General features: G+C 35.3%; 3 protein-coding genes across 6 annotated transcripts in view; 2 read left to right on the top strand and 1 right to left on the bottom strand.

The window, feature by feature from the left end:
• LOC114302532 (U11/U12 small nuclear ribonucleoprotein 59 kDa protein) overlaps positions 1 to 5134 on the top strand; it is a 7909-nt gene extending 2775 nt beyond the window's left edge. The window contains exons 4-9 of the mRNA XM_028247567.2: positions 109 to 174; positions 958 to 1030; positions 1515 to 1903; positions 2236 to 2276; positions 3232 to 3359; positions 4497 to 5134. Of these exons, the coding sequence (XP_028103368.2) occupies positions 109 to 174; positions 958 to 1030; positions 1515 to 1903; positions 2236 to 2276; positions 3232 to 3310 (648 nt within the window). The 3' untranslated portion in view covers positions 3311 to 3359; positions 4497 to 5134. The remainder of the gene's footprint in view (positions 1 to 108; positions 175 to 957; positions 1031 to 1514; positions 1904 to 2235; positions 2277 to 3231; positions 3360 to 4496) is intronic.
• A 7792-nt stretch (positions 5135 to 12926) lies between these two features.
• LOC114265072 (golgin candidate 4) lies at positions 12927 to 40012 on the top strand. Of its 4 annotated transcripts, XM_082869817.1 has the most exons (16): positions 13013 to 13517; positions 15379 to 15477; positions 16496 to 16624; positions 22379 to 22524; positions 22562 to 22577; positions 22973 to 23111; positions 23197 to 23261; positions 24143 to 24307; positions 24469 to 24573; positions 35948 to 36094; positions 36683 to 36979; positions 37086 to 37151; positions 37485 to 37687; positions 38411 to 38465; positions 38707 to 38892; positions 39678 to 40012. In XM_082869817.1, exons 1-16 carry the CDS (start codon positions 13275 to 13277, stop codon positions 39960 to 39962), a joined length of 2346 nt encoding a protein of 781 aa, XP_082725943.1. In that variant the 5' UTR covers positions 13013 to 13274; the 3' UTR covers positions 39963 to 40012. The 4 variants fall into 4 exon arrangements, with proteins under 4 accessions (XP_082725940.1, XP_082725941.1, XP_082725943.1 ...); XM_082869814.1 differs by lacking the exons at positions 22379 to 22524; positions 22562 to 22577 and having other exon boundaries at positions 12927 to 13517; XM_082869815.1 differs by lacking the exons at positions 16496 to 16624; positions 22379 to 22524; positions 22562 to 22577 and having other exon boundaries at positions 12930 to 13517.
• Positions 40013 to 58380: 18368 nt separating this feature from the next.
• On the bottom strand, positions 58381 to 63488 carry LOC114265071 (reticulon-like protein B2). Its single transcript, XM_028205803.2, has 5 exons — positions 62905 to 63488; positions 60136 to 60316; positions 59902 to 60043; positions 59287 to 59356; positions 58381 to 58840 (listed from the first exon to the last, which is right to left on the bottom strand). The coding sequence occupies exons 1-5, from the start codon at positions 63116 to 63118 to the stop codon at positions 58671 to 58673; spliced, it is 777 nt and encodes a 258-aa protein (XP_028061604.2). The 5' UTR covers positions 63119 to 63488; the 3' UTR covers positions 58381 to 58670.
• Positions 63489 to 72089: the final 8601 nt, after the last annotated feature.

The raw sequence follows: 72089 nt of genomic DNA, 5'->3' as shown, positions 1-72089 counted from the left end.
CTCATTATTTAGGTCTAAACATTGGAGCACTGAAATGTATATATAAACCTTTGTCCATCAGGTTGATATAGTAATGGAAGCTAACATTTTAGGCATGTGTGTATGCAGGTAGAAAAGATGAAGGAAATTGCAAAACTGAAAGCAAAAGAAGAGAAAAAGATATTAGAATCTGAGGTGAGAATTACAAGAATGCACTTCAGAATTCATTCATAGTAGTAGCAACTGTTAATATGTTTCTAGCATCCCATGATTAGTATATGAGTTTCTAGTAAATACATATGAGTGTTGCTGAAAGCTTGAGATGGTCTGATATCCATGTAAAACATCTTAAAATACATTTTTGTTTTCAACAAACATGCTTCATTGCAATTGTTGGAATCACCTATACAGATCACTCTCTGTATCTTGTTCTATGTGGGACCGTGTCTTTTTTCTTCAATTTTTGCTATCATGTTGTGCCAGTTATGATTTATACCTCTTTGCCTTTCTCCAATCCTTGTGGTAACTTCAACTTGAACTAGGTACTTTCTTACTTGCAGTCATTGGCCTGTGCCGCAGGTGGTTTGTTATACATCCCATTTCATTGCTTTGGCCACTTCATTAATTGTCAGTCAACTTTGTAAATGCTGTCAATCAATTGGTGGACAATTTGTTTGTATACTAATCTGCCCAAATGAGATTTTTGTTGATTTTTTTTGCTTCTATTTATTACATTCTTTTGTAGTAGTTTAGCACCTATTTTGTACTTTTCCTCATTCTAGAACTTGTGTGTTTGGGGTTATACCATTTTTCTGGCATGTGTTGCCTCTGTAAGTTCTGCAGGACTTCTCTTATCTACTGCTATAGGATTAGTAATTTGTTAGGCAATCTCTTGCTTTATTTTGGTTGATTTATTGCTATTGTTTGTTATTTTTCCATTTTGGTTAATCCAGTTTTAACCAAGATTATGACTCTCAGCTTGAACTTGTGTTGATTGTGGAGAAATTGCAAGAATTGCGGTCTATCAGGATCCAAAAATTGAAAAAACAAGGTGTGCATTTCCATGCATTTTGTCACTATGATTAATTGTATATGTTTTATGTAAATTTTATGCTTCAAATGCCTTCATGTTAACTCACTTTTTATATTGTCAACTCACTTTTTGTCTCTTTTCCCTTCCCTTTTCCTTTCCTCCATATATTCCTACTCAAATTCATGATCCAATCACAACCTTAAACAAGTATGTAATGTTAAAGGTAACAAATGGTAATTAGGGTTAGTTGTGCTTCCCTGTAGAATGGTCTACTGATAGATTTTTGTTTTCGTTATTCTTAGAGACTTGGGGGTTTTCATGTTAATTTATTTTTGGTTTCAAGTGTTGAACAATGTTCTTTGCTTTGTCTTTCACTTCGCTTTACACTGGGGTAGTTAAATATGGTGCCCGTGTACACAAGAAATCAAACTTCAATAATGTGCCAGTTAAATCCATTGGTCCTCTCTTTACTTTAAATCACATATTTTCTGTAATCATGCAGGCCATTTTCTCCCAGAGGAGGATGATAAGTTCCTTGAAAAAGTTCAAGCTGCAGTTGAGGAAGAGGGGCGCCAAGAGATGGCTGCAGCTGACACCGATGCTGCTAAGGAGGCAATTGCAACTGCAGAGGACTTTAGAAAAATTATTCAGGCCCGCGAACCTGACTTAAAAGTTGCAAGTGGTAATAATGGTCAAAATGAGGATAGTCAAGACCAGACAACTCAGAGTGAAAACATAAGAGGCTCAAGTGCAGTCACTGGTGAAGAATCTAGAAAGCTAGGATCAGAAGGACAAAGTCATGTTAGGGCATATGATTCTGTGGCTGGTTTACCAATTGAGTTTTATCACTATTATCATGGCAGCAATACCGACATGGGAACACTTATAGAGGTAATTTTAGCTGGTATTTTTAAGTTCTTAGAGGCTATACTAACATAATTAGGTAATGTTCGGAGGCTAGATGTCTTCTATTAGGGAAATATATTTGTTTAATTGATAACTTGACCAACTTTGTGATTAGATAGCCTGTGTGGTATCTGTTGTACTTGCGGCTGTTTCTTGTTCTCATAGTTCTAGTTGTCCATGCTTGGGTGCATGTATGTGCACAAGCACTGTATTAAATTAGTTAACATGAACTTGCCTTGTTTTTTCAATTTCATTATTGTTTACTCAGTCCTTGAGTCATAACTAGTTGAACTAAAAAGATTTCATTGTGGATGCAGGTTAGAAGAACATGGGATCAATATATAAGACCAGGGGGAAGGTGAGATTGCCAAGTAGTTTCGTTTGTAAAATGCTCATTTTCTCATAGGTTTTCTATTTGTGGTGTCCGTTATATCAAATAATGAGATCAGTATATATTATAGTGAACATGAAGCAGATGTATGTAGTCTTACCCCTGCATGCAGAGAGGTTGTTTCCTTGATTTGAACCCATGACACTCATCACGTCACAATGGAACAACCTTGAAAGTACTATTATCAGAGCAAAAAAGAACTTCCATTCCACCACTTTTGCCATCATGGAAAACATGTCCATGTCCATTGGTTGAAAGACAATATTGTGAATTTAAAATATAAATGAAAAATAAATATTGTGAATTTAAAATATAAATGAAAAATAACATACTTATTGTCCAAGCCCCAGTTGTTATATTCTTTCACCGAGAACAACTCCAAAAAAATCAGTGCATAGACACAGATTACAATGCCCAAGTAAGGTCTGAACCCAACTAATGGTTAATTGATTTAGGGAATGCATTCATGAGTAGATACATCACTTTTATTTCTCTATTGTCCCATTTTTCAATTTAGTCTACAGCAAGGTCAGGAGAATCTTGCCTTTTGCCAACAGCACAAGCCACGAGGTATTGTCACCCAGTAGGTTATTCAAAATATATCACAGGACTCAAGTTTGATAGAGTATACTACCATTTTATATATTTCCTGGACAGTTCTTTGTGAAAAAAATGGCAATTTTGGTATTTCCTGGACAGTCCATGACAAATTGCAATTACTTGAGGAGACACGATTTACTAAAATTTGCCCTTGTCCTTGTGTACAACATAATGGTATTGCTTATAGTCTATAGATATCAAGCATTGTTGATCTCACTCACTATTTTTAATGCTGCATTAATTCATTTATTGTTCTCATTGGGATCAGATTATAACTTTTATGAACTAGCCCAACTTTTTCTAATGCCATGCTTTGGTGCAGACGAATACCAGGGCACTGGGTTCGACCACCACCTCCAGCAGATGACATATGGGCATCCTACCTGGTGCAGCCTGAATGACTCTGTCTGAATTGCTAAGTTTGTGGCCGATGTTGTATTAGGGTATCTGGTATGTATTTTATGATATCATCCCTTGACTTTAAAGGTTTAAAGGTCTTTTGTTGGTTTGGTAAGCATAGTTTGTGTTGGACACACATACTAACATGCTTTCCTTCCTGGAATAGCAGATAACTCAACCTCTAATTATCTATCTCTTAATTTCTTTTTCTCCTTTTCATCCCTTACACAAGGTGGAAATAGCAAACTTTATTGTTGCATTTGGATTAGTAAATTTTTAATGAATGGATCTGGAGGAGTAGCACTAAATGAAAATGAATATATTCATGAAATACTAACATGAGTAGTAGCACTAGTTGAAGGTAGGTTGAGAGAGAACGTGCAAGATGGTTTTGTCATGCACAACAGAGACTTGTAAATGCAACAATAAGGAAGAGTGACACAATCACCGTAAATAGAAATGCTAAGAGAAGGAGAAGACTTAAATTAACATTGGACGTGATAGTAAAAAATTATATGAATTTATTTAATTTGGTTGAGCATATAGTTTTTAACAGAGTGGAATGATGAAAAATGATTCATATAGTGGACTCCATTTGATTGTGGCACAAAGCTTTAGTTTAGTTTGGTAAAATTTGAGTTAGTGATACTCAAACATCATAACATAACAGTTATAGCCATTGTCATTATATAGATTTTCTTTTCATACGAAAATGGTAGATACACAGAATTAAGACGCAAAAAGCCCACAGTAAGTGATTGTGTGGCTGAGATTTATTTACATGTGGCCCACATTACACTTAGGATGAATGGGGCAGCATAATGTGGAATTGAATGCAACACATGTCTACAATAGAAAGTCACATTGTCCATGATCAGCTTGCTCAAATGGAGCAACTTCAAAGACCAATTTGGTTCTAGCCTTCTAGGAGATGACTTTCACAATAACATAGCCAATAGAGGGATGGGGCCATGGGCTCGCATTGAGGTGTGCTAGGAACACAGAAACAATCATAGACATGAGACAAAGGGTGGGACCCACATGTTTCACGCCTGTCTATCATTGTTTCTGTATTCCAAGTTCTGTGTTCTTAAAAGTTTTTTGCTCGCATTTGTCAAACTGTTAATCACCCTTTGCTTGCTAGTTGTGACACTGCTAAATTACTTCCAACTGTCGGATCTTTAACAGTTAGCTGGCATGGCGGAGATTGGGATTTCTGAATCATTTAAAGTTAAGCAGGCCGTATTGCTCTCAGCAACCGAGGCTGCAGAGATGATTCTCAGAGTTCATGAAACAATCACTTGTGCCTCAGAAGAGAGAGAATGGAATGTGAAAACGACACCTAGCAATTGGCTTGCCTAAATGCATTAGGTAATGGCGTAAAATCATGAGGCCTGATCGCCTGCAGATGGAAAGTTCGCCTTCAATGATGTTATCAGAATATTTGAAACCCTCTATGGTTGTCCTAGCAAAATGCTTCAGACCCCCACTGGGGGTCGACCCCCACTGAGGTGTAGCTCCATGATTGGGTAAAAAAAAAAATTGTTTTTTTTTTTTTTCAGCCAGTGGGGGCGCGCCACGTCACTGGGGGTCTGCAGCACTTCTCGGTTGTCCTAGGCCTTTAATGGGTGTCTTGCTTTTGTTGTTCTATTTCAAAGTTCTGGGGTTTCAAATTAAAGATCAAAAGGAATAGAATTGAGCCTTTTTTATTTATAAGATTTTTAAACTCCTTATATTATTGAAAATTATATTTATGTAACATTTGGTATATAACGTCTTTATACATTTTATTAAAATTAATTTGAAGAAAATTGTTGAATTTCTAAGCATGCTTGTAAATTTTTTTGGAATGATTTTATAGTTATAATTAATTTTGAGTAGTATCAATGTATTTTATAGTTTAAAATAGTAGAATTGAACAGGAATTTAACCAGTTTGGTTTAGTTTGGTTGAGTTTTGTAATTTGTTTTCTAAAATATTTTAAAATTTTAGTTTGATAAAAATGAAAAAACCTCATTACTTTCATATAATTTTTTTTAGACTAATTTTTTTAATTTAAAATTTAAAAATTTTATTATTCTTTTTATAAAATAAATTTGGAAGAATTATTAAAAAAAATTCAAGGTTTGACCTTGTAACAAATTTTTTTTTTTTAATTTTTTTTTGTCAATTTAAACCATTTTTTAATTTTTGTTAAGTAAAATTAACCCCAAAAAAAAGTATGTTAGTTATTAAATTCAATAAAAATAATATTTTAAATATTCTTTGTATATTGAGTTTAATGATTAAAATATTATTTTTTTATTAAATTGATAAAATTAAAAAATTATTTTATTAGAAGAGTTGAATTTTACAAAAAAATTAATTACTTTTAAATTTTAAATATCTTTTTAGGGGAAAAAAAAAAAATCAATCAAACGTAATCGACGGCAACATTAGATCCACCTAGGGTAGGGGTGGATATCGATCCACCTGACTCACCCAATTCAGTCTTATTTTTTCAAAATTTGGGAATAATATTTTAGTTTATACGGTTGGGCTGAGCTAATAACATAGGCTCACAAAATTAATAGGCTGAATTTGAAATTTATGTTTCTGGCCCGGCCTAGCCCAATTAATATTTAATTTGATTTTTATTTTAAATTAATATTTTTATTTGTTGATAATATAGGGAAAACAGTGTCATCAAGAACAACCATTAATGGTGATTGTAGCTCTTCATATGATGACAGTGAAGTAGGGGAACTTGAGCTAGTAGTTATATATTATGTATTTGTGTATTCTTATATTTTTATATAATTGTACTCGTGTAACTTAAAATTTTTTGTTTTTATTCTCAATAGGATTTGCTTTGACTTGTGAGATGTTGAATTAGCCATGGCCTTGCTGAAGAAATTCAAGGAATTCAATTTCAAAAAATGTGTTTGAACAATGAATGGTTTATTTATTTATTTATTTATCATTTGTTTATTTTTATTTTTTTTTGTTCTTTTATCTTCTAGTGTTTGTCTAAGACTATCTCCAACTCTTATTCAGATATTTTATCAAATTTAAATTTGATGAAAAATGTCTACTTTTTGGACTCCAATCATGTCATTAAAGGCATATCAAATAAAGGCAAAATCAAAACTTTTATCAAATTAAAGGAGCGTTTAATCTTTTATCAAATTTCGTAAGTGACTATTGGTTGATGACCAGCTGGTCAACTAGATAGACAATCGGTCGAATGACTAGGTGAATGACTGGATTGGGGAAGTTTTCATTAAAATTTACTCTAAACTAGACGACCAGCTAGATTTGATGAAACAATTGGAACGTATCATATCAGATCAATTTTTTACTTAAATTTGATGACAAATTTGATTAACCATCGAAGATGCTCTAATGCATTTGAAAAATTACTGGACTAGAGTATTATGAATTTATGAAGTGTAATGTTTATGAATGTTTTTGGGAGGGATGTGGCTTTGATGGATGTGTGGCTTTGATGGATGTGTTATTTTATGGATGCTTATTTATGAAATGCAAAGTATGATTGATTTAATCGGGGAATGTTTTATTTTTTGTATTAAAAATTATTATATATATGTATGTGTGTGTAATAGATGGGCTTGGAATTTGTAATAGTTTTTTTGAACTGAGTTTGGGTTAGCTCGATATTTGGGTTGGGCTTGGGCAGATATCATGTCACGACCCAAACCCTCCCCTAAGGGTTGTGTATCGTAACCAGCCAGTAATCCGTGATTACCAAAGGCCTGCTTAACAGTAATAACAATAGTACAGAGTAAGGGGCTGGCGGAAGCCAAACAGTAAATAGAAGATGTCCAATGAGCTGTGAAAATCTGAGTGGAAAAAAACTTTTATAGACTAGTCCACATCATAACCATAAACATATATACATATCAGATACGCGTAACATACAGGTTAGAGATCCAATCCCTTCACCATAATTGTACAGTCAAAAGTCTTAAACATTCATTACATAACAGAAACAAAAGGGTGAATCTGGAACACCCCAAAACAGCCTTGGCTTGAACAGACTTGGAACCTCGAAGTGAGGCACAATGGTTGGCTTGACAAAATGAGAGCTTAACTTGACGCTCCTAACTTCGGTCCGGTGCCTGCCCACCTACATACATATATAAACAGTGAGCTAAAGCCTAGTAAATAACAACTGTGTAAAGGGGTTAAGAATGAATGTCCTTTCAGTGATTAAAACGGTCAATTGCATCTGTAGATCAGTTATTCAATCAGTATCTCATATTTCATGTCATATCAGTCAATTAGAAATCATAGCAGTCATACGTGATACATCCAATAGTAGAACAGTACAGTAGGTCTTAACAGACCGAACAGTCAGTTGATGGCCATCAAGATAATAAACAGTAGTAGTTCCCAACATTGGAACTGACAATGATCTCTATAACAGTAGCAGTAACAGTAACAGTACAGTAGTAGTAACAGTAACAGTAAGTTGCTATGGATGCCACGAGTACAGTTTACAAATAGACAAACATTCATTCAGTAAACATTGTCATTTCAGAAAGCAGTACAACCAATCGTTCAAAAATAATTATAATTGAACGTATCTTTACAACATTGTTACTCACAGATTACTAGGCTATAGACAAGCTAGTCAGCGTCCTCGGGTGCCAACCCTACACAGTTGCAGAATGAACACACACTAAGTTACACGCTTGGGATTAATAACTTAGCCCCTAAATGGCTTGGTGTGGTTCTATAATATTATCCTCATTAAGATGCCTTAAACATGGCCTAGGAATACCTAAGATGGAATGAGGATGCAAAAATATACTTTAAAACACTTTTCAAAATTTGCTGAAAACAGGGGTCTCGCTCGAGCGTGGCTTTCTCCGCTCGAGCGAGCTTACCAAAACAGAGGGGTCGCTCGAGCGTAGACTCCCTCGCTCAAGCGGTCTGTAAAAATGCAAAAAGTACTGGTTGCTAAAATTCTCCGCTCGATGCTCGCTCGAGCGTGAGACATAATTCCTCACTTAAGCGTGGATGTCGTCGCTCGAGCGTGCATCTGTACACGCAAAAACCTGAGAGCTTGCAATCTACGCTTGAGCCAGCATTCTGTCGCTCGAGCGGAGCTCTGAACACAAAGGTGGTCACTCGAGCGTGGAAGCCAAAATTTGGGTTTTCCATATTTGCTTCCAAAGCTCAAACCAAGAATCAAACATATCAAAACTCAACCTTTTGGGCCAATTTTCTGGAAAACACGTAGAAACCCATAATACAACATATTTCAAAGATCATTTTATAAAATCAAGCCCAAAGGTATGACAATTAAACACAATTTTGAATGAAACTTGAAGAACAATACAAGAACATAACATGCATGAGTTCTCACGAACTCTAATGCTCAAAAATATGATCAAATGCAAGATTGAACTCTAAAACATGGTGAATTCTTGGACCACAACTAAAATATGAACATGCATGTAAGAATTTCATGAAAAATAACTTCAAACTCTATGATATGGACATGCATGCATGAATTCACTCTCAAATCAACACTTTAAGCTAATTCTTGACACTATTCACCAATTGAACATAATTTCAATGAAACCTTCATGAACAATGCATGTAACAACTTCAATTCATGGTTAAGGGGATGAATTTCCTACCTTAAGTCTTGGATTGCAAGTATGGTAGCCTAATTTTGCAAGTCCTCTTCAATTCTTCTAAATTCAAGCAAAATTTCTAGATGAATTCAATTTTCTCCCACTCTCTCTCTTACTCACGGTTTGGTCTAGAAAATGGATAAAGAATGGTGTGTCAAATGTGTGAATTAAGTTCCAAACAAGGTTTGTAAAGGTGGCCCACTCAATGGCAATTGTGTAATAACTCAAGCTAATGTAAATTAACATTATTTATTCTAATTTAATCATTCCAAATTGAATTTTAATTAAACCTACCATAAAATCCTACAATTCTTAATTAGTATAAAACACCAATCAATTTCTGAATCGGTCGTCGATAAGACTTTTCAATTCGCAATTCGAAATTAAAACATGAACAGATCATTCAATGACAAACATATAGAAATGCATTAAAACAACACACTTGCACAACAATTTAGGATTTCATCCTAATCAATTACTGATCATGCTTAATCACAATTTAACACTAATCAGAGGTGAGAGTTGTCACGTATCAAGTCTATTATTATGTAGTGTCAGCTTAAGCCAAACTCGGCCCGGCCCGACCTGGTCGATGTCCACTTCTATCTAGGGGTGGACAAACGTCGGGCTTGGCTAGATTCGGGTTGGACTAACACTACATAATAAGAGATTTTGTGTCTATCCAAACCTGACCGAATCTTAACATTGGGCTTGTATATCTATCCAAACTCGATCCAAAAAATAATTATAATAATAAGGGGTTTTGTGTCTATCCAAACTCGGTCTAAAAAATAATTATAAATCTCAAACCCACCGATTGGGGCTATATGTTAAAAAAAATTAAAACATTCGATAATTAAATTTAATCACGCATTATATTTCTTAAATAAATATATTGACATCATTATAAATTGAAAGATTTTGTGTATAAATTAAAAAATTTGTTAAAGAAATTTAATTACACATCACCACAAATGTGAGTTTCAATAAAATCAACAAAAATAAAATCTAAATCCCAACAAAAAATATATATTTTAATGCATTATAAATAAATAAATATATAATTAATTAATTTAATAACCAGACGAATCGGATCAGACTGGGTTGAAAGTATAAATTTTAAACGTAACTCACTAATACTCTGGGTTAAAAATATTGACCTAACGCGATTCTATAGGTTAAAACAATTTTCCTAAATCCTAAAAAAATAGGTCTGAATTGGGCAGACTAGGCAAACCAACGGGCCGATTTTCACCCCTAGATCCATCACATCCAACTTATCTTCGATAGTTTGAGAGCACAATCACATAATACTTCATAATAATATGATTAGCCAAAAAAAAAAAAAGGTATTAGGCCATCTCCAACGTTTAACCAAATCCATCATCAAATTTAAATTTGGTGAAAAAGTACACTTTTTTGGTCTCCAATGATTTCATCAAAGTTGTATCAAATTGAGAAAATTCCAAATCTTTCACCAAATCGAGGACTTGGGCCAGCTTTCACCAGTTTACTGTGCGTGTACGTTGGGAGTGGGACCCACTGAACGATCGGCTAGATACCCGACCGATTGTCTCTCGATCATCCAGCTAACTGAACAATTCCCAGTTTACAACCATGGTTTGGACTGCGAACTGGCTTGCAAATCATTCAATTGAAATCATCGTTGTTCTTTGCATTCACTCTCTCTCTCATTTTGGACCCATCACACTTTCGTTTATCCAATTCAAGCATTGATAACCCAAAAATCAAGGGATTTTCATTCCAGTCTTTAATCTTATTATTTCTCATTTGCCATTTTTCTCTTCAACACAAGCCATTCTATTTCTCAGAATAACTTTTGTTGTTTTTGAGGCCAAACCCCTATTTTCTCAACCCATCTTCTCTCTCCTTCCTCGTTTTTCTCTACTCAACTAACCGCATAAAGATTCGTATTTTGTGCTTTTTTTTTGTCTTTCTTTGTGTTTGTATTTGTGGGTGTATTCTCTTTTTTCACTTTTGTTCTTTTGTGTTTTCCTTTTGTGCTTTCTCTTTCTCTTTCTTTCTGATGTGTTGTTGTCTGAAATTTTAAACATTTTCAACAACCCATTAGCGAAAAGCTTCAAAATTTTGATTTGGTTTATCAGATTTGGAGAATTCGCTGAGTTATTCATAGATGTAGGGGTTTTTTTTGTGTGTGAAATTTTGTATTTTTTTACTCATATCAAATCATTGGATACCCGTTTCCAAAAGAATTGAAATTTCAGCTTTTGGTCATTGAATTTCAGGTTCCTAACCTTCAAAATTGACCATTCCATAGTTTCAACACATTAGGGATTCCTACAATGTATGGAACATAGAGTAGATTTTTTTTTTTTTCATTTGCTCTTATCGGTTAACCCTTGGATGACCTATATTTTTTTGATAACTACAAATTCACTGTTAGAGTGAATGATATCAAATAAAGGAATTCATATTTTTTTGGGATATTTACCAAAATCCCATCTTACAAACAATTAGTTCTAAGTTTTTTCTATTAATCTGTTAAGTCCTAATAGTGGAGAGTTTCTTTCCATATAGTCCTATTTTTTATTTTGGTAGTGTTTTGATGGATAACTATACCATTTTATTAATGTGATAAGTATGATGTGATACTTCAATGTGGCAAGTATGAATGTGACACTCCAACGATGTGACAATTCAAAAAAAATTAAAAACTCTTTAATGTATTTTTCTTAAATATGACAACATGACAGATATGATGTGACACTTTAAAATTTTTATTCAAAAAAATAAAATAAAAAACTTATTAGTATACTTTTTCAATATGACAACGTGGTGGGTACGATGTGACATTTCAAAAAAAATAAAAATTCTTTACTATATTTTTCTCAAATATGACAACGTGGTGGGTATGATGTAACACTCTAAAAAACTTAAAAACTACTTAGTGTATTTTTTTCAAATGTGACAACGCGATATATATGATGTGACACTTCAAAAAAAAAATCTCCTTAGTGTACTTTTCTCAAACGTGACAATGTGTGGTGGGTATGATATGACATTTAAAAAAAAAAAAAACTCTTTAGTGTACTTTTCTCAAACGTGACAGGTATGATGTAACACTCTAAAAAAAATAAAAACTTCATAGTATATTTTTTTCAAATGTGACAACGTGATGTATATGATGTGATACTTTAAAAAAAAATCTCTTTAGTGTACTTTTCTCAAACGTGACAACGTGTGGTAGGTATGATATGATACTCTAAAAAAAAAAAAAACTGTTTAGTGTACTTTTCTCAAACGTGATAACGTGACGGATATGATGTAATACTCTAAAAAAAATAAAAACTCCATAGTGTATTTTTTTTCAAATGTGACAACGTGACGGGTATGATGTGGGATTTCAAAAAAAAAAAAAAAAATCTTAGTGTACTTTTTCCAAACGTAACAATGTAGCGAGTATAATATGATATTCTAAAAAAATTAAAAACTCCGTGTATTCTTCCCAAACATGACACATGACACTTCACCGTGATTAGTATGATGTAACAATCTAAAAAAATTAAAAATTCTTTAATATACTTTTTCTAAATATAACACTTTAACGTGGTGAGTATGATGTAATATTAAAAATTCTTTAACGTACTTTTTTCAAATGTGACACTACAATATAACTGACAAATGAGTCATTACATATCTAAAAAAACTAAATGAATCATAAGAAAAAATATGAAATTATATGAATTACAAGGCTAAAATATGAAACTTATTAGTGAATCTCTCTAATTTTTTTCAGTCAAATTTAATGAAATACTTAGGCCAAGTTTGGGAAGTCCCAAATAATTCATATTTTTATTTTTTTATCTTTTTTTCATCACATCACCTCTCTACTTTTTTACACATATTTTCATAAAAAGACAAAAAATACACTTATTTAGGTCATCCAAACAACCCCTTAATAAATCGGTGGAGATGTTCTTAATTATTCACGTTGAGTGATGAACAAAAATATAAAAAATAAGAAAAAATTGACCACCTAAGACTCCCGTCGATTCTATGATTTTGCTTACCTTAAACCTCCTGCACCGTACGAGTTGTGAAAAGGATGGATCGAAGTAGTAACGGCCGGGCCCACACTGGTTTTATTACTGGTAATTAATTACTGTTAGTTAATAAACACGCTCTCGCTGTCTTGACCCCTCAAAATCTCAATTCATTCATTCATTTCCATATAAGTATCAAATCAAATCCAGATTCCTTCCAACATACCATTTATCTCTTCCTCCGTCCATATTTGCCATTAGACCTCTCATCGAGGGCAGTGAGGAATTGAATCATGTGGAGCACACTCGCCAATCTTAAAGAAAACCTCAACAAAATGGCGCTCGATGTTCACCACCACGATTACGATTACGATTACCATGATGATGATGAACAACAAGAAGAAGAGCTCGGGATCTATGATTCACCCAATCGAAATGGTCATCTCGTCTCCGATCACCGATTTTCTCACAATTTCGCCTATTCCCTTCAGCCCTCGCATTCTAATGGATTCGAAGATTCCCCCGACAATTCTGAGGTATTTCGTTTCTGGAATTTGGTATAAGCTTCAAAATCCTTGCATGCATGCGATGTTTCTCGTGTTTCATTTTTGAGGTGTCAAATTTGATACTCTATACTATTCACTTGGAGCTGAGTGTTGGTGTGGATGTGTTCGCATTCATTGCATACGTTGACAAAATTGTGTTTCTTTAGTTAAAAATAATAGCTCCCAAGATCTGATTTTGCAATTTTAGTGTACCCTTTAGTTTTTTTCTTTTTTGGTATGTTGATACTTTGCAGTCTGCCATCTAGATTGGAGAGTGTTTTAGTGTCAAGTGTAGTGGTTTGATTTGAAGCCTGTTATTATTGCCATTTTATGGGGAGTTGAGGAAAAAAAAAAAACAAAGAGACACAGGCTAATCCCAAATTTCAATGTGTATACAAATCGTTTTAAGGAATTGTTTTGGCTCAATGAAATGAATTTTAAGGAATTAAAAGAATTCCAATACAATACCAATCATAAGCTAAAAATGAATAATCCTGGGTATACCACCACAAATCTATGGAAAGACAAAGTACTAAAATGCTTGGATTCTGACACAGATTGCATCACAGTAAGGTACAAACTAAGCTGTAATATGGCAGCCACCAATCAAATTCAACCTGAGCCCAATATTAGGTCATTTCCATTGAACACTAAAATATCATTCTAGACAAAGTTCTTGAGCAGCAGGAATATCTCTTACAGATTCATGCCAATAAAATCTGCCCAATAAACCCTCTCTATTTTATGCGTTAAAGAATCCCCTATCAAGAGATGCATTGTCAAATACCCTTCATGTAACAATATGAATGGCATTATTGCTTCGTTAAAAGATATCTTTCATAAACTTTGTAGCTTTCAAATATGAGTTTTACCTACTTCTTTTGGTATCAAGGAGAAAAAGGAGTAACTATCTAATCTATTGCTACCGTTTATATTTTAAATAAATATATGAATTTCCAAAGCATAATAATGGTGAATTGGAGGATTTACTATGGCTCCAACTTGGTAGGTTGAGTCAGCCTTAAAATTCAGATCAGTCCCTACTTCTGACTTGAACACATCCTCCAATTTGTGGCGCTCAACCCAAGCTCAGTCTGGTTCACTTTCATGAAATTAGCCAGGTTCAGGCAGCCTGAATTCAGTTTCAGAGACACAGTGATTTGCTCTGATCTTTTCCAAGCTTTGATGACAAAAAAATGATCAAAAGGAGTTAAAAACCATAAAAACAAATTGCACTGAACCTTTGTGTTGTATTTATTATTGTGGTGTGAGTCACTGATTTAGGGTTGTGGCTAATACTTTGGTTGTCCTTGGGCAAAATGAAACAAGGACACATGTGGGTGTATATATTATCTCTTTATATATTTTATTAGAGAGAGGGAGGGATTAGGCCCTTCGCTGAAGTTTCTTTGGTTGCTCAGCAGCTTTTGTTAAAACTTTTGAGACTATAGGATAAATGGTGGACTTTTAATGGAACAATAGTCGCATGGTATGGATGCTTGGGTTAATGTAACTAACTTGAAATCAACCATTCATTTGGCTGAAAATGATCCAACTAATAATAATTTTAACATATAAAGCTTGGCTTGCCAAGGCCTCCATGCCAAGTCCAGATTAAGGTTGGGTTGAAATTTATGGACGCAAGTCCAGTCCATGTATCAAATAGAGCTTCAAAAGTTTGGGTCAGGGTTAAGGCCACCGAGTTGTCCTTCTTGAATTCATTGGCCATTATGCCTAGTCCCTTGTGAATGCCTAGTCCCTTGTGAATGCGAGTGTAATTTTTTATGATTTGGAGTTTATTTTTTTCCCATGGTGAATGATGTGAAGTTTTCTATTTCGGTGGCTGTTCCAGGTTGAACAATACAAAGTAGAAATCAAGAGGCTTCATGAATCAGAGGCAGAAATTAAGGCATTATCAGTTAATTATGCTGCTCTATTGAAGGAAAAAGAGGTATTTGTTTGTTTTGTGATTGGTTCATTTAATGCAATGTTTTTCTTTGATAGCTATAGCTTGGGTGTTGGACATTTTTATTGGGACATGTTTTGTTAGTTTTGTCTGAGCTTGAAACTGATGATGACATTTTTAGGCAATAGGTTCAACATCCAAGTGTGTTATTTTTACTTGTAAGATGTTGTGATCTTTTGACAGAAGTCAACTGAGGTATGTTTAAGTCAACTATATTTAGTGGATGCCTTATGATTTGTTGGTTCTTACCCCAAATATTATCAAATTTGTCACAATCACTTTCCTCCCATCAAGCAACCTTAATAGTTGGTACCATGGGAAGTTGGACCCATGGAGGGAAGGGTTGTGCAGCACTTTGGTCATAGTCAAGAGTGTTGGTGGTTCAGGACTGTAGGACACCTTGCCACCTAGCTGGTTTTGTCCTTTAAGTTGACCATTTAAGGCCTAGAAGTGAGTTAACTCAGTTCATCCTGCTCAAATTGTAGTGTTTCTTGTGCTCATTGAGCTGGACTGGTGGACTAGCTGTGGGATGTCCTATGCATTAACTCGGAAAATTACTGTTCTGACCCTCTTTAAACTTGGGAGAAAGGATTGAGTGGTTTTACTGTTGCCTCTAATTACTGAGTACTCATTATTCCTGTTTGTTTAATTTTGAACAGTTTAGTTTGTAAAGACGTCCACAACTTAGCCAAAATTGCTACAGTTGCTGTTGCTGCTAATTTACTGGGAAGTTAAACCCCTGACCTGCAGTCTGAAACCAAATGATGTGCAGTTCAAGGATGATTATGGTACCACTGGTTAAACTAGTGACTCAATGACCTGTTCCAATTATGAAACCCCTTGATGAATTATTATGCCCAATTGATCTACTTGTAATGACAGTTTTATAAAGTTTTTGATATTTTCTTTGAATGATTTTGTTTGCTTTATAATGATATTTATCCTTTTTGTGATTTGAAGAGCCTTTTACTCATGTTTGTTCTTTAAAAATTACATTTGACAGGATCGGATTTCAAGATTGAATGAAGAAAATAGCTTGTTGAAACAAAATCTGAATGCAACAAATGCTGCTCTAAATTCATCTAGAAACGAGAGTTTCAAAACATCCACAAATAGCATGAATGGCCTCAAGGTATATTGTGAAATTTTAAGTTATTTTGCTTTGCATGCGTTGAATGGCCTCAAGGTATATTGTGAAAGCGTTTTCCCAACTATTTGGGGTTGGCTACACAAATCAAATAGAGTTCTCATTTGAACTTTGCTCTAAAGTTTGTGCTATTCAAGCAAGCCTGCCTTATATTATACCCAACTCTAAATGTTTTACTGTGATATGTTTAGCAACAATTTTGAGAGGCAAGGGTATCAACACTGTTGCTTTTGATGATGTAATCATTCTTCGCAACTTCTTGCTTGTGTGAAATAATTTACTTGTAGTAGCTGCAGTACATGGTTTATCTTGACTTTTCATTTTCGGGACTCATGGCTATATTTTTTGTTTGGGCATGTAGGACCTTAGCTTCAGTATTTAGAAAAATTGGAATTGATGCAAGACAAACGTCTTCAAAGCTGAGAATTAGGGCTGTCTTGTAAATTTAATATGGTGGAAAATTAGGTTTAGGGTTTGAGAATCAAATACTGTTTGTAATGGTTGAGTGTTTTCAGACAACAGGGATCTAGGTTGTTTGAGGCTAGAGTTTAGGAACAAGGTCTTAGTGTTTTCGAGTTTTAAAGGAAAGGGTGGTTAAGGAAGCTTATGGATGCAGAGGTTGCTGGATTACAATCAACCAAGACGAAGAAGAAGAAAATAGTTAAAACTTTAGAATCTCAATAAGGTTTCCTAGGAATCTCTCCTCAAAGCATTTAATGGGAATCTCACCATCAAGAGCAAAATTCTGTTGAAATTTCGTTAACCTAAACTTGTATTTTGTCTCTAGAAAGCTAGCTCCTAAGCGTAATACTCTCCTACAAGATATAAGAGTTCCTAAAACTAATTAGGACTGAAACCTATTTCCAAATAAGAAAAGGATTTAATAAATGTTTAAAAAAACACTTATCGACTCTGGAAATACTAATAAAATTTCCAAATTATCCCAGATCTAAAATACATGAAAAAGTCCTTGATCTAGGAAATTAGGGAAATACCCTTGATCAAATAGTTTTTCCTATTTTTGTCTTCTAGCATTTACTTTAGGGGCTGTTTACCATCAAGAATATGTAGAGTGAGTCACCTGAGATGCATGCCCTGTCTCCTTTGGCTTCACATTTGTGATACAAAGAAAAAATAAATAGATGTTTCGAAATTGTCAATATTTGCAACTGTTGGGGCTGCTTATGCCTGAGCAAAGTGACCATCTCAATTGGGTGTACAACCCTCATGTCAGAAGCATGAGCCATTTTTCAGATTGAATGCAGGCTAAGAAGCACAAACACGGACACAGACACATAAATTTTCAAAAAATACAGGACATGAGACACCGGGGGTCACGTGTGAAACGTATAATTTATATATTTATTATATGTCATGTTTTTTAATATTATATATTTATTTTATGTTAAATATTTATTCTCATTAAATTTATCGACCTTGGATATGCTATTCTGGCAAAAAAAAACATTTTCTTAGTGTGTCCCAAAGTATCCCCAATGTGTCCAAGTGTCATCAACGTGTTTGACTCTCTCCAGTGTGTTCGATATGTGTCGGACATTGGTATGTGACCTCCAGAGAGGGGTCTGCGTGTGCTTCATAGAATACAAGGGTTTCTTTCTTTTACTTTCTCTTAATAGTTTGAATTTGTTTCAGGATTTGAATGCACAAGAATATAAATATTTGCATGATATTGTTCATATGCTGCCCTTAATCTTATTATTTGGACATTTTGAATCCATTAGGTATACAGACTCAATTTTTAGGCTTAATATAATTTGAAACAATTTTACTTTGACATTTGTATATTTTCTTAGATTTTTTAAATTTGATGTTATTAATAATTCTTTCTTTACTTGGAAGATATGGAATTTCCCTCTGCTGCTTAATTGGGTGAATAATTTTATTGTATTATTGTTGTTAAGCTGTGAAGCACAGATACTTCGAAAGGGGAGTTTTATCCGTATCATACCCATATTGGATCTAGATACGCCTTAGATACTCACGGATATGTATTAGATACTTCCTAAATGCATCCGATACTTGATTTTAATTTTGAGAAGTATTGGATACTTTTCGAACACTCTAGGTCACATAACCGAACCAAACCAAACCAAAAATCAAATGGGGTCGGCTAACATGAATCCTTCTTCTCCACGCGATCTTATCAAAGGCCATTTCGTTAGTCAAATTAAGTAGATCCATATCTCTATTTACAACGCTAACCAACATTAATCTAGGCCTACCCCGTCCCCTAACACTTCCATCTCCCGTTACAGCATCACATCTCTTCATTATTGCCTCTGTTAGTCTCCGTTGAATATGACCAAACCATCTCAATCAATTCTCTCTCAACTTATCTTCTATCAGTGTTACTCCTATCCATTCCCGAATACACTCATTCCTAATTAGTATTCTCATCTTAGCCACACTCATCTTATCTATATGTTTTTTGGTTGCCCAACACTCCATCCCATATAACATCGCTGGTCTAATAGCCGTTCTATAGAATTTACCTTCAAGTCTAGTGGGTATTCGTTTATCACACAGTATCCCAGACCCACCTCTCCACTTATACCATTCCGCCTTAATCCTATGGGCCACATCCGCATCAATCTCTCACGCTGTTGTGATAATCGACCCTAAATAACGAAAATGTTTACTCTTAGGCAGTTCTTGGTTCTCAATCTTCACTTTTCCTCTGCTTTCATTGTTACTGTTACTAAATTTACACTCCATATACTCTGTCTTAGTTCTGCTTATCCGGAATTCTTGAGATTCAAGAGTTTTTCTCCAAATGTCCAACTTTGTATTAACTCCTTCTCTAGTCTCATGCACTAGCACTATATCGTCTGCAAAAAGAATACACCATGGCACGTCATCCTGGATATTTCTCGTCAACTCGTCCATAACTAAAGCAAAAAGATAAGGACTTAGATAGATCCTTGGTGTAACCTTACAGTGATAGGAAATTCATTTGTCTCTCCAGCAGGTGATCTAATAGTGGTCACCACCTCTTCATGCATTTCCCTAATCACATCAATGCAACCTTTTGTCACCCATTTCTTCGCTAACACCCACCATATTATATCCCGGGACACTCTATCATATGCTTCCTCAAGGTCGATAAACATCATATGAATGTCTCTTTTATTTTCTCTATACTTTTCTATTACTCTTCTCAAAAGATAAATCGCTTCCATTGTTGACCTGTCAGGCATAAACCCAAATTGATTCTCTGATACCTCTGTTATATCTCGCAATCGGTGTTCTATCACCCTCTCCCACACTTTCATTATATGACACATTAGCTTGATTCCTCTATAGTTATTGCAATTCTGGACATCTCCTTTATTCTTATAAATTGGCACTAAAATACTCATCCTCCACTCATTTGGCATGTTCCTAGTCAACAAAATTTTGCTAAACAACCTAATCAACCAAGCAACCCCTTTTTTATCCAAACACTTCCAAGTTTCAATAGGGATATCATCTAGTCATAAAGCCTTATTTGATTTCATCTTCTTAAGTGCAATCTCCACTTCAAAATTTCTAATCCTTCGATAGAACCTATAGTCTTGATTTATCATATTACTGGCTATTTCTTCCCCTATTGCCGTACTTCCATGTTCCTCATTTAACAGTTTCTCAAAATAGTTCTTCCATCTTTCCTTAATCTCTTTATCCCTCACCAATACCTTAGAATCCTCACTCTTGATGACTTGGTTAAAATCTCTTGTTTTCCTCTCCCATATCTTAGCAAGTTTGTGTACCCTCTTCTCTCCCTCCTTACTATCCAGTCTAGTGTATAGGTCATCATAAGCTTTCAACTTAGCCTCTCTGACTACTTTCTTGACCTCCTTATTAGCCAATCTATAGCTCTTAAGGTTTTCCTCAGTTTTATCATTTTGCCACTTTTTAAAGCACTTTTTTTTTGCCTTAACTACCCGCTTAAACCTCTTCCCTCCACCACCAAGTTTTCTTAGAACTGGGTCCCGTCCCTTTCGACTCTTCAAGCACTTCTCTTGAGATTCTCCTCATACAATTAGCTATCGAGTTCTACATAGTGTTAGCATCATCTTCCAAATCCCAAGTATCTTTCTTATCCATTCTATTCTTAAATATTTCTAATTTATTCCCTTTTAGGTCCCACCATCTCGTCCTATGATACCCACCATCCTTCCTAGCTTGGTATTGCCCTCTAAAACATAAATCTAGTACTAAAATCCTATGTTGAGAGGTTAGGCTCTCTCCAAGAATCACCTTACAATCATTGCATTTTAGGCAGTCCACTTTTCTCACTAAAAAGTAATCTATTTGGCTCTTAACTGACCCACTCTTAAAGGTTATCAAATGCTCTCCTCTCTTCTTATACATAGTATTGGCCACCACCAGGTTAGAAGCCAACGTAAAATCTAAGATACTCTCGCCAGTCTCATTTCTGTCACCAAAACTGTATCCACCATGCACTAATTTATCTATGCCTACATGACTATTAAAATCTCCATCTATAACCAGGTTCTCTCCTACAGGTATCTCCTGTAAGATCTCATCGATTTGCTCCCAAAAATCCCTCTTAGTCTGATCTTCTAATCCTACTTGAGGGGCGTTTGCACTAATAACATTCACTATATTCCCTCTAATAACTAATGTAACTAACATAATCCTATCCCCTTTCCTAATGATTGCCACTACATTCTCCACAAGACCCTTAGCAATTCAGATTTCTATCCCATTCCTGCGTCTATCCTTACCACTATAATATAGTTTAAAACTGGTATCCTCAATTTCCCTAACTTTCTCACCCGTTCACTTGTTTCTTGTACGCAAGCTATACTAACTCTCCTCCTAATCATAACATCTACCAACTTCATCGTCTTACCAGTTAAGGTTCCTATATTTCAAGTGGCTACTCTAAATCTATAGTCTCGGACTAGTTTCTTTACCTCTCATCCAGAAAAACACGAGAACCTTTGCCAATTTTTCACCGCACCCAGGCGTCGATGCGGCGCCCCTTGCGCACTTTTCGAAACACCCGGAGGCAGGTGCAACGCATCTTTTGAGGGTAACGACCTAGCATTTAAATGATTCAAAGTAGGATTCATTGTCATAAGGGACCCGAGCGGCTTTTTTTACGTGTTGGCTGTCGGCTACCTAACACACAACCCTCCTCCTTAACCCGGGCTTAGCACTGGCGGAGTTGTTAAACAACCCCGGCGGAGTTACATAACCAAACTATTATAAAATTGAGATTAAAATAATTTTTGCACGGCATTAGAGTATAATTGTTAGAATAACCACATAAATTGTCTTACAATATTTTTATTTCTTATTGAACAAGAAAATAGTGAGATTAAAAACAAAAGTAAATTGACTATTGGCTCTTCAATTAATATTTAATTTCTACAAAATGGTTTTTAACTATTCTTTGAGCTCATGTATAATATAATACTAAAAATTATATTAAAAAAAAAAAAATCAATGTACCCTGGCTGTTTCCATATCTTAATTTCTTAGGTTTTGTTGTAAACTTGTAACACCATATCTGTATCCATGATTCATAGCTGTTAAGATTGTGCTTCCATTAGGTTAGGAATATAATTCTATTTGTTCCATTTTTTTTTTCCCTGTTAATAAACATTTGAACTTTTTAGGATGAGCCTCATCATAAAATTTTCACTAATATAAATATTCATCTTTGAATTGGGCATCATTGGCTGATCTTATCTGGAATTTGTCCAGGGGAGTAGTGATCAGTCGCCCAATTGGCAGCATAAAGCTCTTGTAAAATTTCATTCTATTGGTGATCAAACACACAATGGAATTGTCTATAAACAGGATGGACTAAGCAATGGGATTGAACAATCTATGCAACCTGAAATCATTCACATTTCACACTAAGATAGAATCAAAACAATCTGGTATTCAGGGCAATGAAAAGGTAATGGTACCTTTTGTTCTGTTTTGTTCTGACAAGTATATATCCTAGTTTGAGTGAGATATAGTTAATGAATATGTATCACCTATTTTGTGTCTTAGATTGGATCTTGATATTACAATTTCCAAATTGATTTTTGGCTAGCTTGCTAAAATTTCTAAGTTTTAGGAACCTTCATATGGAGTAAATATTTTTTATTAAAATTTAATTTTGGGATTAGCACATTCCCTGAGAAGTTGTCACTTCGCTGTGTTTATGATGCAACTTCTGTTTTTTTTTTTTTTTTTCTTCCTTTTTTTTCATGTTTCCTCTCTTGAAGTTGATTAGTTAGTGTGTTTCGTTTTTGTTCTTTGTCCATAATGATTGAAGTTGACAACACATATATGAATGCTTTCTAGGAGCTTGCAGATTTGTTAGAAGAGAAAAACATGTCTCTGGCAGCGATTCAGGCAGCTCATGAGTCTGAAATAAACAACTTGGGCTTAGAACTTGAGAAAGAACGTGACAAGTTAGCAAATATTCAGCTAAAATTACAAGGTACTTCCCTACTCTTTGTATGTCCAATTGTAATATCACATTTTGTTGTCTTAAATTTCTCGCCTGATCTCTTTTCCATTCCTAGAGGAACTGAAGTTGAATGAATCCTTTCAAGAGGAGCTGAACTTATCAAAAGTGGACAAGGACAAAGTGAGTTCTGAATTGGGTTCCTTTCTATTGGAATTGATGGCTATTTTGGCTTTTTGACATTATTTATGTAAAGTTGACCATAAATTACTTATACTCATTTATCTTGAAATTCACCAATTATTTCTCAAATAGTTGTTACCTTTCTCCGTTGCAGTGAAAAATAAAGATCATAATCTAACTTAAATATCTCTGATGGTACTATAAATGTTTCATCCCGTCTGGTTTGTAAAGGGATCCAATCTATATGTTCTTTGTTTCTTGTTGGCTGAAAAATCTTGGGGAAGAGGCAAAGATCCTTTTCAAGGATCCAATATATTCTCATTAGTGGAACTTACTACTGACTATAATATCTTGATTGCTATTTTCTTTACAAAGACGAATTGAAACTAATAGCTAAACTGAAATGTGGATTAAAGTGGTGAAGGGTTTAAGCCAAGTTTTATTGCTTAACAAAACATCACTTGAGGTGCTGTGTGCATGCACAGGATTTTGTACTCTGGTAGAATCTGTAGCATAGTGCTGGGAATTTAGTGTGTGGGTCTTCATGAAACATGAATATCTGGTAGTGTTCGTGACATGAATTATACTCTCCATTAACATCATATGTATGTTGTGTGTATATGATACACCCATGTACATCATTAAGTGTAACCTCTGTGTAGAGTTCTATGATTTTAAAACTGTTCTTAAGAATTTGGCTCTGGCATGAACTTTTCAATTTCGTTTTGTGTGTTTTCAAAGTTGTCTTTACTTATGTATATTCTGTATATTATCTCTCTCTCTCTCTCTCTCTCTCTTCTTCTTCTTCTTCTTCTTTTCATTGGTTCTTGGCAATCTAATCTTTTCTTTTCTTCCACCCACACATGGTGATCTCCTTGCAGAAAATGGAGATGAACAAAATTCGTGATGAATTGAATGAGAAAATATCAGAAGTAAGACGATTACAAATAGAATTGACTAGAAGGGAGAATGCAGAAACAGATGACATTGCAGAGGGTTTAAAAAGAGTGATTGCAACCCTGGAGAAGGAGAACAATAATCTTAAGGTTGATACTTATCATTATTATATATTTGCTAGTATGTTGCACATGTGTTCTAAAATTTATAGGCTTCTATTTTTTTTACCGGATTTATAAAGCTCAATCACAATATTAGCAATCTTGCTCCTTGAGCCTGCTTTAATGTTATCTTATCTAATTTGTGATAGATGGAGAAGGTTGAACTCGAAGCTGCCTTGAAAGCTGCTGATAATTCTTCACCCCACAAAATTCCTCCTCATAATCATCAAGAGATTTCAAATAGTTTGAATGAGGTGGTCTTTCTACAACTTTGGAAATTGTTGGGAAAAATGTCTCTTTCTTATGCCCTTTTGAACATTTTGTCATATATTTTTTTCTTCTTTTGGCATATCTATATCATTATAGAAAGCAAAGTGGTGGTCCTAATTTTTTGGCAGATTTTAGACAAATCTTTTGACATTCTACTGAATATCCTCTATATATTTTCTAAACACAAAGGATCTAAAAGGTTAAATAGTAATTTTAAATAATTTAAATTATGCTACTGTCCCACTCCTCACAAACTCCCCCATGTTCACATAGGCACTCCCTCTTCATTTAGCTTATTATCCCTGGATTTTTTTATCATGTGCATGTTTGTGCACCACATGCATTGCTTTTGTTCTTAATTTAATTGGGAAATTTAGTCAAAACCTCTCCATTGGACCATTGTTTGGTAAAAATGACAGCCTAATTTATTTTTCTTCATAAACCCCCTAAGGAGAAAACACATAATTGAGTAAGGATAAAGTAAAATATATATTTTTTCTTTTCTTAGACAATACTGCCAGAGTAACATGTTACTGTGAATCAGAGTAACATGTTATTATCTGTTAAAATTGAAGTATTATTGATTGATATATTGTTGTTATTACAATTCCTATATAACTCCTATATATAGAAGAGAAGATGGTAGTAGGTGTAGCTGGTAGTGGAGGTGGTAGGTGAAGTGGGTGGTAGTGGAGGTGGTAGGTGTGGGGTGTGTGATAGTGGAGGTGGTAGGTGGAGAGAAATTCTAACAGCCCCCCGCAAACTCAAGGAGGATAGAAACTAACCAACTTGAGTTTGAAGAGAGGAATAAAACAAGAAAATACATAAAAAATAAAATAAAGATAGGAGACACTGTATGGTCGTGTCAGACCGTTGTAGTAGACAGTTTATGGGGTCATGTCGGACCGTTGTAGCAGACAGTTTACAGGGTCATGTCGGACCGTTGTAGCAGACACTGTGTGGTTGTGTCAGACCGATGTAGAAGACAGTTTATGGGGTCATGTCGGACCGTTGTAGAAGACAGTTTATGGGGTCATGTCGGACCGTTGTAGAAGACAGTTTATGGGGTCATGTCGGACCGTTGTAGAAGACAGTTTACGGAGTCTTGTCGGACCCTTGTAGAAACTAACCGGAATCTATGTCGGGACAGTTTACAGAGTCTTGTCGGACCCATAAAGGAGCTAACCGGAATCAATGTCGGGACAGTTTACAGAGTCTTGTCGGACCCTTGATGGAGCTAACCGGAATCAATGTCGGGACAGTTTACAGAGTCTTGTCGGACCCTTGTAGAAACTAACCGGAATCTATGTCGGGACAGTTTACAGAGTCTTGTCGGACCCATAAAGGAGCTAACCGGAATCAATGTCGGGACAGTTTACAGAGTCTTGTCGGACCCTTAAAAAGTCGCACCCTCAAAAGGTGTGCCCAATTTTTCAAAAAGGCGTGCCATCAAAAGGCGTGCCCAATTCATCAAAAGGCGTGTCCACTTTATCAAAAGATGTGCCATGAAAAGGCGTGCCAGTTTGTCGGGCGTCTTGGCTTGCGCGCCCGTTTTGTCGTCTGGTGGCAAGAGGCGTGCGATGCGCGTGGCTACCTCGGCTATTAAACCAAGACGGAGGCTGAGGCTTGAAAGCATAACTAACCAGTGGAAACCTCTTCGTTCTCTGAGAGAGATTTCTGAGAGAGATACTCTGTAATACTCTGGTGTCTCTGTTTTCTGAGAGAGATTTCTGAGAGAGATACGCTGTAACACTCTGTTTTCTGAGAGAGATTTCTGAGAGAGACACTCTGTAACACTCTGTTGCCTAGAAAATGGCTTCATCGTCTTCCCGCGGGCTGCTCACCCTCTTTCCCGACCTCAACGAGTCAACGAGAGAGAGAACTGGTGCGGCGGCACTGGAAACTCAACCAAGCGCCCCGGAGTTTGCTCCGTTGAACTTTCCGATGCGGTCGGTGGAGCAAAGAATGGCAGTACAGTCGGATGTGGAGGCCAATCAGTATACTTTGAAGGCATGTGTGGAAAGCATGACGGCGGTCACAAACCTGTCGAACCGGCTGCAGAGTAGGACAAATGAGGTGCAGCATTTAAACTCCCAACTGGCTCTGCTCCAACGCATGTATAAGGATGCGCGAGCAGAGATAAGTGTGCTGAAGGCAGAAAATAAGGAGCTGAAGCGGAAGGCCACCGTGATGTTCCGTTTTGGAGGTCCGCCATATGCTGCAGTGGAGGAGCAGGGAGTAGTGATCGTGCCCAGTGGAGTGGGAAACACGGAGGCAACACCGGCAAGGACCGCCCAGGACGGAGGCAAGAAGAAAAGACCGGCGGCAGAGTAGAGAAAAATCCCGCCTGTGGATGTGGGTGTTTGGTGTGTTTCGTTTTGTGTGGTCGTTTTTTTTTTTTTTTTTTTTTTTTTTTTTTTTTTTTTGTGTTTGGTGGAAAATTGTGAACGGGGTTGATCCCGGAGATGAAGAAAATATGGTTGGTATGCAAAGTTATATGGGATGAATGGAATTGGAAAGAGATTAAAAATAATGGAAAAGAAAAATAAAGAAAAGAAATAATAAAAATATATTGGAAATTAAAAATGAAAGATGGGGGAAATAAGGAAAGTGGGTTGGAGAAAATAAATAAAAATAATGGAGTGTAAAATCAAACGGAGGAGAGATGATGTTTTTATTTTTTTTTATTTTTTTTATTTAATATATAAAAGATATATATATATATATATATATATATAAATAAAAGAAAAGTGAAAAATAATGTGGGTGGAACCAGCACATGATGTTGGTTTGATGATTCATTATTTTAATAAATATATATATATTAAAATAAAAGTAAAATGGAAAGAGCGTGATGAGAGAACTTTAAAACTTTTACTTTTGCTTTGGCATGGAAAGGTGGGATTCCTGTGATAAATTCAAATAGGATAATCCCCACTGACCACCACAAAGAATGAGCCCACGTGACAGCCCAGACCAACGCACCCACATGGAACTTTGTCGACGCACAAGTTCATTTTTATCCTTCTTCTTCGCGTACTGGCGCCTCAACTGAAGGAGTTTAGCCTCGGCCTCTTTGGGGTCCTTTGGAGGGTTCCAGCTGTTGAGGAAAGTGTTAGGTTGGTGGCGGGACTGGTGGTTGTTGTGGTTGGAGGTGGCGGCGGCGGAGGTGGAGAGAGATCGGAGAGGGGATTTGAGTATTGGTGATCGGAGGAGGCTACGTGTCGCCGCCATTGTTACGGAACTCTCGACTCTGGGGAGGCTCGTGAGTGTGAGAGAGAGAGAGAGAGAGAGTTCTGTGCTTGGACAGCAGCTGGGGAGGAAGCACATGCAGAGTGATCAAGGTATGTGTAGAGGTCCGGCGGGCGGCCAAGGCGAGACTGCCGCCCGCCGGTGAAGCAGAATGACTAAGCTGTTAACTTGGCTTTGATACCATGTTAAAATTGAAGTATTATTGATTGATATATTGTTGTTATTACAATTCCTATATAACTCCTATATATAGAAGAGAAGATGGTAGTAGGTGTAGCTGGTAGTGGAGGTGGTAGGTGAAGTGGGTGGTAGTGGAGGTGGTAGGTGTGGGGTGTGTGATAGTGGAGGTGGTAGGTGGAGAGAAATTCTAACATTATCAAATAGAATAGAGTAATTGTCAAATAGAGTAACATGTTATTGTTAGATAGAGTAATATGTTACCGTCAAAGAGTAACATATTACTGTTATTGTTTACATCAATTTCAACGGTAATAATTTTTTTTAAAAAAAGAATTTTGTTGAATGTATAGATGATGAGAAGGAGAAGAAGAAGAAGAAGAATAATGAGAGAGAGAGAGAGCTGCTATATATTACTTAATTCAAAAAGCATAGGGGACACACAACTATTTATACTAATAGGAATAATACATACAGACCAAACTACCCCTAACACTTAACACTCCCCCTCAAGTTGGTGCAAATATGTCTCTCTTGCCCAACTTGCAACAAATAGGGTGAAAGACTTTACTACTAAGACCTTTAGTAAAAACATCCGCCAGTTGATCTTTAGACTTAACAAAAGGCATACATATCACGTCCTTGTTTAATTTCTCCTTAATGAAATGTCTGTCAATCTCAATATGCTTAGTCCGGTCATGTTGAACAAGATTGTGTGCAATACTAATAGCAGCCTTCTTGTTGCAATACAAAGTCATGGGATCACTTTAATCAAGCCCTATATCACTCAACAAAGATTGAAGCCATATTAGTTCACATGTTCTATGTGCCATAGCCCTGTATTCAGCTTCAGCACTACATCTGGAAACTATCACCTGCTTCTTACTACGCCATGTGACTAGATTTCCCCCTACAAAAGCACAATAATTGGAGGTAGAGCGTCAGTCATCTATAGAGCCTACCCAATTTGCATCTGTGAATGCCTTCAACCTCAAGTGACCATGATTAGAGAACAAAATTCCTTTTCGAAAGGTAGATTTAAGGTACCTCAAAATGCGATAGACTGCATCCAAATGAGTTGCACGAGGATCATGCATAAACTGACTCACTATCCCAACTGCATAGGCAATATCTGGTCGAGTATGAGAGAGATATATCAGTCTTCCCACAAGTCTTTGGTACCTTTCCTTCTCTACAGGCTCACCAACCCCACTACAAAGACGATGATTAGTCTTAATCGGTGCATCAGCTGGTCTGCAGCCCAACATGCCCCTTTTCTTAAGAAGATCTAGAATGTACTTCCTTTGAGAAATGAAGATGCCTTTATCAGAACTGGCAACTTCAATCTCAAGAAAGTATCTCAATGGACCAAGATCTTTTATCTTAAACTCCTTGGCTAACTGCATCTTGAGATGGGTTACCTCCTCTTCATCATTACCTGTCACAACTATGTCATCCACATATACAATAAGCACTGTTACCTTATGTACATTGTGTTTGACAAACAAGGTGTGATCCGGATTGCTTTGCTGATACCCAAATCCCAGCATTGCCTTTAGAAATTTACCAAATCAGGCTCTAGGAGATTGTTTCAATCCGTACAAAGCCTTCTTCAATCTGCAAACCTTTCCAACTGTAGACTGAGATGAGAATCCTGGAGATACATCCATATATACCTCCTCCTCCAAATCCCCATGAAGAAAAGCATTCTTCACATCTAGTTGTTGTAGAGACCATCCCAAATTAGCAGCACACGACAGAATAGCTCAAATAGAATTCATCTTTGTTATCGGGGCAAAAGTTTCTTGATAATCTATTCCATGTCTAGGTAAATCCCTTGGCCACTAGTCTTGCTTTGTACCGTTTAATCGTCCAATTTGCATTGTGCTTAATGGTGAACACTCACTTACATCTTACTGGTTTTTTCCCATTAGGAAGAAATACCAACTCCCAAGTGTTATTTTTACTCAAAGCTTGCATCTCTTCTACCATAGCTACCTTCCATTTAGGATCATTGATGGCTTCTTTCCAACCTTGCAGAATACACACAGAAGAAAGAGACGAAACAAAAGCACGATATAGAGAAGACAACGAATCATATGACACGAATTTAGAAATAGGGTGTTGAGTACAGGCTCTAACCCCCTTTCTGAGAGCAATAGGAAGACTCAAATCATCAGTAACAAGACTATCAACAACAGGTGAAGAAATGGGTTGAGGATCATTACCTGTAGAGTTAGTGGAAACTGGGTGTGGGATTGGCATAAGAGATGATGATTGACGTGGTGGCACAAGAGAATCTTGCTCTTTCTGACGCCGTGAATAAGTCTTAAGATCAGCACTGTCCAAACGACCACTGATATTCGACTCCTTATCAACAGAACTGCTACGCTCCCCCTCACCACAAATAACAGCTCGCTGATTAGGAAGGAAAAAAGACAACTCATGCTGATATGATGCCGTCTCATCCGCAATCTCATCGATACCACTCTTTCCCTGAGGAGATAGCGGAGGACCAGAAAAAAAAGGACTCAGATTCACGGAAGGTGACATCCATACTAACATACAGCTTATGAGTGTGAGGGTCATAGCATTTGTAGCCCTTCTAAGTAGCAGAATAACCAAGAAAGACACACCGGACAGCCTTAGGATCAAACTTTCCACGAGTATGAGATTGAAGATGAACAAAACAGGCACTACCAAAAACCTGAGGCGGAAGGGAAGAAGTGGGATAAGTCACAGGAAGAAGCTCAAGAGGAATTTGGAAGTGGAGGACACTAGAGGGCATACAGTTAATAAGGTAAGCCGCAGTAAGAACAGTATCCCCCCCCAAAAGACTTAGGAATGTTCATGGTAAACAAGAGAGAGCAAGCAACCTCAAGGATGGAGCCTACCATTAGTTTGACTTTTCTCTTGATGGATACTGCTCACAAGATCTGAATAGCTACCTCTCAGATGTATTCTCAATAGGGGAATGATGCACAGGCCTATGAATTGCATAAAAAGATTAGGGGTTTGGATCAGAAGGATCGCTCTCTGGCAGTCTACTATGCTGAGTTGAGTGGTTTATGGCAGGAGCTAGATTTCTACCAGAGTTTCTAGCCAGTTTGCTCCATGGATGCCACTATGTTTTAGCAGGCTATGGAGAAGGAGCGGGTGTATGACTTTCTTGCTGGCCTGAATTTGGAGTATGATCAGATACGGGTTCAGGTGTTGGGTCGCTCTTCGTTTCCTACATTGCGTGAGGCTTTTGACGAAAAATCAAAAAAATTGGAAAAAACAATCAAGAATGACCAAAACATCAATAGGAGATTACAGGGTGAATACCCATTAAATTTCGAGCATGCTAATATTTTTTTTTTTTGTTGCTGCTATAGACGTACCTAAAGAATGAGAGGAATCATCTTCAAGGAGGAAGATATTGCTCTGATACCACGTTGAATGTATAGATGATGAGAAGAAGAAGAAGAACAAAAACAACAACAACAACAACGAGAGAGAGAGAGAGAGCTGCTGTATATTACTTAATTAAAAAAACATAGGGTTTCCCCCTTGTACACAACTATTTAGTACATAAAGACCAAATTACCCCTTACACTTAACAAATTTCATAGTCAACATCGATCTTATTTGATAGATCTTGATGAGAGAATTCTAAAAATATTAATTTTATTAAAAACCGACATCTACATAAAAAATTATGTTATTTTAAAGTTTAATATTTTGATAATAGTAATATTTGTTGGACTTTTCAAGGAAAACTTTTTGTGCTTGTCCTTAATGCATTAAAATTTTATTATGAGGGGCTTTTGACCAAATCCCCCTAATTAATTGGAGATTTCACTTGTTTGAAGTGAGTAATTAGCAATCTGAAATCCAAATCAGAAATAAGAACCTATTATTAAATAATCTAACTATTTAGTCTAACAACTAAATGGTGAATATTTGTGACATGAGTTTCGAAATATGTTGAAACTTTTTACTTTCCAAAAATTATGTCTACATAAGGTCTATTATTTCACAAGATTTTTTTTACAATTTTTATATATATATTTTTTTCTTGATGTAGAAATTTAATGTATAAAGAGAAATAGAGAATTGTATTATTGATTGATTTATATTGATATCTATTACAATGATTCATGATTCCTATATATAGAAGAGGGTGAGTGTGTAGTAGGTAAGGAGTAGGTGAAGTGGAGGTGGTAGTGGTGTAGTGGGTTAGGTTTAGTGGAGTAGGTGAGGTGGTAGTGGTGTAGTGGGTTAGGTTTAGTGGAGTAGGTTTAAGTGGGTGAAGTAGGTGGAGAGTAGGTGGATTTTAACAGCCCCCTGCAAACTCAAGGGGGATAGGAACTAACCAACTTGAGTTTGGAGAGAGTAACAAAACAAGAAAATACATAAAAATAAAAGAGGATAAGAGACACTGTATGGTCGTGTCAGACCATTGGTGAAGACACTGGATGGTGGTGTCATAACGTTGTAGAGGACACTGTATGGGGGTGTCATAACCATGTAGAGGACACTGTATGGTGGTGTCATAACGGTGTAGAGGACACTGGATGGCGGTGTCAGACCGATGTAGAAGACAGTTTATGGGGTCATGTCGGACCGTTGTAGCAGACAATGTTGTGACAGTTGTGGTGACAGTTTACAGAGTCTTGCTGGACCCTTGTAGAAACTAACCGGAATCAATGTCGGGACAGTTTACAGAGTCTTGTCGGACCCTTGTAGAAACTAACCGGAATCAATGTCGGGACAGTTTACAGAGTCTTGTCGGACCCATGAAGGAGCTAACCGGAATCAATGTCGGGACAGTTTACTGAGTCTTGTCGGACCCTTGAAAAATACACTGTATGATGGTGTATATAGGCTGCCCAAATATATATATATGGATATATATAGTGAGCCCTCAAAAGTCGCGCCCTCAAAAGGCGCGCCCACTTCATCAAAAGGCGTGCCCGACAGAAAGCATCGAGCCATCAAAAGGTGAGCCGGAGACGCGGCGAGGTACATGAGCGACAGAGTGGCGTGTCGGCCTCTTCATCACTGTCTTTATAAACCAAAGCGAAGTCTGAGGCTTGGAAGCATAACAAACTAGTTGAAACCTCTTCGTTCTCGGTAACATTCTGTAACCAACCCTTCTCGGAAACACTCAGCAACCCAAAAACATGGCTTCTTCTTCCCGTTCAGCTACCCAGAACATAGCCTCTTCTTCCCGTGGTCTGCTCACTCTCTTTCCCGACCTTAACGAGTCAACAAGAGAGATAACTGGTGCGGTGGCTTGTGAACCTCAACCAAACACCTCTGGTTTTGCTCCGTTGAACTTTCCGATGCGGTCGGTGGAGCAAAAAATGGCAGTGCAAACGGATATTGAAGCTAATCAGTATACATTGAAGTCCTGTGTTGAAACTATGACTGCGGTCACAAACTTGTCGCACCGGCTGCAGAGTAGGACAAATGAGGTGCAGCAGTTAAACGCCCAACTGGCTCTGCTCCAACGCATGTATAAGGATGCGCGAGCAGAGATAAGTGTGCTAAAGGCGGAAAATAAGGAGCTGAAGCGGAAGGCCACCGTTATGTTCCGATTTGGAGGTCCGCCATATGTTGTAGTGGAGGAGCAGGGTGGAGTGATCGTGCCCAGTGGAGTGGGAAACACGGAGGCAACACCGTCAAGGGCCGCCCAGGACGGAGGCAAGAAGAAAAGACCGGCGGAATAGGCGAAAAAGTGAGGTCGGTGGGTGGCCGTCTGCAGAAAAGAAAACAAATCTTGTGGTGTTGTGGTTTGTGTTGTTGTGGTTGTTTTTTTTTTTTTTTTTTTTTTTTTTTTGTTAAAATTGTGATCGGGGTTGATCCCTGAGATGAATAAAAGATGGTTTGGTGTGCAAAGCTATATGATATGAATGGAATTTGAAAAAGATTAAAAAATAATGTGAAAGAAAAATAAAGAAAGAAATAATAAAAATATATTTGAAATCAAAATGAAAGATGGGGGAAATAAGGAAAGTGGTTTGGAGAAAATAAATAAAAATAATGGATTTTGAAATCAAACGGAGGAGAGAGAGGGGACAAGCCCATGTGAGAGAAAGAGGGGAAAAATGATAGCCGATGCACCCAAAAATAATCTAGCTGCTATCCACAGGCGCTTAGGGGAAGGAAATGGTAGCAAGAGACGGCCAACACCATATATGGCTATAGCAAAGAAATGGAGTATCAAGCTCAATGGGCTAGGATTTAGACCAGAGAGTAAAGCCACTGGTCCTGTTGAACACACACCTCCAAGGCTCAAATAATCAAAACATGCTTCACGCATTTCCTTCCTTGCTTGATCAGGAGATGCACAAAACACCTTATACAGGGCTCCAGTCATTCCTCCACCAGTTAAAGGATGACGCATGTTGAAAGCATCACCTATTAATAGTGCTCCAGGAGTAGGGTAAGGAGCAGCTGGCATACTTCTATTGGGCATTGTTCTAATACTTCCCTTATCAATTGCAGCTATAAATGAATCATGCAGCTCAGGTGGAACCTGGGGAGCCACCAGAGGGAAGCAAAGCCGAAGGCTGTAAAAGCGAAAAAGGAAAAGAAGGCTCCGGCTAAGACAAAAGCTGCTGCGCCAAAAGCTAAAGCCGCTGTGATGCCCAAGCCAGCGGCAAAGGCCAAGCCAGCTGCGAAGCCAAAAGCTGCTGTGAAACCGAAGGCTGCCGTGAAGCTGAAAGCTGCAGTGAAGCTCAAGGCTGTGGCGAAGCCCAAACCAAAGCCGAAGGCGAAGGATCCTAATAAGAGGCAAATGAGCATGGAGGAGAAGCATAGATTGAGTGTTGGGTTGCAGAGTTTGCCCCAGGAAAAGATGCCACAGTTAGTGCAGATTATGAAGAAGAGGAATTCACATTGGCCTCAAGAGAGAGGATTTAGGCAGTGATGGGAAGGTATGTGTAGAAAATAAGAGGAATAGGTTGAGGTCCGGCGGGCGGCCAAGGCGAGGTTGCCGCCCGCCGGTGAAACGAAAAATACTAAGTGCTTAACCTTGCTCTCAGTTTTCATGTTTAAATAAAAAATTAGATAAATATCATGACATCATTTAGTTGCCTTGAATATTAATGTGTGAATAGTTTTAAAACTTTATATCAATTTATAGAGGCATGCAAAATATTCAATTCATTATTGATAGAAAATATCAAATCTATGTTTAAATAATCAAATTATTGAATTGGATATTACTTTATAAGATTTAAAGAATTGTAATGCTTTTTTTATTTACTAATTAGGTTTGAACCTCAGTATGTGCTTTATAATTAAACCCCAGGTTAGCACTAAAGTCTAAGGCACCATTTTGTTTTGTGTAGTATTTGAAACAATAATGATTCATCCCCCTAATTTTGCTCCCCCCTAATTCCACTTCTAATGATGTGGAATTAGGGAAGCTACAGATGAGAGGGAGAGGAGTGTAGGACCACTTCACATGGAAGTGGGCCACATCATTAGAGGTGGCATTAGGGGGACAAAATTAGGGGGATGTAGCACCACTTTATTTGAAATACGTATAACTTTTGTGATGTATGAAAAATATGATGATGCTTATTATATGTACTAAATAATATGTTATGAAGTTGTGGAGGGTGAAAGATAGAGGGATGCACTTTTATTGTATGGAGAAAAAATTATAGCGAGATGAAGGATTATGAGGGAATTGTGATTGGGGTGGGGAGGACCACAACATGACAAATAATTGATCAAGGGCCATGGTAAAATAACTTGAAGTTTCTTTCTTGCGCCCTCCCACTGCACCTTCCCTGGTTATTTGCGAGTGTATTTGTTTACTTTTGCTTCCTGGTATTTCTACAATAATGTTCAGCAAGATTATGTTATGCATATTGGTGGTTGATGCACTTTTGTAGTTTCCTCATTATGCCAATAAATGTTTCCATGCAGAAGGACCAGTCGACGGGACATTTTCCTGGAAAAGAAGAGATGGAGCTATCTCTGCAAAAACTGGAGAAAGATTTGAAGGAAACATGCCAACAAAGGGACAAAGCATTGCAAGAACTGAACCGGCTTAAGCAGCATTTATTGGATAAGGTTGCTGATTACAACTTTTCTGTTGTGAGAATGTTCTGCTGGTTTGTGCTGAGAGCATGATCTTCTTTGTACTTTTGCCATAGGGGGGTTACATGACCTATGTATATGTGGAGAGTTTGCAAATACTCCCAATAATAGATTTAACAAAGAACCTAACCAGGAATAAGCAATGATCATGATTTAGCAATAATTCAAATTTTTTTTTTGAAGTGTTTAGGCATAAATATATATTTTTCCTAATTATGTATTTTTTAAATCATTATATCTATAGCTTGCTTATAATAAAATGATTTATATAACCCCCTGTTTCACGATTTGAACCTGTCATTAGTTTTGGGCCGTTTTTTCTGGCATGTGTGTTTGAATTTGGGTCTCTCTTGGACTGGATGATGAATTCTGTGTTTTCTTGTTCCTTCCATCAGTATTACTTTCTGTTTCATGTTGTAGATTCTTCTCTGTTTTTTTTTTTGAAAAGCGACGAAGCTTTCTAGGTGGATCCTGGATTCTGTACATCACAAGTAAAATTACTGTCCGAAAATTTCTGCAGTCAAAATTGAAGATGGTTTGTCTTGCTGCAATATTTTCTAGGAATCTGAGGAATCAGAAAAGATGGATGAGGACAGCAAGATTATTGAAGAACTACGAGAAAAGAATGAGTTTCTGAAACTCCAAAATTTAAATTTGGAGAAGGCTCAGAAGCATGCAATTGCAAGTCAAGAGGAAGTTAAGATGACCAACAACAATGAACTTCAAAAGTACGAGGAGATCATTGATGACCTAAAAAGAAAACTGACAAGTTGTATGAGCACTATAGATGCCAAAAATGTTGAACTTCTAAATCTTCAAACTGCTTTGGGCCAGTACTATGCAGAAATTGAAGCTAAGGTATATATTGTCTCTTCTTGTTTAGTTGTGTAAACACAATGGGCAGGCTAGAGCCATCCAATCTTCAAATTGTTTTTTTTTGTGTTATTTTCACATATATTGTCAGGAACATTTGGAAGGAGATATGGCAAGGGCAAGAGAAGAATTAGCTAAACTTTCAGAGGTTTTAAAGGTTTAGTACTTCTCATTTCATTCATTGTTATCATTTCATTTTCGGAACTATTGCATTTGTTTTAGAATTCTAACAAATTTTCTTTGTTTTTTTGGTCATTCGTTATGGTGCTATATTAATCGACATGATGCACATTTGTACTGTTAAATGGCACTCAACATTTTTAGCCAATATATTTAATAGGCTTCTTATCTATTTGTTAATGAATCTTTTATCTGAGTTAAATCTAAAATCTTCTTGAAACTTGAGCATTATTTGCTATACTGTGATTTGCATAGCCAATCTTCCTCTCTACTAGTTTTTTGGGTATGAAATTGTCTCTTCTTCCACCAGGATGCACATCAACAGGCAGAGATATTAAAGAGTGAGAAGGAGGATTCGTTGAAAAAGCTTTCACAAGCTGAAAGGATACTAGCAGAAGGAAGAGACAGAGTAAATAAGCTTGAGGAAGACAATGCAAAACTACGTCGAGCTTTTGAACAGAGCATGTCAAGAATTAACAGGATGTCAATGGACTCTGACTATTTTGTCGACAGGTGTGCCTCTATAAATTTCAGATTTGTTATTATTATGATATTAGGTTTTTAATCCATTTTGATTAGCTTCTGGCTAGTACAATTCAATATGAAGATAGATTGTTGTGCAAGTTCACATGCTTGCACTCGTACGGAAGCCCCAATTTCAACTATTGGGTTTGCCACATCTAATTCCTTCTATGAATGTAGACAATTGCATCAAACTTTTATGAACTTATTAAGAACAATATAATATAGTAAAGAATCTAATTTCATTGCTGATTTTCTTTTTCTGAGTGGTATTTATCAGAATGATTTGTTTTCTGTCAAATGTCACCCCCAGAGAGAGAGAGAGAGAGAGAGAGGCATTCAAGCTTTGAATGTGATGCTAGTTGTTGAGATTATTCAAATTGTTGATTTTATGAGTCAACGAAGATGGATTAAACTTCTCTCCTAAGGATGCATAGGATAGAACCATCACCCCTACCACCTTTGAAGTCACTTCCATGGCTGCAGTTGTAACCTGCAGCCATAATTTCTTTTGCCATCGTCTAAATTTCATCATTTCCATTTTTAAATGTTATATCCAAGATTTTTCTTTTGTTTTCATCTTAGTTCGATGTCAGATACAAAACTTAATTGAATTTCGATTTATATATGTTTCTGCATTCATTATCTGTCATGTTCCGTTGAGATAATGGAAATTGCAAGTTAGTATTGACAGATGACTGGCATTTTGGGCAGGCGAATAGTAATCAAATTGTTGGTAACCTACTTCCAGAGAAACCACAGCAAAGAGGTATAATTTCATAACACAATATTTCTGATTTCTCAATTATATATATGAAGAGGTTCTCTCTTCAAAATCGATACAGCACTACTCTTCAAATTTTCCATTAGTATTACGTGCACAGAAGATGCATGGAAGACCACTATTTTCGTAGCCACTACTTCCTCTTATCCGGGTTAAAATCACTACCCTCTTCAAAATTTTCCATTTGACTTGTTATGCACTGATTAACTTATGAGGGTGCCACTAGGTTTTGGATCTTATGGTTCGCATGCTAGGATTCTCTGATGAAGATAAGCAGAGGATAGGTGTTGCTCAGCAAGGTGCAGGTAAAGGCGTTGTTCGCGGTGTTTTAGGTATACCAGGTCGGCTAGTTGGTGGCCTTTGGAGTGGTGGTTCGGCTGAATCTAATGCAAATATGGCATCTGAAAACCAGGTACTGCTTCTTCTTTATTTATTGTATACCCTATAACATAAATTTGCATCTGTTCTGGAGTCAGTTTACTTTGGTTTCTGTTCCTGAAGGGTGATTTACCATATGCTTAGTATTTCTTTTGATTGATAAGCTGACTCAATATATCCTACAACCAGTACCGAACTTTGATAAAATTATTCATAAGTCCCCATCACGTGGTCGCAGCCTTTTTTGGAATCAACAGTCAATGGTTAGGCTTGGAGATTTTCCTCTCTTTCATTGTTTGTAGTTATGCACCACAAAGTTAGATCCTAGAATTCTCTGAATTTGGAGATTTCCGAGTTGCCAATGACAAGTCTGTTTTGCTGTCGATTTTCCGACAGTTTTGCTACAGACATGGGTCCCACACACCCTTTGTGTCTCTTCTGTGACTATTTTGTGGTTAACTTCCATTTCTCTAGACTTTCTAATATTTTTATGATCATCATCATTATCATTGAATGATCCTCATTGCCACCTGTGTATTTCGACCTTTCTGGCTTCTGTTGGATATTCATGGAGTTTTATTTTATTTTATTTAAAAAAAAAAAAAAAAACAAATGTGGGTCTTTTCAAAACTTATTTACCAACCCCGCATCCTTTTGAAAATAATTCCCAAACCCTCATTTTTTTTTTTTTTGAAACATTTCAAGCTTGAAGAAGCAACTTTGGGAAATAAGTTTGAAACAACCTGCATTTGGTAATTAAAACAAAAAAACACTTGAGATTGGTAACTAACGCTGCATTCATGTTACTGTCCTTTCCAGTCCTTTGCAGACCTTTGGGTTGATTTCCTTCTCAAAGAAACTGAAGAACGAGAGAAGAGGGAATCTGCAGAAGCCATCAATGCCTCCAATGGTGATGCAAGAACGAATGCTACTGGTGCTGCCTTTTCTTTCTCTCAATTAAGCCCCTCCCCGAACCAGAACAGCCCGCCGTTGTCTCAGGGAAACATACAGCAGTCGGACCATTCAGATTCTGAGTTCTCAACAGTTCCTCTAACTTCGTCAGAGCACAGTTTTCAGGTTTCAAAATTGCTTCCAAGATATTGAAACTAATGTTGGATTGTTTTATTAATGAAAAGGTATAATTATTTTTTTTTTTGTTGCTGTTATAGTCTAGTGCAATACTTTCCATTTATTTTTTTATCCATTTATTATTAAATGGGTCGGCTTGCAAATTGCAATGCAAGTTATTGTTACTTCAATAGTTGCCCATATATATATATACTAGTGTATACCCGTGCCTAAAGGCACGGTGTAAATAATTTTAAGATTAAAATGTAAATATAATTTATACGTATTATGTTGAAATTTATAAAGTTTGTTATTTTTGATAAAGATATTGAAAAAATATATTGAAATATTTTTCTTCTTAAAGAACTTATAACAATTTTGCTTGTATTACACACTCTACAAAACTTAAATAAAATAACAACTCTCCCTAATCTTAATGCAAATTAAGAAACAAACATATAGGGTTATATTGCATATTAAAATATAAAAAGGCCGTCAATAAAAGTGTAAACACTGAACGAAAAACAGAAATAAAGTTATACTGTCATACACCAAAAGAGTTGGTTAAAACTTTACAAAAAGTGGGTTAAAGCTTTACAAAAGATGTATGCTTTACAAAAGATATGTCACTAACATGTCATACACCAAAAATTATATTGTCATACACCAAAAATATATATGCTTTACAAAAGATGTGTCAATAACATGTCTTCAAATATGCGTTTGCCCAAACTTCCTCCTCATTACTTTCCAAAAAGTCTTTGTGTCAACTTTTATATATCCCCAATGAGGAATATGCACAACAATCTGATAATTTGTGGAAACAAAAAAAATATAGATTAGTATATTTGTTGGAAATATACATGTCAAAATACTTTGAAATTGAAATTACCTTATTACATCCCCATCGAAGCAAGGTAGTCGTGTTTCTCCGTTTAAGTTCCATAGATTTTTCGGTCCAATCCTACAAAAGTCCAAATTTCAAAATATTATTAGATTGAAATTTTTTAAAAAGTTATATAATCAACAGACATAAATCTACGTGGTTACTTTCTAATAAAATGTCATTTAATCTGCATAGAATACTACAGCAACACTTCCGGATAAACAATATTTATAGTAGAATCCAAATTATCTTTAGGGAGGAGAATACTTATACGATCAAAGGATGTACATCTATAGACAATGCCACATATAATTGCCCATGGCTAAATACTGGTATACGCAAATCAACCCCAATAAATTTCATAGATTGTCCTTGAGATTTATTAATGGTCAAGGCATATGCCAATCGGACTGGAAATTGACGTCTTGTCATTTGGAAAGGCATTTCTGAAGAAGATGGTGTCAAAGATATCCTTGGTATAAATGCCAAATTGCCAAACTTTTCTCCAGTTAAAATTTGAGCTTCAATTATGTGAGTGCCACACCTAGTAACCATCAATCTTGTACCATTACATAGTCCATCTTTCGGTGCAATGTTTCTCAACAATATTATAGGACAACTCACTTTTAACTCTAACTTAAAAGTTGGCAACCCAGGAGGATCCAATGAATTTAAATATTCATTAGGATATCTATTTGTAATGGTAGGATCAATTTCATTATCTTCAGACATTTTATCTGCGGCAAGATAAGTATATAATCTCCCTGGAAAGATATTCAACGCAGTAGTATTAATGTCACTGACATCATCGTTACGCGCAGACATAATTGTGCGTTCAGTTAAAAATGTTGGGGTTGACGTCTCTATCATATTCAATTGTGGATAAACTATAGAGAGTAATTCATTCAAATCTTGACATTTGTGTATTGTTGATGGAAGGTTAACGATTTCTTGAGGATTGGTCCAAATCTAAAAAAAAGTGAAATCAATAAAAAAGTAAGTGTAAACACAATTTATTAATTTAAAATCTACAATTTATAATACAGGTTAAAGTAGTGTTACCTCTATCAAGAAATTTGCAAAATTAGCATTTTCATGGTCTTCATGATTCAAGCGCATATTCAAATCCAAAGTCAAGATATATATATGCTTCCATAGAACAGATTGTCTTAATGATGCATTCACAATTTGCTCACGAACTCCTTTGGGTATAACTAGTAAGATTTGTCGAAAGTCTCCTCCAAGAACAACAGTAATACCCCCAAATGGCTTTTCACTATCACAAATATCCCTCAATGTATGATCAACCGCCTCAACGCAATGTCTATGTTGCATAGGAACTTTATCCAAAATTATGAGTTTTGTTTCTCTAAATAACTCAGCTTGTAATGATTGTTTGTTAAACCCACAAAGTGAATTTTCCAATACATCTAACAGAATGGAAAATGTTGAATGTGCAGTGCGATCTCCTACCAGTAACAGTGATGCAATTCCAGACGAAGCCATAGTAACAACGATATGCCCAAGGCTACGACATTTTAATGCAATCGTATTGTATAGAAATGTTTTCCTTGTTTCTGCACCCCAATTCAGAAAGAAAATAGTTCCTTTATTTTGGAAAACTGAAGAAGTGATTGTATTATAAGCATTCCGCTGTCCATTATTGAGACAATCAATAGTAATTTGTGGATCTACATGTTGTGCCTCACTCTGCAGTTGTTGATGTTCAATTATCAATCGATTACCAACTACTGCACTTCAATTTGCAGTAGGTTGTGGCATGGGTGGGAAGTCAATTAAACATTTTCCTGATTCATGACGCATTTGATTCAAAAGATGGAGACCATAATCTTCAACTTGAGCCTCAGTTGGTTTAAAAATGACAAACAATGTATAAATCTTATGTGCAAGATTATCACATATATGCGTTGAAAATTGATTCTATAATGCACATGGATTTAGTGGAGAGCACTGTGTGAGAATAATATTAAACAATCTCCTCAATTGATATCCAGTTTTTATGACTGCAGCCTCTTTCAAGCATTGTATCCATTCTTCATCATCTTCTAAAAGCCCCCTTGCAACACATGCTAATTTAAATGTATCATGCACAACATTATCGACCGTGCGTAAAGGCTGAAACGACTTTAGTCCTTTGACAACGGTTAGTAACAAACGTAGATAAAATCTTTCACCACAATTAGGGCTAGCAAGGTACATTCTACCAATTGCATATCCCCTTTCTCTTGATTTCCATCTCTTTTCTGACTTGAGCCAAACAAAGTGTTGTGGAAATTCTTGATAAGTGAATGGACATTCATCTTCACTGGCAGCACAATATGCAAAGAAGCCAGTAAGAGTTGACATTTGTTGATCAGCTCTAGATTAAATCGTTTGTAATGACTCTTCTGGGTTAAAAACAACACGATGCATTCCAGGTAAATGAAGTGCCAATCGTACAACTGTTGGCATCTCTGCATGCAAAGGATGACCAAATATTCGCCAAGCAGCTTCTGGAGGTCCAATATACCTTGCATCGAGATATTGTTGAATCTCATTTATCATTCCTAACACCATCGTTGTACGATCATAACCCTTATAAATGTACTTATGTATATACTTGACAAATCTCATTCCGGCACAAACTTCTACATTTATATGACAGTTGAAAAGTTTTGAAAGATATGCATTGTATGGTACGACATCCTTGTTATCAACTTCTTGCCCTCTCACAGTATGTACTTGACCATTATTGCGACGACGATAGATAGGGTATCCATCTTGATCCATAGTTGTTGTTTCTGTGAAAGCTCGAGGGTATCTCTTAGTGCATCTACCATTTTCCATACATGGTGCTTGCGGATTTCGAGCACCACATGGTCCATGTACCATACAACATTTGATAGTTTCAAAAAGCATAGAATCATTTTTTGGGTCTGGAAATTCTACACAGACCAATTTGTCTACTTGAGCACATGTCCGAATTTTATCTGGACCCTTGAGAAATAAAAGTGCATGCATATGAGGGAGGCCTCGTTTTTGAAATTCAATTGTAAAAACATGTGCAACTTTATTTCCAAACACTTTATTTGTTTCTATCTTCTTCATCAAACATTTTCCCTTTAACTCAAAAACACGGGCAATTAAATCAGGACGATCAATAGGTTTTTGATATGGTAATAATGCTGAAGTAATTTCTGGCTAATTGGGATTTGCAGTCATGGTAAGAAAAATATCTGGGTGTTGGTTGTATCGTGTGATAGCCATTGAATCTTGAAAGATTTCAAACATATGTCTAGGACTACCAGTAAATGAAGGTGGCAAAACAAACCTTTGACCAATTTGTCCAGGTCGCACATAATCTGGATCCATATCTGACAACTCTTGGTAAAGCTCAGCCTGAAGTTTCCCTTGATTAAGCTTGTAGTATGTCAATCGATTTTGCTCAGTTGCAACCCAAGCATCTATCAAAAACTCTTGAAATAGTTTCCCACCTCTCAAAATTATTGAATACTCTGTGGGTCGTTCAAACAAACGATAACTATAAAAATTCATTTGAGTAAGTCGATCAGTTGAAGGTCGATCATACTGAACATTTCACAATTTCAACTCAGGTTCCCATCCAAGCTTACCATATGGAAATAATAGAACATAATGTAATGGCAAGTATGCTGGGTGACATTCATTAATTTGCATCAACTCATTATTTCCTCGGAAATGTAAAATAATATCTCTCATTCCATTTACCTCTGTTCCATCACCTGGTATTACAATTGCAATCTCATCTGTAGTTGGTAGGTTATACCGACGTCGATTAGTTGTTGAACTGTAATGAAGATGAGCAGGTAGATTGTGTCTTGCCGAGTCTAATTGATGTAAAATGGCATGAGCCTGACGATATTTATCTACAAATGCATTGACTTGCAACAAACTATCTTGAATAGTTTTGAGAACATCCCTTCTCAAGTTAGGATTTCTACGATTACGAATTTCTAAAGCTGAATAAGGGTCATAGATATACAGTTGAGCATAACTCGCATTCTACCCTGGTTATGGTTGTAGTGATCCTGTTCGATGTCGCAATTCCCCATGAATTGTGAATGATGTAGGGCCCCTTCTACTGAGTACTCTAGGATCTAATGTAGCACCAAGACTCGTAAAAGCATTGGCTGCATTGTACACTCGAGTATAACTTCGAAAGGATTTTGATTGATCATTATTCCCATCATACAATGCCTGAAGTGGTGGAGGGGGTGTAATAAGTAAAGTTAGCCTAATCTTTCTTTCCAAATAGCAAGTTCCGAATAAGGGACGCTTTATAGATGATTTTGTCAATTTTTCATCCATCCAATGTAAGGCTGAACAATAAGGACATAATATATCCATCTTGCCAAGATAATGGCGGCAAGAATCTTTGTGTGCCCAGGCGTCAATTGATATACTCGTAGGCAAATCTTCTAATTCATCATCAGTACATAGATCTTGTTGAAGAAATCGATTTATAGGAGTAGACCTACAAATATTTGTGTATAAATAAAATTTTGTAAAACAAAACGGTATGAGTAAAAGTATGTATTTCAAGATTAGACACAGTAGTTTACCGATTCTTTTGTGAATTTGAAGATGTGCTTGGCATAGAAAACGAACATGTAGAATGATGGGTAACCATTGTTCGTTTTTGTGCCGACTGAGAATATTCAGTTATTGTTTCCCACTCCAAGTGAGTGCGATCGCGACGAATTAGTGTTGAAGAACGTTGTCTTAGTTGAACGCATTCTTCTAATCTCTCTTGCTCTCGTTGCAAGCATTGAATTTCAATTTTTTCACGCTCTCGCCATGCCCGTTGGGCCAATGCAACTTTTGATATTATATTATCATTTTGTGCCTAAAAAGAAAATATTTTATCATTGAAACAAAATATGTGAACATTTTGTGCTTAAAATGAAACTATCTTCTTATTTCTTCCATTTCTCTTAATTTTGTTTTCTATTTTATTTGTTTTATACCTTTAATAGTGTTATCTTTATTTCTTTTTTTCTTATTTCTTCCCTTTCTATCTTCTTATTTCTTCCCCTTTTCCTTTCCTTTTCTTTGTTTTCTATTTTAGATATTAAATAAGAATTAAAAACCTATCTTATTTAGTTTCTCCTTTCTTTATATATTTTTTTCTTTATTTCTTCGTTTCTTTTTTTCTATTCTCTTTATATAAGTAGCAGCTTATGGATGGTACATTATAAATGCACATATATCCATGCAAAATAAGAATAAATAAATTTGAAAAACACATACAAATAATAGCAAGTTACAGGAAAACATATTACAATCATTCTACAAAAACAACATAAAACAATAAATTCATTTTATACACTCATATATTTTAACTATTCAAAATTTTGATTAGTTTTGCATCATATTTTTAAAAAAGAATATATACCACTTGACATACATTTGTCATTCTCTTGCCGGAAGGAGCCATCTTTTCTTTTCCTTTAGACATTAGGTTGACCTTTTCTTTATCTTTTGCCTAACAAATATAAATAAAACATTGAAAAGATTAAAAAAATCTGATATAAATAAAATACATACAATGTTTGACTTGATTTTGTACTTACTGCACGAACACGGATAACATTAAGGTCGTGCTCATCACGGATGAGCACACCAACATTTCTACGCGGAGTTGTAGGAGGAGGCCTATAGAAATAGATTGTGAACAAATTAAAATCTATATAATAAAGTGGTAATAGTAAGAGTAAAAAATTCAAGATTGTCTTGGGTAAAAAATTCTTTTTCTTTTTACCAATTTGGTGTTAAAGAAGGTTGTCTTGGGTTAATACATTCCTTCGATCTTTCTCTTTCTCGTTCTCGTCGCAGGCGTTGTCCCAATTGGTATGCAGAACATGGCTTTTTATTTGTTTCACGTTCTCGCCGTGCACGTTGGGCCAATGCAGCTTTTCATAACACATTATCATTGTGTGCCTAAAATGAGAATATCATATAAAAAGGTGCATAAAATGTGAAGATTAACTAACTTGCTTCCCTTTCATCATGTATTTTTTCTTCCTTTTAACTAACTTTTCCTCTTCACTCGGTTAAGTTGTTAGTCATATGAGAACCAATGCATGTATTTATGAAATTTAAAAAGGAAGGGAAAAATAATTTGAAAACACATTAAGCACACAAAATTGCAAACTCACTATGCATGCACTTATTGGTTTTAAGACACTATCCATCTCTTTACAAAATGTACGTTGAAAAGGTAAATATTAGATAATTGGGTACGTAAAATGTGAATATTAGCGTGTAATGTCTTGTACTTTCCTTTTCTCTCTTCTTCTTGTTTCTGTTATATTAAAATGCATTTTTGTCTTTTTCTTCTTTCCTTAAGAATTTCTTATAAGAAAAATAAAAATTAAAAAAAATTATATTATGTAGTTTCCTTTTCATCACATATTTTTTCTTTCTTCTTATTTTCCTTTTTTATTTTCTTCTATTATATTTTTATTATGCTATGTTGTAGATGCAATATATTGTACAAATGCAACATATTTTTATCATACAAATAGACAAACATATTAAAAATTCAAATTAATGTTCATACAAATGCATTAGCATATTGTACAGATGCTTACTTTAACATGCTTCAGAAAAACATTTCACATTCAATAAAAAGAATTGAATAAATTTTTGAAGAAGAAACTTTTGAAAAATGTACATAAAAAATAGTATATGACACTATGCAATTCCTAAAAAAATCTATATAATATTTGAAAAAGAAACTTTTAAAAATTATTGAGAAACCATACTATGGGATGTGCATTTTCCTTTCCTTTGCCATAAGGAATAGCTTTTTTTGTTTCCTTTGATATTGCTTTGTCTTTTTCCTTTGCCTTTGCCTATAAAAATAAGTAGAATATATTTATAAATTATTTTTAAAATGATAAGAAAATACATGTCCAATGTTCAAGTGACTTTTAGGCTTACCTCATGAATGCGAATAGTATTAAGGTCACGCTCATCACGAATAACAACATTAACATTTCTTTCTTGAAGAAATCTAACCTATACATACAAAAATTTTAGAGTGATAAATAAAACTTTATATACATAAATAAGAAAATTAGTAAAGGGAGGTGATATTACGGTTCGGTGTAAGTCCCCATCCACCTATAAAGTATGAGGAAAAAAAATAATTCGAATAGTGATATTGCCCATAACTGTTGTACTTAAATTTATAAGAGAGGTACTTAAATTTATATGAAGAGAAAAAAGAAGAAAAAAAACTTACTTGACCAAAAATAGTGTTATTGTTCATAACTGTTGTACTTCAACCTAAAAATGATTGGTTATATAATTTTAGACACAAAGAAACAAAAAATTAGTAATAATAAAAGTTAATATGGATTTCATTGGCAATGAAATGTTATTTCCAAATATGTTGTTACCAAATCGAATAATAAAATTCAAAATTTTATTTAAATAAATAACTACCATGAATAGAAAATACTTAACGGGTTACAATCAAGAGGAAAAGAAATAACTAAAATTATAAACTTCTAAGAAAAAGAAAAAGGTCAACAGATACCAGAGGCACGTGCCTTCTCCGTTTAGAATGGTACAATTTTAAAAAAAAAAAAAATTTATAACAAAATGTTAAATTCATTTTTTTGGGTTGAGTAAAATACTCGGTGAATTTGATTCAAAACAAAACGGATTATGTTAAATACTTGCGTTAAGTTTAATACATTTTTTTTTTTCATAAAGACAACTAAAGTAATATGCACAGACATAAGGATTGACCAGAATTTTTGAAATACAACATAGAATATTAGATTCCCTTAAAAAGGTGCAAAAAAAAAAAAAAAAACTCTCTTTCCATATTACACATAAATGTTAAAATGCCAAGTCTTTCAAATTTTTCTTTTAATTAGGAACTCTAGATATTCACAAAAAAATTAAATGAAGAATATTTATCATCTGTACATTAGAATCACACAGCAAATAAATATTACATTTGAATGGTACAACTAAATAAATATATTACACAACAAATAAAATGTTAAATAAAATTTTCTGAGTGTCAGTTTAATTTTTTTGTTGCAGGAAGATCAACTAAATAAATCACCCTTACTTTCTTTTTAAATAGCTCCAAACAAACAGTCCCTTCCCCCTCCCCCTCTCTCTCTCTCTACATTCTTTGCGAAACTCATAATCAAACTCACATTTTCCGAGTCAAACCAGCATTTAGAATAGATGTTTTTTAACAGTCACATTAAAATGATAAATTAAAACTGGAGCACAATAAAATAGTCTAAATTTGAACTTTTCTCTTTGTTAACTGACTTCAATTTTATAAAGATGAAATTAAAACCAAAATCACACAACAAATATATTACATTTGGATGGTACAACTAAATAAATATATTACACAACAAATAAAATGTTAAATAATTCTTTTTGAGTGTGAGTTTAATTTTTTTGTTGCAGGAAGATCAACTAGATAAATCACCGTTAATTTCTTTTTAAATAGCTCGAAACAAACAGTTTCTTCCCTATCAGACTAATTTGTACAATACAAAGCACTAATCATTAACCAAGTCCCAAATAACCTATCTCTTAGTTGATGATTAAGTACACAAACAAACCAAATTTTTTAAAATTGAATTTATGCACAATTTGTATATACATAATCTTTTTATATAATACACCTAATATTAAAAAATCCAAGGCACTCATGTGAATCAAAATTTGGAAACACACAGATTCACATGATTTGTCAAGATCATCTATTTTTTTAAGAGCACTGAATTTCATTTTAAATAACAAACATAGAAAAATCAAAGCACGTCTGTAAAAACCTTTTTTGAAACCAATTTTCTAGTGTATAACACCAAACTAATTTAAAAAATCCATTGAGCAGAATTTTTGGCTTCACCAAAATTTATGATTTTGGTGATAAACAGTTGACAGTAAACATATTGAGCAGAATTTGGTGATTTTGGTGATAAAAAACATAGCCTTTGCAACTACTCTTTGGTGATAAGAAATTCTGCTTTGAAAACAAATTGAACAGAATTCTTCTGATTAAACTATCAAAGTAAAGCAATAACAGAAGCTGCAGCCAAACATTACCAAAGCAATAAACTAACCAAGCAGTCGAGCTTTTTATTTTTTATGGCTCCAAGTTCCTGATTAACTAACTGAGCAACCGAGCAGCCGAACAAAGTTCACTTTTTCAAGTTCAAGTTCCTGATTTCAATTAAAAAATAAGTGATATATCAAAATCAAAACCGAAATCAAAACCGAAATCATACAAACCCATTTCAAAATCAAAACCGAAATCATACAAACCCATTTCAAAATCAAAACCGAAATCATTCAAACCCATTTCAAAATCAAAATTAAAACTGAACCAACTAAGAATTTAATATATTTCTACCATAAATATATTTTACTGAGGATATATGAAAACTAAGTGTATGTTATATAAAAATTTCATCAAAGAATTTCATCCCTTATTGAACTAAATTTGAACTAAAATATACTGAGTATGTGGTTCATATAAATATCAGTTATTGGTTCATGTGGGTTAAGTTAAATTTATATGATATATCAGTTATTGGTTCATGTATATTGGTTCATGAAATAAATATATAAATATATTGATTCATGTATATTGGTTCATGTATATCAGTTATTTGGTTAAGTTAAATTTGAAATATCAGTTATTGGTTCATGTATATTTTAGTGTGAGCTAAATTATATGAACCAAATTATAATTTGAACCAAATTATATGAACCAAATTATAATTATATGAGCTAAATTATAATTTATATGAACCAAATTATATGAGCTAAATTATAATTTAGTGTGAGCTAAATTATATGAACCAAATTATATTTTAGTTTGAACTAAATTATATGAACCAAATTATAATTTGAAAAAATATATTTGAACTAAATATGTGGTTCATATAATAAGGGAAGAAATATCTATATAATAAGGGAAGAAACTAAGTGCAAGGGGATATATGAAAACTAAGTGTATATTATATAAAAATTTGGAGTAGTCATTTTGTTTCACATTACCGAGCAAAGTTCCTGTTTCACGTTATCGAGTAGCCGAGTTAATCATTTCCACCTCTGTTTCAAGTTCCTGTTTCACATGGAGCCAGAGTGAACAACGGTGAGAGTGGTCAGAGTGATCCACAGAAGCTCTGATGAAGGCAAAAGCTGAGAGAGGAAGAACAAAAATGAGAGAATAAAAATGAAAGAATAAAAATGAGAGAATACTAAATAATAAATAATAAGAATATATGAATTCAATAACTTTTGAATTTGAATTCAATAACTGTGCAGAATTTGAATTCAACCCAGCATATGTTCAAACTGATATTTGGTTCATATAGCAAAACTGTGTCCTCACTTGGTCTTCAACCTAAATATTAAAGGGTTCAATTTCTTTTATTGCCAAAAACAAAATTAGCTTTTCAGAACAAGAGAGAGAAAAATATTAGTGAACATAACAAATCAAGACCATTCAGATTGTCTTATAAAAAAAACAAATTGAAAACTGAAATTTTAGTCAGTTAAATGATCAGCTCCGATCCATTGATTTTTCTTAGATCATTGTAACCATATGGGTATCCTGTAACCATGGGGTGTGTGAACACTTTTCTTTTCTGTTTTTTGAAAAAAAAATAATTTAACAAACTTGTAACATTATTTTATAACATCTGCATATATAGCAATAAAAAAATGTGATTGCCATGTTGCTTGTTACCTGTTACCTGTTATCTGTTATTTATTATCTGTTGTCACTTCCTTTTCATGTAAAATAACAATAATAATAAGAAGAAAAATGATGCAGACAACTAATTATATGAACCAAATATCAGTTTGAACTAAATTTGAAATATCAGTTTGAACTAAATTATATGAACCAAATTATAATTTGAAAAAATATATTTGAACTAAATATGTGGTTCATATAATAAGGGAAGAAATATCTATATAATAAGGGAAGAAACTAAGTGCAAGGGGATATATGAGAACTAAGTGTATGTTATATAAAAATTTGACTGTGCAGAATTTGAATTCAACCCAGCAGTTAAGAACCCAGCAGATCATACAGCATATATCATACTTAAATTTAGAGAGGTACAACATATATCATATATCATATATCATATATCATACAGAGGTTCATGTAATACCACTTGATACTGCTGGGTTCAATATCATGTTTTAAAATTATCTTACAGTTATGTTTTCAACTCTATTAAAGTCATGTTTTCAAATATCATGTTTTCAAAACTATAGTTAAGAACCCAAGCATAATTTCTTTTGAACCCATAATTTCTTTTCCATACAACTATAGTTATCATTCAAATCAGCACACAGAATTTCTTTTCCATAATATAGTTATAATATTTTAACTATAGTTATCATCCACAAATCTGCAAATCTGCACAAACTATATTTTAACTATAGTTTCCATAATATCATCCACAAATCTGCACAACTATAGTTATAATATCATCCAGAATTTCTTTTGAACCCAGAATTTCTTTTGAACCCAATGTATATGTCATTCAAAATCCAAACCCAAAAACAAAAAAACAGAAAAACAAAGCAAGGAAATGGAACCACTTAAAAAAACAAATGCAATTAAAAGAACATTTTAGCTCACAGACTAGGTTGTCAAAACTTCTATTATTTTCATTTTTTTTCCCCCGAAGGCAAATGAAATCAAATTATGAATCGGATATATGACATCGACATCGACATATCATATGAATCGGATATATGACATCGACATATAATCCAAGTAGCAACAGGAAGTTGCATATTCTTTTCCAACCTTCTCAAATCAATTTCGCATGTTATCATCAAATGCTATAACAATATATACAATACACACCTCACTATTTGCTTCTCTCAACTCTGCAGCAGTATATTTTCACGAAGGGAATGGAAAGCTTATTTGCAGTAGCAGTATTTGCCATTACTCTGCAGCAGTATTTGCCAAGCTCTTTTCTAAATGGGAAGGTTTTTGAATGGGAATGGGAAGCTCTTTTCTAAACCATTACTCTGCAGTCGTATTTGCCAAGCTTCACATCTCATCAGAGAGCAGAAATGGGAAGGTAGATAGAGTGTATGAGAAGACAGATGGTAGACAGAGTGTATGGGGGAGACAGGGGATATGGGGGAGACACAGAAATGTGTTGGGCGGGAACTGTGAGCCATTGATATAAACTTGGGAGCAAATCTTAACCATTGATATAAACTTGGGAGCAAATCTCAGCCATTGGATCAAAATGTATCTCACATACATTTTTGACATAAATTCAAAAACCTTTGTAACTTATTATATAGATATTCATATTCTCTGTTCTAAAAAAAAATTTATTCCAAAATATATTCACAACCGTTGAATTTTGTGAAAATTTTGAAGTATAAAAATCGCGAGACAAGATTCATCATGTATGAATGTTTTGGAACAGAAGAATTTGGGATAAAGAATTTCAGGCCCAAGTTTTGTATAAATTTCACAAATTTAAAGAACTTAAAAGATATTTTAATTGAAGAAAAAAGTTATAAAAAATCAATATCAGAATACATTAATTTTAGAGTGCTGCTATTAGCACTTGTCAAAATTCTTTGGACCCTTTATTTTATAATTTTTCTTTATTACAATTATACCCTAAAGTAAAATTACATTAAAAGACATTATTAAGTGGAACACTCACCTATCAATAAGAACTAATACTCTATAATATTGGACCCCCACCCCCACTTCCAACTCTAACTATACGTATTCTATGTTTGTAAACCCTAAACCTATTACTTTTCATAACCAACTAACATAAACCCTAGGGGTGTGTTTGATTGGACGGACTAGATAAGGGGGATTAGAATCCATCAGACTTGAGTCCTGAGACTGTGAATCCCCCGGACTATTTGGTTGGATTGGATATGTATCCTGTGTTTGTTTTTCATGGGATTAGATGTCTGGAAAGGACTACTTTTAGTGAATCCAACGTTTGGTTGGACGGACTAGATATGATAAATGAACAAAAGACTATTTTACCATTTTTCAATTATGTACTAAGTAATAGCAATATTAAACATATCTTTAATATTTTAATTATTTTTAGGTAGATTAAACAAAAAATTATTTTATTTTATTTTTTACACAATTAAATAATTTTATTTTTTTAAATTAAATAAATAAAATATCAATAAAAATATATGTTATTTTTTTAATTAAAATTTGAAATAAATTTGTTTTTAAAAATAATAATAATTAAACAATGAAATTAAATAAAACATCTATTAACATTTAAATAATGAAATTAAATAAAATATAAACAAAATTTTAAAATAAAATAAATAAAACATCAATAAAAGTTAAATAAATTATTTTATTTTTAAATTGAGACATTTAAATTTTATTGAATTTTACTAAATATAATACATAATTAAATAGTAGAGGGTCAAAATGGTCATTTCATCACCTAATCCCAACAGTAAATAATCCCCTCCAAATTGTCTCACACCCCCCCCCCCCGGCGGATAGTATAATCCCCATGTGGGGGATAAGGAGTCTGGCCGGACTCCATGTCCACCGGACTAAAAAAAAAACAAACATCGGATTGGATGATTGCCCTGGATTACAATCTGCACAGTGAATAATCCCCCCCTTATTCCCCCAATCAAACACACCCTAAATCTATTATTTTTCATAATCATTTTAAATCTTGAATGTGTCATCTTCATTACCATCATCAACGCTATTGAACTTAAAAGTTTTGCTTCAAGTATAACGTATACTTCATCATCTTATAAGTTTATCTGTTTTGCATTAACATTCTCGGTCGTTTTCGATCGTTCTTGTTTCGTTCGAACTGTTTGGTACTGGTTTGTTGACTGTTAGAATTATGTTCGGTAATACAGTACTGAACATAATCCTTTCGTTCAATACATAGGTTCCGAACATTAATGCAGATAGTCAGTTATGTAATTTTCTTTGTTAAACTAACTTAGAATGGAAAATAGTGAATTGGAATAGATTTAAGTTATGCATTTTGAATGGATTTAATTCATGTTATTTTAAGTTGTGAATTGGAATGGATTCAAGTTACACAGTGATGAACAAATTTTGTTCGGACATACAGTGCTGACAGGATCATTATTGTTCGACAAAACAGTTCTGAACAAAATACATTTTTTCTGCTACACAGTGGTGAACAAATTGTTTTGGGTTACATTCAGAATTCTGATGGCGATTCAGATGATAATTCTGTTTTTCCTCATCTTGGAAACGGTTATACAAATCCCGTAGAAATTAGAGTATCTTCTATCGATCTCAGCAATGATGAAGATACAAAAAGCAACGAAGAAGATGATGATGAGAGGATGAGAGAGGTTACTGATTCGGCGATATGGAGAGCGTTCAGAGAAGATGAGAGTCGTCAGAATGCTCCGTTGACGGCCGAAACGGCGACGAGAGTGATGGAGGGTTAGGGTCCAAGAATTCTATACTGGACCAAAGCTCCAAACTCTGAAGATTGAGTGAGTTAGAGAAGGAGAGGGATGAAAAATTAGGTGGGTGTACATTTTATTGTGAAAATATTATGAATATGGGTAGATTTAGTAATAAGTGGGGTGTCCAAAAAAATATTATTAAAATTTAAGATTTAAAATTAGAATCCAAAAAAATAAGAAATGTAAAGAATTTTGATAAGTGCTAATAGGATGACTCTAATTTTAAGTTCTTGTATTCGGACAAACAATTTTGAACAATTTCGAACGGAATGACTATTACTTATTGAACATACTGTTTATTCAAGTGAACTAGAAAGGCATCTTTTTCATGGCATATATTTTCCATAAAAATAAAAATAAAAAATTGAAAAACACTGGGCTGGTCTGCCCCAAATGAGGGTTGGGTTGGGTTTTGGCGGCCCAAGAGAGGGAGTCAGTCATGGGCGATTCTATTTACACCTAAAAAAACCATTAAGTATTTTCAATTTTTATGTATACTTTTTTTTATTATTTAAAATTTTCTATTACTCTCACTACACTATATTATTTTTCTCAAATTATCCTTAAAATAAGCCCAAATAAGAAATAATAAACAAATTAAAAAAACTAAATTATTTCAAAAACTTTTCAAACTGATACAGGAACACGAATTACAACAAAGGCATCGGTGAAGGCAGACTCCATAATTAGAAGCACCATCGACAAGCTTCTCGTATTAATAAGAAAGAGTAGTTTCATTTAATGTACAATTTAAATGACAAAATAAAAACAACTTTAGTAATATGTTATTGTTAATCTAACTACTAAGTCCTTTAATTTTTGTCAAAAAATGATATAGAAAATAATTGATAGTGCTCTACAAAAATTGTGAAACCCCTTTCTATGAATACTTACCTCCTCTTTGATGGGTTGTTTCAAAAAAATGTTTTGATTATTACTTTCATTCATTATTTAATTGTTCAAATTTTCTTCTAGGATTTAGAGTTTTAAAATAATAAAAAATAATGACGTTGATAATAATGGTGAGTTTTGGTAGGGTGGATTAGAGTTTTGGGAGGAGGAGGAGGAAAAAGAAGAGAAAACAACTTTGATCTCTTGGAGAAGAAGATGCCAAGATTTGAATAGAAATAATTGACTAGGGTGCACCATGAGAAAAAAATATATGTATATTATTTTAAGATTTAATATGTGCTGTCCTTATTAGTAAATTCACATTATGATATAGTAAGAATTAAAATTTATGAATTTAAATGGGGCGTACTGAGATATTTTTTGGATTCAAATAGAATCCCCACACTATTTCCAGATTGACCCATCCATTTGGCACAAGAAGTACATAATGATGGATCTTCGTTTGGGAAGTGTGTTGACTTTTTGGCTTTTTTGACTATTTTAGCCTGGGCTAAAAAACTTGGTTTGGAAAGGGCTTTTTGACTTTTTTGATTTTTTTTTTTTGCGAGAGAAGAGTGTAATGATTATGGGTTAGATGTGATGTTTTGTTTGTTGTAGTTAAAATAGCCTATTTTGTCTTTTGTGGCTAAAATAGCCAAAAAAGCCCATAAACCAACTTGCCAAACGGAGGCTTAGAAAGTGGGTTGACTTTTTAATTTTTTTTGACTATTTTAGCCTGAGGCTAAAAAGCCTAATTTGGAAAAGACTTTTGACTTTTTAAATTTTTTGATTTTTTTGTGAGAAAAAGAATGCAATGATTATAGATTGGATATGATATTTTGTCTTATTAAACTAAAAAGTCTATTTTATTTTTTATGACTAGTTTAACCCAAAAATCCCCCAAACCCTCTTCCCAAACCATGCCTTTTAAGATTTATTTACCTATAAGTTATGTTCATTTTTTCACCTAACAATATTCCAAAAACATATTTTATCCTATCAATATCCCTAAAATGTATTAGGATAAAATAAGTATTTTAGAATTTATTAGTACATTAAAAAATATAGAAAACTTGTAAGTAATTAAGTTAATTTACCCCCTCATCATTATGGGAGAAAAGTTATTGGTTGGTTTTGAAATATTGCTCTACTCTATCTACTGGGGGATAAGTGTTCCATTGTCTCCTAAAAAAGAGAGAATTGTGATAGATCTACTCATTTAACTAATAACAACTAAATTGAAGCACCATCTCAACTTGTCCTAAGAGCAAACAATAATGGAAAAAATTTTCCCATTATGAGACCATTTGGTCCTGTTTGATAGGGTTTATTTTCAACTTATTTCAACTTTTAATTTAATTTAAACTATTTTGATGTGTTTAATTTGGCTTAACAATACAATTTATAACATTTTATAAGTTAAAAATCAACTTATTCTTTGAGGGGAGAAAGAAAAGCTTAATTTATAAATCAAAAATCAACTTATGTTCACAGTTATAAATTATAAGCTATTAAGTTATAAATTATAATCACTTTTCCATAACTCCACCAAACGGAACCATTACAGCACCGACCATTACACCCCAGAAAACAGAAAAGTTTTGAATTACCCAAAATAATCATATCAACTTTAAACTGCCGGATACAGTAAACCTTTTTCAAAGCATATATAAAAAGAAAAAGAAAAAGATAAAGGATTGGTTTGGAATATGAAAAAGAAAAAGCAAAAACACCACTTTCCAACCAATTGTAGCTCACTTTACAAAAATAAAAATTAAAAACCAAGTATACCTCACATTTTCCAAAAAAATCATTATAGCTTGTTATTGTGTGCAACAAATACAACAGCTATTCTCCCACAAAAAGATTGTATGGTGTCATAGTGCTATGCTATATGAAAGTAATGTGTCTTAATTTCTAAGATTGACCTAACAATAGCACCCAAAATAATCATATTTTTGACAAGAATCCATCGAGGCTCATCAACAAGTCAAAAAATACATAAACCGATCACAAAATTGAATACAACTCACATGAGAGGTGGTGAATCCTACATCCATGTGAGATTTATATCCTATTATGTGATAGATTTTTGTGAAAATATAAGCCATAACCATGTACAGACAATGCAGTAAAGAACATAAAATATTATAAAGCCAACATGAAATCGCCTACAGTTGATTTGCAGGCAAACATTGAAACATTGCTTATACTAACACTTGTAAGCATACATACATATATATATATATATAGTAGGCTAAATTCATTATAAACCCCACATCCATCCAGATTGTAAACCCATACTCGAAACAGCAGAAAACAAAATGAAAAAAGGGGCTACCAAATACAGGGATAGAAGCACATCCTGCAAACTCGCAACCACCCAAAAGTTCACTGCAACATTGCTTTCAGCTTCTCTAAGCCTTTTTCTTGTCCTTCAATGGTCCTCTTGGGATTTTGCTAAGAACCTTGGCATCAAACACGGCGTACTGCTTCTTGATCTCAATCATTGCTTTCTCTCCAAACGAATCAACCTGGTCCTCATACTTCTCATATAGTACGGGCACCGTGTGTAGCAATACAAAAGCTGTTTTATCAGAAATATGGTAATTAAGAATTAGTACATTAAATAAATAAATAAATAAATAAACCTGCATATTCAATACTAGAAGGGAAGCACGCACTAAATGCGTGAACTATATAACATTCTAATTTTTTTTAATATTTACTTTCTATTAAGTATTTTTATTCTTATTTTTTCTTCCTTTATTCCTACTTTTTCTCTCATAATATTCTTTTCCCAGTGGCAACCACACCCAGAATGTGGGCTTCTTTAAGTTGATTGAATGACGTGATTTAGTTTTACATAATTACCCCTTTAATTAATAATGATTTTATATATTTACATTTTTAATTAATAAACAGACTTCAAGACGCCAAAAGTGGTGTTGACATATAAATATAGTATAGATAGATAAAATGCTAGATAAAGTATAGATTAAAGCATAAACTACAAATGGTTATTGTCATTACCTATGTAGAACAAGGTCAAGAAATTGCAACAACTTCCCAAAAGTGACACAACCCACAAGCCAGCAATTACCTATTCACCAAAACATAATCCATTAATTAGAAGCCTGTAGATCAAATTCAAATATGATGTGAAAACCAAAAATAAACTCACACATGCGACAAATGTACATCGTCCCTGAGAAATTCAGTTTTGATCAAGACCAACTCGCCAAATTCCAACATAGACGGCACTATGAATAAAATTCATTTGGCAATCTAATATTTTTTTATTTATATCACAGAACACCATTGGAACTTATGCAAAGATTCAGTTGAAATTCATTGGAACAACATCTAAACTGAAAAGAAAAACTAGGTTGTCCCAAATACAATCTTAGTAACCACACACCAGGTAATTTGTGTCGGGGATACATCTACTTATTAAAAGCCACATTAACCCTGAAACCAGAGCAATGCAACCAAACTTTAACACCAACCTCAAGACCCCCGTAATTAAAATCAGTTATGATGAAATAATATATTGGTTCATGACCCCTCAACAAATTCAATAGTTTTGGCCAAAAAGAAAGAAATAAAACAAATACAAAGTATAAAAAAAATTGTAAGATAACATACTCCAAGGAACATCTTTATATCTTTTCCAGATGCAATATCTCGCAACACAACAAGAGCTCGGTTAATTTCAATCCTCAGAGCAGAGGCAACCTGAAGGAATGGTTCCTCCGGAAGATGAACTTCTGGAATATGTGGTGGAGTCCTGTAGTTAAAACATTAACACTATAAACTCATTGTAACAAAAAATTCAATCAAAGTGCCAAGTTTCCAACAATGTAAAAAACACAAGCATACTTGTTGATGAATGTTGTAGCATTGGACCACAAGAACAAGATTGCAAGAGACAATATCAACATGTGGCACACTAGAGTAAGAAGGTGGTATTCAAGCAATTCAAACAGAACCCAGATTACAGTGGCACCCCCGAGGACACCAGCAGATATCTTCTTGTTCCTCCACAAGAAGATGTCAGCAGCTGCACCAAATGATCAATATTACTATAGCAACGTAATTAATTGAGGAAGAAAAATAGTGGTAGAGTAGCAGAAAATGACAGTGAGACCACACACAGAGCCCATAAGGGGATCACATGCACAGCATCTGAAATCTGACACAATTGACACAGTGATAATTTTCCCCAAACCCAAGAGGGTAAAAAAGAAAAGAGGGAATTAATGCAGCAAGGCTGGGAAATTGGGAAAGCAAGAAAAAGATAAATACTTCAAGTATTATGTCTCATATCAATTTGGTTCAAAAAATGGAAACCCATCTAAAATAAGGCAAGTGATAGTTTTCTTCTCTCCTTCTGGGGTGAGTGTGTGGGTGGGGGGGAGAGGATCAGTTGCAGCAGTAAAACACTGAGGAGGCAACTGATTTGCATTTTAATTGTCTTATCAAATTTGATTGGAATTTTTTTTTCAAAAACATAAATGTCAAGTGAGACAGTTTAATGAATCGAGGGGTATCTTTAAAAAAATTAATATTCTCTGTTCTGCTTTGTATAAATTATGCAAATTTAGGCCTAGTTTGGCTACTGCCAAAAAAGTGCACTTATTTCATCTTTTTATCTTTTTTGGGTCACATCAATCAACATCTCCTCTCTACTTTTTCTACACATAATACAAAAAAAGTCAAAAAGTGCACTTATTTAGTCTTCCCAAACTAGGCCTTAATATATTGTGTTTGCATAAAACTTGCCAAGGCAACATCTTTTGCTGCTTGAAAAATTCAGTGGATTTCAAGGTGGCCACGACAGAACATGACGGAGTGGGGTAATAGTAAATAAAGGTGGTAACAGGCTTTAGCAGGAATCGATAGTAAAGATAGGGTTTCACAACAAGTTGTTACTTTTGAATAAAAAGAAATCCCCCCCCCCCCCCCCCCCCCCCCCCCCTCCTTTCATTTAAGTTAACCTGAACAAAGATATAATTCGCAATTTACAAGTTAGCCACTGTTGTTAAAGGGATTAAATAGGTATTCTGTCCAAATAAAGACAGTAAAATTCCTCACCATCAACAACTAACATAAGGGGAGGTCAACACAAACAACTCAAAATCAAAGTAGTACTAATGCCTAAAACACAGATAGCAAGTTTATTGAGTTCAGTCAGAGGTTCAAGTAGTCAGCATTAGGGCATTCTCCAGCCCTTACTCTTTACCCATATCACATTTAAATTTGAGACCCTCAAAAACCTCTCTCCTTTACTCAAACTCATCTGAAAATGAGTTTTTTACTCAAATACTATGAAGCACCGACAGTTCAAAACAAGTGCCTTATCTGTGTCGGACACACGGACACTTCAGGGACACATCACATGGCATGTCCTCTTATTTAATTAATTTATTTTCAAGGGACACTTCAGGTTATCTTTTCCCCTATTTTATTTAGGGTTTTGATAAATGTTGAATGTTTATTATTTTTCTGTTAAATTTAAATACTTAATAGATCATTCATAAAATATATATATATATAAACTGTAATTGTTAATTTAAAAGTACTTTTTTAACCCAAAAAAAAAAAATTAAAGTTAATTTTTGTTGATATTGATTGCTTGTAGATATAATATTAATTAGATAGCAAATAAAAATATATTAAAATATATTTTATTGTCGTGTTCCCGCCGTGTCCATATCTCCATTTTTTTGAAATCACCGTATCCCATATCCACATTCATGTCCGTGTCCGCATTTATATCCGTGTCCATGATTCTTCGCTCAAATTAAGGGAGACTCAAATGTTTAACCAAAATTTCCAAGGCTATGCCGCTAATGAAGTTTTTACTCAAATTTATGCTTAAATCAGAGTTTGTTCATGTCAAATAAAGCGTTTACTCAAATATTTGAGTAAAAATTTGGATAAATGCTAGAGATGGCCTTGGGGCATCTCCAATCCTCGACTCCAAATTTTTATCAAATATTAATTTAGGTTAAAATCACTCAAAACAACCTCCACTAGTGACTAAACTATACTAAATTGAGTTTTTTTTTTACCCAAATCAAGGGAGACTCAAATGTTTAGTCAAAGTTTTCAAGGCATGTTGTGGATCTCAAATCTACCATTCTTTACTCAAATTTATGCTTAAATCTGACTTTCTCCATTGTAGTGGTTCATATCAAATACAGCTTTGGAGATGGACTTTACCACAGGGAACAAGCAGATGGACAGAAATGCACACTACAAAACGCTAATTCTCAGAAACTGGAAAATGTATGAGCTAAATAAAGGCAGTTAGATGCAAAACAGATCAAATCAGATCCAAAAGCACTTCAAACCTTTAAAACCCTAATTGACCCCATGCAATCTCCATCTCATAACAAATGCAATAACCAGATCTTACAGAATTTATATGCCTGTGCAAATATGTGCACCTCCATTCATAAAAACTTTAAACAGATCTACCAAAAAAACACGTTAAACTTCTAAAACCCTAGCTCACCTAGTCACGGCCTCATCTCTCAATCATGCAAAACAACTTTAAACATTTATACCTGTAGGTGTGTATCTAAATATACATATATATATATATATATAGAGAGAGAGAGAGAGAGAGGAGGTGAGACGTACGTTTTCCTCCACCGAAAACCTTGTGAACGGGCTTCTCTCTGCCGAACAGCCGGAAAATCTTGGTCTTGACGGACGACGGAGGCGAGGAGGGTTTCTTCTTCTTGGAATCGGAATCGGAGTCGGAGGAAGACGAATCGGAGTGGTGGAGCTTCTCGGTGATCTTCTCCATCAATGACTCACCTTTGGGATCCGCACTTTCGATGTGATCGGCCATTGCTCGAATCTCAAATCTTTGATATCAAACCCTAATGTTTCGATTCAACGCAAACGAAAAGTAGAGAGAGCGAGACAGAGAGAAACGAAGACGAATCCTAGAGCTGAGAAATGCGGTGATTTGCAAACAGTGAACAGGTGTCCAACATGAGCTCCGAGCCTGAGGGTCGTGAAAACCGACCAAGTTGCTTCGGAGAAGTTCAAAAATTTCGGGTTTTTCGAGGATTAACGGCGTCGGATTTCACGGCGTTATGAGACGGCCGTTTTTTTTAAAATTTTTTATCTTGGACGGCTGAGGACGGCGAAGGGGTGGGCTGGGCTGTTGGTTAATTTGTGTGGGCCGGAAAAACATTATGAAATTATGAAGAATCACGTACCGGTCTTAGAGCATTTTCACTTAAATCTTTAAAATTTGGTATGTCATTTTTTTTTTGAAAGTTTGGATGATAAATTGACATATGTTAATTTGATATGAAAGTTTTTCATATGATATGTCAAATATATTATTCTATTATTTTTTAAATTTAAATTCTTTTATTATATATGAAAACTCTTTTATTTTAAAAAATGACATGAAATGAGAGCATATCAAAATCGATATGTAAGGGCGATGCCAAAAGCCATGTCAGCTTTTAGCACACCGGTTGGAGCTCAGTCTTGCAATCAAAATTGAGCTGTTAGACTACCATATTAGAATTGACATATCAGGTGGAACTATTCTTATAGGTCAAATTTTTAATACCTAATAAATTCTGCTTCAAAATAATAGTCTATATTTTCGGTTTTGTTCTCACAATCCAACCCATTAGCTCACAATTCTCAATTTACATCGATTTTCACAACAAACTTATTGTTTTTATAATGATTCTCAACTGCAAAACTATCATTTTCTAGACTAATATGTTTATAAAAATCTCACTCAGATTTATTAGGTAAGAATTCTAACTAATAGGTTTGATTGCTAATTTTGCCTGAAATCATTTATCATATTATTACTCTATTTTGTCTTAAAATGTTCGTACATTTTCACTACTTTAGACATTTCAAAAATTTGTTAATAATTATAATTTTTCTTTTTTTAACAATGTGAAAACTTGTTTACAAAAATTAATTGAGATATTTTAATTTGTGAAAAAAGTTTGATTTTCTTTTTAACAAAAATACATTTCTATTAACCCAATTAAAAGGCTCAAATGTCGAAAATGGATAAACAATGTGGTGACAATATATATAGATAATGATACAATTATCACATACAATTATCACAATTTTGTATTATTTTTGGTTTACTATGTAAGTTGGTACTACTGTATTAAAAGGGACATATATGGTAGGACTTAAAAAGTCAATAAATCAAATGTAATTGTGGGGAAGTGGTTTTGGAATACTTCTTATATCCAAGTACACCTTTGAAAGATCTTCCCAGCTGTCACCTGAAACAGAAGTAAAACTCCGGTCGGGGTGTTGGAACTAGCAATCTGACGAACTAGTCAATTTCTAGTAAAAGATTAGTTCTTGGTTTCTCTTAGTACAAGTTTTTAATACCTCATTCACTCATCATTTTCTTCTTTTATAGTGCCATTCTCCTTGATCTTTTCTTCTGTAGTCTAGCCCTCCATCATCACCTTGTGAGGGCCCATCCTCCAACTATACTCTTTAGAAAGGTATAGCTCGGACCCATCTATTGTGACTTTGTCGACTTACCTGATATACTCAGCTCGGATGTGCGGCCCAGGTACCCTTAACTCGGCACGCTCTTCATCATGTTCCTATACTTTTTCAGCGTTAACTCCGAATCCAGTGGGCTTTGGCTGAGCTTGGCCCATCAAAGATGGGTTTAGATATACTTTATTTGCCGATTCAGATTTATTTTTACTTGGCTCCCACAATTGCCCATTGAGCACCGCGTTAACTTATATGCCGTGTGGGATGCGTGCTTGGCTCCTGTTGGACTAGCTTCATATAGATATTTGAAACTAATCATATCTTATGCCTAGAAATTCGGGCACGTGATGAACACGTTATCACACTTGACCTGATGGATGAGACCCGATGGAGAATATGTAAAGCTTCCCACCTCTTCACTCTTTTCTAGTTCCACATTTATTGCGATTTCAAAAATTCGTTGCCTTTTCCCCTTCGCTTTTGAAAAGACTTCATCCCTATACCCCTTCAGTTTCTACCACTTGATTGCAACTGTCGTAACTTCAGACACTCCTTGTTTTCATCTTGTAAGTGTTCTGAACCTATCTTTTCATCTTACTTGTGCTTTTTTTTTTGAACTTTCGACTTTGCTCCACCCCTGGTTCATCTTTTTGCCTTCGATTTGTCCATCCTTCAACATCTCCATGGCAAACTACCTGAAAGCCTTGCTCTCTGAGAGCAAGGTCACCGCTTTTCATCACTATTATTCTATTCCCGACGATGTTTGAAAAGAGCTCGTCGCAGATACGATGGTGGAAATGAAGAGAACGAACACTGGCACCATAGTATTTTTGTTATTAGCTATTACTGAAGACGAAGTACGTTTTTCCCATTCACTATTTTCTTTGAACTGTTCTTCGTTAATGGGGGTTGATTCCCTCACAACCAAATGTAAACTTCTAACGAATAATCATGGGCATCGTAGCACTTAATCCCCGAGTACGAATTAATTTGGGCATCCCTACTATTCAGCACTGCTATGCCCTTGCCAAATCATCTAGTTGGCTAGGATGATTCTTTCTTAGAGCCAAGGACATAAATCATCAACTAGTGACCATTCTTGCCAGCTCAGGAAAGAGGGTAGATGATGTCATGGTCCTAGTCAGTGGAAATTGAGAATTCGACGTAGAGGAAGACCGTTCGGACCTAATTCCTATGCAAAAAGGGAAACCACGTGGCCGAGCAATTCATAAATTGATTTTAATTCCATTCGGCATTCAGTGTATTAACAACTTTCTTCCTTGCAGGTAACGATCTTAAGAAGGCAGTCACCTCAGAGGATGAAGCCATTCTGGCCTAAGTCAAGACTACTCTTGGGTACACCAGCCCAGAGAATCTCGAGGGACAAGGTCGTGCTACCCATGTTCTTCTAAGATATGATTCATCTTACTCCACTTTTGCTGCTGCTGATCATATTCCCATTCTTCAAGGAGAACAACAACTTACCGTTTTGGTTTTCGAAAGTTACATTAACTTAAGGGACATAGGAATCATTGAAGTAGCAAATAGTGAGAGTAGCGAAAAAATGCTAAAGAAGCCAATCAAGGTGCTGAACAAGTAGATCAAGGAGCTGATAACGAATACGTCGATCAAGCGTGGCAGGGTGTCAATTTGGCTATTGAGACTGTCGAAAACGAAGAATCCAACCAACAAGATTTAGAATTAGTGTCATCTCCCGCTCGCATTGATTTAAAAGGCGCTCTGGAAGAGGCCGATATATTTTTAGACTTGGACGATTTGCCTGGATCCAAAGTCGAAGACATGGCAGATGAGTCCCTTTCACTCGCCCAATTCGCCAATAGGAGAAACGCTAAGAGAATGGCGACGAAAAGGAAAATGGAAGCCATGTGGTAACCAAAAGATCCCTCCACCGATGGTGACCTAATCGGAAGAGATCACTGCTCACCTCGTCCCTACTGAATCAACACAACCAATTCTCGAACCTGTAATCGAAGAAACGGTAGCTGAGTAGAGAGATGAGAAACACCTTGCCGAGTTCATTTAGACGGTCGAGCAACCGATTGAGAAAAGACTAAGAGTTTCACCTATCTTGGACTTGGCAGCGTTGTTTCTTATCCAGCCAAAAATAACGGGATTGCTCATCCCAACATGTGCTTCGGCAGTGAAAGAGTCTACGTTGCACTGAGTATGGCTACTACCATCACTCTTCCTTTGGACAAGGCAACGTTCGCGCCAAGCTGGACGTTGTTTCAATCGCCATAGCCGTGCAAACGGCTATTCTGGTGAGTTGATTTCAACAAATGTATAATTCAGTAAAACCTCTTTGTTTTCTCAATATATATATATATATATATATATTTTGTTTTGCAGGCTGCTGAGCGAATTATTGAGATCAGTTGTTGCCATCATGATGCTGTCAAGTTGATCAATCAGGTCAAAGTAAAAGTGGCGGTCGAGCAAGGTAAGACAAAGTCAACAGCTGTCGAATTGGCCATAACAACGCAAAGAGCTGAAGTTGGAGTGAAGAGGGCCAATGACCTATTTTGTTGTGCTGTCGAAGAAAGGGAAAATCTTTCTAATGCCATTTTAAAAACAATGAAGGAAGACTTGGAGAAGCTCAGGGCCGAGTTGCTGAAGGCGAAAAAGGCGACAGAAGAGGCACAGTTGGCGGCGTCTAAGGCCTTTGAAGAGGGGGAGACGTCGGCTATGGAAAAGTGTGCTAACGAGGCCCTGAAGTTTGAGAACCGAAGCTTCAAACACGGCTGGCTTAAGGCACTGAAAGCCGTACAAGTGATACTCGATGTGCTGATTCAATTTGATCAGGAAGATGTGGAGCCACTAGAGTCGGACCCAGAGTAGTTTTGAGGCTGAATAGTTAGACTAGGTGCTTCTGTTGTAATGCAGTTTATTTTGTTGCTTTGTTGTTGTTGTTCTTTTTTTTTTAATTTTTTTTTTATTTTAATCGATGTGCTTGGGCCATTTTCATATGTAAAATGACCAACTCATGTATTAAATCAGTTTATAAATGAAAACATTCTATTGTGCATCAAAATTGTCTTAGTGAATTAGTGTAATTGAACTGTACTTATTATGTCTAAATTGATGCTCATACATTCGACATGATGTAATTATTGATGCAATTTGAGCAATTTGAACAATGTTAATTCGACACATTTTTGTGATTTGGCAAATGAGGTAGACTTTATTGCCGAATAGATCCGCATACTTTTTCTTGCGGTGAGACCAAGGGTAAAAAAGTGGGCCGAATTATTCGTAACTCGATGATCTTGAACCCGAAGGCGAAGCGAAAGCCGAGCGATCGAGTTGTCGTTTCTCAAAAAAGATATAATATGTTAATTCGACACCTTTCTGTGGTTTTCACATGACTTATTTGTCGAATAAATTCATATATCTGCCCCTGCTTCAGTTGAGAACAGGTGCATTGTGCGTGGCCAAATACATACTGTCGAGTTACAGGTGGGGCAATGCCTGAGTCAGAGTATATTCATATATCTGCCCTTGTCCCAGCTGAGAATGAATGAATGGTTTGCCAAAAATAGGCCGACCACATATGATATGCATCGGCGGCACACACTAGTGATTAATGGGATGAAGCACACGTGGCGTCATTTTGGTGGTATTGAAAGTATCATCTTTGTAGTTAATATAAAGTTGTATACTCAGTCAACCTATAATTAGTTTGGTTGCTGTTTAACTAGATTAATCACATTCAACGAAGAGGCTCAGTTTTATGAAAGGTCTATAGTACCTCACATTCTATCACTGGAGCAACACCAAATGTAAAAGAAACGCCTTCCTTCATCGAAGCTCACAGGATCGTGTATGTCAGGAAGGATGTTCTTCAATAACAAATGAGAGGGGAAAAGTTTGACAAAGCATAATGCGAAAATGAGTCAAGAAGTGCCCAGCGATTCTGTTCGCAAGGACACTGTGGAACCAAAGGAGCAAAATAGAAATTGATCACCCAGGCAATAGATGACGGTGATGAGGAACGAGCGAAGCACATCACTCAGAAGTGGAATCCAAAAAAAAGGAAATAATAGAACTATCAATGGCTATGTCCCAACTCGGAACGAGCCAAGTAGGCTGCCACGCCCGTTGTGCTTCTCGATTTTTATTGGGAACAAACCCACGACCGAAGTTGATTCGATTATTAATGACCTGAATGTGGCAGTTGAATTCGCGCGACAAATCTTCCCTCTAAAGTGCATCAATCAATGACCAATCGGGGAGACTATGAAGTCTTTAGAGAAGAGGTCCACGGGGCCATCAAGGGACTCTATAGTTCGTATGAAGTTGGCATGCACCTTCGTGCCGCTCAAAAAGAAATTGAACACATGGGCAAATTCGGAACTTGGAGCGTCGATTTAAGGAAGCCCATAAGAGGGCAGAAAACAAAGCTTAAAAAGCCAGAGTGGCTAAGTTCAAGGCGACAGGGGCAGTAAGTTCAGCGACATCGAAAGACAAAGTAACATAACGTCTTATGGATCATGTAATAACCGATCGAGATACTACCAATATTTTTGCAAGAGAAGTCATAGAGACCAAAGCCTATAACAAGGGCTTCTTCGAGGGAAGAAAGATTGGCATTGACAAGACGATGGAGAAACTGGTTGACGACATCTGCCGATGTGAAAACCATGGATTCAAGCACGGGTGAATAAAAGCCTTTCAAGCAGCGATTTTGGATTTTACTTCGTTGCTGTACCAAAACTATGCAATGTCGTTTGAAGCCTACAACTCTGAGAAAACAGACGATGAAGAGGAGGTGGTGAACCACAAGAAAAGTTAATCGGTGTTATAAACTTTGGTTTGATTTTTGGGTCTGTAATTAGGGTGCTGATTGGCCTTAGGATAAATATATCCGTAATGTAATTTAAATTTGTCATGATGTTTTCTCAATAAAAATGCAGTTCTGTTTGTTTAAAATAATATTCTCAATTACTTGTTTGAAATAATCAGACTAAAAACGCTCTGAATTCAGAGGCTTACATTGATGGTGCTTCGCGCCGAGCGCGAAGAGCGTTTCGAATCTAGAGGCTTATTGATAGGGCTTCGAGCCGAATACGAAGAGCGCTTTGAATTCGGAGGCTAATTAATGGCACTTTGTGCCGAGCACAAAAAGCGCTCCAAATTCGGAGGCTTACATTAATGGCGCTTCGCGCCAAGTACGAAGAGATCTCTGTCTGAATTCGGAGGCTAAATAAAAGTAAGGCAATCAGAGTTATATAAATAAGGAAGTAGCATAACATCTTGTATCATTGATTAACTGTACGTATACAAGGTAGTAATATACACAAAAGTCGACAAACATTAATCTGATAAAATTGACGAAAAAATTAACATAACCACCATTAATAATGATAAAATTTGTGAAAATGAGTTGAATTCTAGGGTCAGGGTAACTTCTTGCCGTTCATGTTTGAGAGTCGATAGGTCCCTGTTCCGGCAATAGAATCAATCTGGTATGGGACGTCCAAATTTGAGCCAAGTTTACCGTTCGCAGGATTCTTAGTAGCAGGTAGTACTTTTTTGTCACGACCCAAACCCGGCCCTATGGGTTTAGCACCGTAACCGGCCAGTAATCCGAGATTACCGAAGGCCTGCAGAACAGTAATACAGTAAAACAGAGTACAGGGCCTGGCGGAATCCAATACAGTAAGTAAATAGTGTCCATTGAGCTGTGACAGTCTGTATGCAAAAAGGCTTTTCATACATTCACACATAAACAGTACAGAACAGTAAGTACAATATTTACATCCATTCAAACTAGGGACTCAACCCTATAGAACAGTACAGAAACATTCCGTCTGTACAAAACAGTACGGTCTATACAAAATTTACATCACACAGTACAGGGACCTAATCCCTGTATAACAGTACAGTAAACAGTCAGGCTATACAGAACAGTTAGACAGTACAGAAGACAGGCGGGGGAAAACCAACAAAACACCCCCAAGCCATAGCATGGCAACTCGGAACCTCGCAGTGAGGCACAAAGGCTGGCTTGACAAAACTGGAGTAACCCTGACGCCTTTAGCTGCGGTCTGGTGCCTGTACACCTACATATATATATGAGCAGTGAGCTAAAGCCCAGTGAATAACATAAAGCATAAAGGGGTTTAGAATGAATGTCCTTATAGTAATAAAAACAGTTCCATTCAATCTGTGTTTCAGTCGTTCAGTACAGTAAACAGTCATATGTGGTACATCCATTAGCATAACAGTAACAGTAGGTCTTAAAAGACCGAACAGTAATGATGGCCATCAGTCAGTAAACAGTAGTGGTTCCACGAGGGAACCGACAGAGATCTCTGTAACAGTAACAGTAACAGTAAACCGTAGATACTAAGGATGCCACAGTACAGTTCAGAAATAAGGACATACATTCATTCAGTAAATAATACCAGTTCAGTAAACAGTTCAGTTCAGTATTCAAAAGATATCAGTTGAACATATCTTTACACAATTGTTACTCACAGAGTTCTGGGCTACAGTATGCTAGAGCGTGTCTCCCCAGTTGCCAACCCTACACAGTTCACAGGTTGAACACACTAAGCTACACAGTTGGGAAATCTTATAACTTAATCCCTAATTTGCCTTGGTGTGTTCTACAATGATATCCTCATCTAAATGTCTTAAACTAGGCCTAAGAATGCCTAGGATGGGATGAGGATGCAAAAATACACTTAGAAAACATTTCGCAAAGTTTGCTGAAAATAAGAGCCTCGCTCGAGCGAGACTTTCTACGCTCGAGCGTAAGTCCAAAATCAAAGGATTCGCTCGAGCGAGTAATCCTTCGCTCGAGCGGTCTGCAAAACAGTAAAAGTACTGGATGCTGAAATTTTACGCGCGATCGTCGCTCGATGGTCGCTCGAGCGGAGCCCTGGACGAAGGTGCTCGCTCGAGCGGGGAATCCTTCGCTCGAGCGAGGAAGCCAAATCTGGAATTTCCAGATTTGTCTCCCAAGCTCAAACCAAGCATTCAACCACTCCAAACTCGACCTCTTGGGCCCAAATTCTGGAAAACATCATTAAATTCAATGTATAACAAGTTTCAAAGCTCAATTTATGAATTCAAGCCCCAAAGGTGAGTCAATTAAAGCCTCATTCAAACCCAGTTTCAAAAATATGAAGAACATGCAAACATGCATGGATTTAGACCAAATCAAAACTTCACAGCTTGTTCAAATGAGCTCATTTCTTTTCAAATCAGTTGGAAACATGGTCTATAACAACAATATGAGCATGCATGCACTAATGTCCATGTAATCAACCTCAAAATGC

Source organism: Camellia sinensis, chromosome 5, assembly GCF_055761805.1.
Source record: "Camellia sinensis isolate YWXY chromosome 5, ASM5576180v1, whole genome shotgun sequence".
Lineage (NCBI taxonomy): Eukaryota > Viridiplantae > Streptophyta > Magnoliopsida > Ericales > Theaceae > Camellia > Camellia sinensis.
The sequence above is the reverse complement of the archived record's forward strand: the minus strand, read 5'-3'. Positions and strand labels throughout refer to the sequence as shown.

Coding starts and splice junctions, on each gene's coding strand:
- LOC114265071 (XM_028205803.2), bottom strand. CDS start 63,118: ATGGCCGATCACATCGAAAGTGCGGATCCCAAAGGTGAGTCATTGATG. Junction 60,317..62,904: donor GGTTTTCGGTGGAGGAAAAC/GTACGTCTCACC, acceptor CATTTGGTGCAG/CTGCTGACATCTTCTTGTGG. Junction 58,841..59,286: donor CTTGACCTTGTTCTACATAG/GTAATGACAATA, acceptor CTGATAAAACAG/CTTTTGTATTGCTACACACG.
- LOC114265072 (XM_082869817.1), top strand. CDS start 13,275: ATGTGGAGCACACTCGCCAATCTTAAAGAAAACCTCAACAAAATGGCG. Junction 13,518..15,378: donor ATTCCCCCGACAATTCTGAG/GTATTTCGTTTC, acceptor TGGCTGTTCCAG/GTTGAACAATACAAAGTAGA. Junction 24,574..35,947: donor TTTCAAATAGTTTGAATGAG/GTGGTCTTTCTA, acceptor GTTTCCATGCAG/AAGGACCAGTCGACGGGACA.